Source organism: Megascapheus bottae, chromosome 5 (genome assembly GCF_031878675.1).
Source record: "Megascapheus bottae isolate mThoBot1 chromosome 5, mThoBot2.hap1, whole genome shotgun sequence".
NCBI classification, from domain to species: Eukaryota; Metazoa; Chordata; class Mammalia; order Rodentia; family Geomyidae; genus Megascapheus; species Megascapheus bottae.
In genome coordinates, this window is record NC_143513.1 from 10,476,788 (window position 1) to 10,547,189 (window position 70,402).

Sequence of the window (70,402 nt, forward strand, 5' to 3'; positions counted from 1 at the left end):
CTAGGCGTTCGGTGGCCGCGACTTTTCAACACCAAGGTGCCCACGCAGCCCTGCGCTCCACATCGGGAGCCCTCTTGCGCATGCGCATACTGCGGTGTTGCCCCCTCCCCCCGCCGCCGTCCCGGAAAGACCCTGAACTCACACCCATCACCTCCTACCTCCCCTGCCCAGCCCGCTCTTTCCGCTTCCCCTATCGCGCCTGCGCGGCTCCAATTGTTTTGGCTTTCCGGTGGAATCCAGCAAAGGAAGCGGGTGGGGTGTGGGACGTCTCCAGAGCCCGGGAAGCTACAGAACTGTTGCCACAGTCGCCAAGAGCGCGGCAGCTGGAAAAAAAGCCAGTGAAAGACAGAAGCGCCGGCGAATCGCTGAAGCCGGCTCGAAGTGCGCTTCCGGACCGCGGGCGGGGCAGGTAGGGGCCGAGCCAGGGAGTGTCGGGGCGGGACCAGGGCTGGGGGCGTGGCCAAGGAGCGTATGGGGTGGAGCCATGGAGCGCGGGGCGGGGCCCGGACTTCTGGCGCTCCCGGCTGACGAGGCGGCGCTGACGAGGTGGCGCGGGCGGGCGGCGCGCGCGGCTCCAGGGGCGGGACCTGGCGGTGGTCGGGCTCGGAGGGGCGCGCGGCGGCTCCGCTGAGGACGAGCTTCCTCGCTGGGCCGGCCGACTAACGAAAGCGCAAAGGAGCCGGAAGGGACACGGCAGGTCCAGTCTCCGGCAGGGCGAGTCTCCGGCTCCGGCCTTCCCGAGAGGGCCACGCCCCCGCCGCGGCCCGGTGTGTGGGCGCCGCCGGCCGGCCGGCCGGGACCCAGGCCCAGGCCGAGAAAAGGTGAGCGAGCGTCCCGTGGCGGGAGGGCGCGCCCCTCGTTGGGGCTGGCGGCGGAGGCCGGGCGGGGGGCGCTCAGGCCTTTGTGGCGGGGCGGGTGGCGGCCGCGGCATCTTTCAAACGCGGGCGCTTCCGCCGCGGCGGGCGGGGCGGGGCGGGGAGGGGAGAGGCGGGCGGGGCGCAGTGTCGCCTGGGGCGGCTGCGGGACCGGGGGGCGGGCGGGCGCCGCTCGCGGGGGCGTTTCCGGTCTCGGCCGGGCCTCGGGTCGCCCGCGCTGATTCTGCGTTTTCCAGGTCTTGGGACCGAGCGAAGCGCGCGCCATCCGGGCTCGGCGTCTTCCCGGCGTTTCGGGCAGGCGGGCCGCGGCCGGCTGGGCGGGCCCAGCGGCGCGTGCGGAGCGGCGGCCATGGGCCGCACCGCGTGGATGTGTGGGGCCGGGATTCGGAGGCCGCGCGGTAGACGGATGCCGGGCTGCAGGCAGGTTGGCATGCCTCGGTTTCACGCGTCTGCTTCTGCAGTGAGCGACCTCGTAAACTTGATCCCCCCCGACCTGCTGACTTCTCGAATGGGCTTCTCCATGATGGCTCGTGCCAGTACAGATAAAAAGAACTGCGAATGTCCATTCAGTCCGGGAAAGGTGTGCTTTGTGTCCAGTCCACCGGCGTCCCCAGCCGGGACGGGGGGAGGGGTAGTAGCCACCACTAGTCACGTGTTGAAAGTTGGGCCCTTTGCTTTCTGCAGTACTCCCACCGAAATCACAGGTTTTCTATTCTTCCCTCTTGACTCGGCCCCAATCTAAGTGCTTAGGGACTTTAGACCTTTTCGATTGTGGTTAATTTAACCTTGGGTACAGGACTTTTTCTCCCTTACCTAAGAAAAATGGGAAAATCAAGTTTGTTTTCCAGTCCCCTGGATATGGGACTGCAGTGCTCTTTCGTCTGGCTGCTAAAGTTTGCTTAGGTCTTTGTTGATGTAATTTTTGAGGCCCATTTAGATTGGAGCCTGAAATCCTGCGAGGTTGTCAGTAGTAAGTATTGGGAGGTAGCACTGCGTTAAGCAAGCTGAGTGATCCTGCATGCTTCGGACCTTTAGAGATGCTTAGACTTTTCCGCCTGTATGGGAAGCATTCCTAGGAGATCAGTTAACGAGAAGATACTGGTGAAGAGAGGTGCTGGAGCACTTAGGTGTGTACCCCATATGCTTTCTTTCTCCTTTGTTGATAGAATGGATTTTGTCGTAATACATGAACATTTACTGTTACATATGTTTAAAGCACTTGGTAAATTCCCAGAAGCTACAGTTCAGTTTTTTCTTGTTGTTGTAGGAGATTATGTTGCTATGGAGTCCAGCAGAGGCCCCCTGATTGCAGGCATGTACCACTGTGTTCAGCTGAGTGCAGGCATTAAAACCAAATATAAGGCTGGTTTTTCACAACATCTTTCTAGCGTTGTAGATTTTGAGTAGATTGAATATTTAAGTATTAGTCCAAGTGAGAAAGGGCAGATTGCTTTCAAGTAATTTTTGGGTGTATGAAAAGTGTTTTTAGTTTTGCCAGAAGTTTCCAGTGCTAAAGTTTCTGTGTGTGTGTGTGTGTGTGTGAAGAATGGATTGCCTCAGGAAATTTGGAGGAAGTCCAGCCATAAAATGAGAGCAGATGGCTTCCTTTTCTTAAGGCACATACCCTTACAAATAGTCACCTGTAGTAGCATCCACAATAAACAGGGGCTTCTAAGAATTCAGTTCCCTTTCAAATGTAATTTTTTACCTTTTTTGTACATAAACAAGCACTCTCCCTTGAGCTGCAATCCTCAAATCTTATTTGTTTAATATTTGTTTGGTGGTAGGGGAGTTTAAATTGAGGGCCCGTTGGCCTCACCAATTGCTAGGTAATTCACCACTTGAACCACTTTTGGCTGTTTTGGAACTAGAGTTGAGCAGACTGTTTGGCCTGTGCTGGCTTTGAACTGCAGTCCTCCACATCTCCGCCTCCTAAGTAGCCAAAATTATAGGTATGAGGATCTGGTGCCCAGCTTAGCTCTTGATTTTTTTTTTTTTTTTTTTTTGGAGAAAAGGTCTCCTTGTATTCCCATGCTGGCCTGAACTTAACATCACTCATACCTTCTGGAGTGCAGAGATTATAGGCATGGGTGTCTTCTGCTATGTGTTAAAAATTAATAAAAACCCTTAAGTTAGTAAGTCGTCATAACCCTATATTCTTCATAACATCATGAATAAGTGTCTGGGAAATTAAGTATGTTGTGATATTCCAGTGTTGTGATGGAAAAAATGATTGGCTTGGGGAAATGAAATTGATAATCAAAAAGGTTAAGGTGTTTTGCATTACCATACCCTTCCCAACTTTCCTGGGAAGTTACTGAAAAGCTGAGCAGAATAAAGAAAAGCACTTTCCAAAATAGAGAAATGTGTAGTCGTTTCTTGTTATATTGCTGTTCACTTAACTTAGGTTTCCCTGTAGTATGGATTTAAAAAAAAAACAACAACAATAGATAGTGGTTTATTATCTATCTCAGGAACTAAGATGTTTCAGAGAACCTTCACAACAGATGAAAATCTGTGAGGGATAACTGTATTATACTCATAATTGCCCCACACAGGTGAGATCTCCTGTGTGGTTTTTTGCTTTGTTTTGTCTCACTCCCACCCCCACTGCAGGTTTTGAACTCAAGGCCTTAGTGCAGTCTCTGAGCCTTTTTTTTTCTTTCTTTCTCTTTTTCTTTTTTTTTTTTTTTTTTTGCCACTCCTGGGCTTGAGCTCAGGGCCTGAGCACTGTCGTTGGATTTTCTCAAGGCCAGAGCTCTACCACTTAAGCCTCAGCACCACTTCCCGCTTTTTTCTGTTTATGTGGTACGGAGGAATCAAACCAGGGTCTTCATGCATGCTAGATAAGCACTCTACCTCTAGGTCAAACTCCCAGCCCCTCTGAGCCTTTTTATTCAAGGCTAGGAGGGGTCTACCTCTTTGAGCCACTTATGGTTTGGGGTATGGTTAGTTGGAGGTAAGAGTGGCATAGTTATTTTTGCCTGGGCTGGTTTCAAACCACCATCCTCAGATCTGAGTCTCATGAGTAGCCAGAATTACAGACAAGAGCCACCAGTGCCCAGCTCCTTTCCATTTTTTTAAAAGTGAGACAACTTATTAAGTACCACTTAGCCATGATAAAGAAGGACTGGATTTGGGGTATTGAGAATTTGGAATCTCTAAATCTGTTGTAGGTATGGACATTCACAAGTTTAGAAAGTGTTAGGGAAACTAATAAAAATACTAATAAAATATTTATGTAGCAGTGCTGTATATTGGATAGTGTGAGAGAATTAGAGTCTGTGTTTGGGGCCGAGAGTTTGACCTACTGGTAGAGCACTTGCTTAGCATGCACGAAGAGCTGGGTTCAATTCCTCAAACATAGAAAAAGCCGGATGTGGTGTTGTGGCTTAAGTGGTAGAGCAGTAGCCTTGAGAAAGCTCAAGGACAGCTCAGGCCCTGAGTTCAAGCTCAAGAGAGAGAGAGAGAATGTGTCATTGCTGTTTACAGATGAACAAACTAAGAGTAATAACTTCAGGTATGTAACTGGGCTTCAAGTAGTTTCAAATCATTCTCCGGATCTTTCCTGCTCCTTGACATCTAGAATGCCATGGATACTTTCCTACAAAAGCTTTCAATCTTTTTTTTTTTTTTTGCCAGTCCTGGGCTTGAGCTCAGGGCCTAAGCACTGTCCTTGGATTTTCTCAAGGCTAGAGCTCTACCACTTGAGCCTCAGCACCACTTCTGGCCTTTTTCTATGTATGTGGTACCGAGGAATTGAACCCGGGGCTTCATGCATGCTAGGCAAGCACTTTAACCACTAGGCCAAACTCCCGGCCCCAAGCTTTCAATCTTCTGTATGGACATTTTCAGCACTGAGAGAGCACTACGTGAAAAGGCTTCCTCCAAATAGAGTGATTTTTCTGAAGGGAAATACCCTCTTTCTTCATCTCTAATGTGTTATTTCTTTAGGTTTTTTGAGATTGTTATGTAGTTCAGGTTGGCCCATAGCTAACTACTCACTGGAATTAAATACACATGCATGCCATATCCAGCCATACTTCATTCTATTTAATTAAATATACGTGGATATAATAGGATACTTTAATATAAACATTGTGGAAAGAGTAAGCCAATTAATATGATCAGTAACTCATTTTGGGGGGGAAGGGGTGATGAGAGCATTTAAAGTCTAAGCACATTTTGTGCAATTCATTATTGGTAACTAATTACATACCGTGCTGTGCTCTGCAACAGGTTCTTAATAGAGTTCCCACAGGACATACTATGGAGTTTATGTATAAGCCATACATAATGTCTTCCCCATTTTTTTTCACCTCTCCTTCATTTTTCTCTCCACAACTCAGGTAGCATGTATTGTTGAGTTTCATTTTCATATTCTTTTTTACTTTCCATGTTCTATATTTTTCCTGGCTACCACTGGAAAAGTTTGCTTTACTTCTTTGTTTGTTCTATAGTTACTTAGTAGAAGAGTCTATTTACATACATGTAGGAGTGAAAATGAGATTTCAGAATGAAATTAGGCACCTTTTCCTTCAAACTCCATCCTTCCCCCTCTCCCTCCCACTCTCCTGCTTTGGATTTCCCCTCCCTCCCTCCCTCCCTCCCTCCCTCCCTCCCTCCCTCTCTCTCTCTCTCTCTCTCTCTCTCTCTCTCTCTCTCTCTCTCTCTCTCTTCTCTCTCTCTCTCTCTCTCTCTCTCTCTCTCTTCTCTCTTCTCTCTCTTTCTCTCTTTCTCTCTTTCTCTCTTTCTCTCTTTCTCTCTTTCTCTCTTTCTCTCTTTCTCTCTTTCTCTCTTTCTCTCTTTCTCTCTTTCTCTCTTTCTCTCTTTCTTTCTTTCTTTCTTTCTTTCTTTCTTTCTTTCTTTCTTTCTTTCTTCCAGATCGTGTCTCTTGTCTTTGCCCAGGTCAGCCTTGGACCTTGATCCTCCTACCTCTGCTTCCCAATAAGCTGTGAAGGATTACGAGTGTTCATAACTACACTCAGTTTTTGAGAGAGTCTCATTAACTTTATGCCCTGACTGGCTTCAAACTGCTGTCTTCCTACCTGTGCCTGCTAAGTAGCTGGTAAATGTTAGCCACAATGCCTGAAAACAGTCATGTTCTTAGACACAGCTTGCTTCATTTTATTTGACTCTAATGGGTTCAGCTTAGTTTTATAGCTTTGGTTTTAGCTGTAGTCATAGTAAGAGTAAGTGCACTTGGTTTTTGAGCTTTGGCAGTTGGCAACTCTCCAAGCATACTAGTATAATGATTGACAATAAATAATAAACATTAGTTGAATTTAGGTATATATTTATAACAAAGTAAACATTTTCCTTGATACTTAAGAATTATTTTGTCTGAAAATATCAGTTTCCATGGATAAAGATATACGATTTTGAAGCTATTTTATTTGTTCATTTATTTTTGTTGGCCCTGGATTTGATCTCAGGGCCTTAGGCTTGCTGTGGAGACACTTCATGGCTGGGACTTGAGCATAGTGCCTTTGGAATGCCCTACCAGTTCTCTCAGTTCTTGGTAATAAAGTAGAATGATCTACAAAACAATACAGTTATTGGGGAGAAAGATTTATAGTGTCCTGTCATTTGGTTACTAAATGAGTGATTATTATACACACAGAGAGTGGGAGGGAAAGAGAGAGAGAGAAAACACACAAGAGATTTTTACCCACTGACAGGAAAGGTGACTTGGAGCTGCTGAAGTTCTGATGGGCAGGAAGCAGAGTGAGGCCATGTAACAAGAAGTGGCCAGGACAAGCACAGTGACACTGAGTAACCCACTTCCTTCAACCAGACCTCCCATCTCCCAGTAGTCTAGTCTCATTTGTTTTTTTCATTGTCTTTTCTTGTGTGTGCTTATATGTATGGCTGTGATGCTGAAGATTGAACCCAGGGCCTTTTGTTGTGCTGGACTTGGCATTCTGATCTAAATGGCTAGTCCTCTGTTGATATTTTCAATCCATCTTCTTTAGACTTGACCTCAAGACACCTGCCCTCAGGCGTGCTTTACTGATCTCCTTGACATTACTCAGTCAAATCAAGTTGACAGTTAAAGTTGATAGATTAAGAAACCTTGTTACAGAAAATGTTGGTGTTATGGGTATTTGAAGGTTGTTGGTTGAGAAACTTAAATTTTGCAATTTTATGTGTGTATAGTTGATAAATTTTGACATCTATTTCCCAGAAAGGTGAGATAGTTTTTTGTTTTTTGTTTTTTTTGCCAGTCCTGGGCTTGAGCTCAGGGCCTGAGCACTGTCCTTGGACTTTCTCAAGGCTAGAGTTCTACCACTTGAGCCTCAGCACCACTTCCAGCTTTTTTCTATGTATGTGGTACCGAGGAATCGAACCCGGGTCTTCATGCATGCTAGGCAAGCACTTTAACCACTAGGCCAAACTCCCGGCCCAAGGTGAGATAGTTTTATTTTCAATTATACTAGGTTAAGATCTTAAATTATTTTTAGTTTGTATGAAGTCTGAATAGCTTTTTTCTGCCTATTTGATCATTTTTTGAATATATCTCTTCAGGAAGAAAATGTACCCTGAATTTAAAAGAAGACTCAGAAATAGAAACTAACAAAGCATTATTAATGAATATTACATAAAGTTGGCTTACTATATAATTTTTTTTCTCTTTTTTGCCAGTCCTAAGCTTGAGCTCAGAGCCTGAGCACTGTCCTTGGACTTTCTCAAGGCTAGAGCTCTACCACTTGAGCCTCAGCACCACTTCTGGCTTTTTTCTATGTATGTGGTACCGAGGAATCGAACCCGGGTCTTCGTGCATGCTAGGTAAGGTAGTGAGTACATTTCTTCTCAAACATTGTTATCCCTTTCTACATTTTTCTCCCACTTTCCCTTCCCCCTACTTTGTAATTTTTTGAAACAAAACATTTAAAAGTATACTTTAATGCATATGATTTAAAAATGAGTTTAGCAAAATCTAGACATAAATGGAACAGAAAGAAAATCATTGTAGGATATCAGGTCATGTCATTATATGGTGAACGAGACATAGATTTAGGTTATGTACAGCCTAAAAGAAATCCTGAGGTCTTCAATGTGGTCTAAATCCATCCTGGTCCTAGTCACCAATAGGCTTCACCTGCCTTAAACATGAAGGGGACAGTTGTGTATTAGATAGTTGGAGTTAGGACTTTACAATTTATGGATAATTTTTTTTTTGTAAAAAAAACATTGCCCATGGAATTAAGCACTTAAAATTATATATATTGTCTTGTGAAATAACTTACTTGAAATTCTGACATTCAAGACTATGAAAAGTTAAAAACCCAGAAATAATCCTAAAAATCATGGCTAGCAAATGTAACTTCAAGTAATGACTGTATAGTCTTAATTTATCACACTAGTCAAATTTCCCATCATAGACCTGTGTGTTCAGTTATGGAATGCTGCTCTAATAGCCTTAAGGAGGTGTGGTAACATGATAATGTACCATGTCACTTTTATAAAATCTTTTATTTTTAACTTTATTGTCAGGGTAATGTATAGAGGGGTTACAGTTATCATCAGGTAGTGGGTGAACTACTTTTTTCTTTCAAACTTTTATTTCAATGCCATTATCTGGGGGAGATTTTTAGATTTTGTAAAAAGCAGTCATGTCCATGGACTGCACATAGTCCTCAAGAGCAGTTATCTGTTCCTCCAGTTATCTTTTTCCTACTTTCTCATCTTCCACTATACATTGTATTTGAGACTTCTTAATTCCATATCCCACTGGAACCAGTTTAGAGGGCCCCCAGACCAAGCCATCTGCTTGAATGCTTCAGATGCACTCCTCCAATTTTGCCATATCTGTCCCATCATCCCAGGGTTTCACATCTAGTAAAATGGAAGACTTGGCAACAAGTGCAGATTTTTTGGCTTTCTTTGAGTCACACTGTGCAAGATGTTCTTCCCATAGCTTCTTTGGCTTCTTCACTTTCCTCCTCTTCATCAGACCCAAAGAATTCAATGTCATCTTCATCTTTACTCTCCACAGCTCTGCTTCCAATAGTGTCTTCCACATTGGCAGGGCCATACTTGCCTAAAGATTTCTTCACTCCTGGCAGGCTGCCCTTTTCTTTTTCATGGGATTTGATATAATTATACCAATGTAGGGCATGACACAAGTTGGCAGGTGGCGGGCTGGAGGCTGCTTCAAATACTGCCACATCTGCTTGCCAGGGCACAAACCCCTCGATGTAACTCTTGTCCGCCAAGTAATCATTGAGCACCTGGAGGCTCTTCAGGTCTCGAAAACCATGGCCTCGGTTGTGTCCAGGTAGCAGGGAAGAGAAGGAGCAAAAGAAGCCCACGCCCCGTGTTAAGGCAAGGAAAAAAAAAGGCTGGGTGCATTACTTTATAAAAATCTTTTTTTTAAAGTAATTCTTTTAAAAAATTAATTCTATTCCCAAGAATTTTGAATAAGGCACTAGGATTGTATGTGTGACTTGCTTTTCTAACCACTGGTATGACTCTCCCTAGAAACTGTAGTGGTAAAACTTAGGTTTATAGTATAACTTTCAGTCTGGAAAGAGTAGACATTACCATATAATCCAGAGTCTCACCCTGTCTTTGTACCTGGTTTAGTTACTTCCATAGTTCAGTTGCTGGTAAGATGACAGTCTATATCAGTAATAGTATAGTTTGGACAGAAGATACAATCTTGTCTTGTCCTTGGCATACTGGATGATAAGTTGTAAGGAAAGTATTGTTAGTTCTGTGCTGTTCATATTTATAATTTTATTTTATCTAAATCATTTGACTTTCTGATTATGGGAGCTCAGGGTCATCGAATAAGAAAAAAGGTGTTACAGTTACAATCTATTTTTGGCTTGTGTAAATCTTTTTGCCAGATGTAAATACTGAGTTTCAAATAACATTTTTGAAGTTAAACATTGATAGAACTGGAATTTTCTTTTTATGTTTTAATGAATAGTATGTAGTGTGACTAAAGTCTAAGGGTTTTTTTTTTTCTTTTAGTGGTTGAAATAAATCAGTCTTCCTAATATTAAATGTCATAGTTATCATGTCCAATATTTTGTGTTTTGGTTTGTTTGTAATACATTTTAATGTCTGATAAGAGTTGAGGGAAAATACTATCTCTGCAAATGCCCTGGAAAATTTTATGCATAATTCTAGGTGAATCCTCTGCAAATAAGTAGGATTTAGATTGAATTTGTAATAAAGTCACATTAATTTGGTAACACTCATCTATGTAATAATCATATTTTCTGTGTTTGGAACATGTATCTCTACTTGGTCATGTTTCATAGTTTTTTTCAGCGAAAGTGAATGTTCTTATAAAGATTGGGAAATTCTACATAGGAATAAGTTTTATATGCTTCTCTTAAAGGACTTAAAACATGTAGCATGATGTTAGGGGTTCTTCCCAGTGAGTACTTGGCTAGCATGTGCAGGCCCTGGGTTCTGGTCCTCGCAACTCAGGCAAAAACTGCACTGTGTGTGCATGTGTGTGACTTTGGAAATAAATCAACTTAAATCCCTTTGCCATTTAGTTTAATAAGTAACTTAAATGTGAAACCATTGAGATTATATAAAATCAGTCCCCAAATGACAATTCTTGCAAGAGAGATTTTTGTTTTGTTTTGTTCTTTTTACCCTTAATTATGCTCACATGATACTACCAAACCAACTATGAGCTCTCTCTTTGGTAGCTTAAACTCTGTACAGAACTTTAAAATTATGATTTAAGTGTTCCTTATTTCCCAGGAAGCTGTTTTATATGGAAGGCAAAAAGTTGGAATTACAGTGATTCATTTTCTGTAGTTTACTTTTTACTTTTAAGTATGATAACTTTTAAATTACTCATTTCATGCTTTTTTATTTTTTTTTTTAAATCATGCTTTATTTTTATGGTAGCTATGGTATAACTTTTCTTAAGACTTCCTCTCTCCCCTCCCTTGGGTTTTTTGACTCAGGACCTCAGGCTTGCTGTGGCACTAAAACTTGAACTGAACCTCTTGCCCTGAGGCTTCCTTTTTTCTTTTTTGCCAGTCCTGGGTCTTGAACTCAGGGGCTTGGGCACTGTCCTTGGGCTGTCTCAAGGCTAGAACTCTACCACTTGAGCCACAGCACCATTTCTGGCCTTTTTCTATGTATGTGGTACTGAGTACTCGAACCCTGGTCTTCGTGCATACTAGGCAAGCATTCTACCACTGGGCTAACCTTCCGGCCCCCTGAGGCTTCCATTTTAACATTGTATTTTTAAGGTGATGGCTGAGATACTTTTAACTGAACTGTTTTTGTTTTTAATTCTCCAGAGGATCTGTGGACATAGGATGCTGCCACCAAATCTACCTCCTGAATTGGTCTCACACCCTCCTGAGCAGCCCATTTCCAAATTGGAGGAGAGTATCTGGAGACTGTTGAAAGATTTTGAAGAACACAATTGACACATGATGACCTAGCAAAGATCTAGCCTAACGAGATACATATTAGAAAAGAGAATGTGTCAGTGTTAGTTGTGAATGCTGTAGATAACTGCAAGCCGACTTTATCTTCTTTCTGAAGTATTAGTGTGACTTTCTAGCAAGCTAGATTTTTTTCCATTGTGCTCCTGAAGATATTAATGGAATACAGTCATGGCCACTACAGATGAGAGGCGGGTCAATACCGAGTATGCTGTGTCCCTGCTGGAACAGTTGAGGCTGTTTTATGAGCAGCAGTTGTTCACAGACATAGTATTGATTGTTGAGGGCACAGAGTTCCCTTGTCATAAGATGGTTCTTGCAACCTGTAGTTCCTACTTCAGGTAAGTACTTTAATCTTACTTTATAGTCACAGATACAAAATACTAACCTAATTTAAATTTTTTTTCTTTTTTGGCCAGTCCTAGGGCTTGAACTCAGGGCCTAAGCACTGTCCTTGGGCTTTCTTAAGGCTAGTGCTCTATCACTTGAGCCACAGCACCACTTTCAGCTTTTTTTTTCCCCTATGTATACGGTACTGAAGAATTGAACTCGTGTTTTCAGGCATGCTAGGCAAGCACACTTACCCCCCACTAGGCCAAACTCCCAGCCCTAGTTTAATGTTTTAATAGGATAATTTTTAAATGTTTAAAATGTTCAGTGCTCAACGGTTTTCTTAAGTTTTCAATTCAGCAGTACTAGTAGTTTCCTTAATCATGGGCCAGATGAAAGGAAGGTTTAATTTTAATTTTTATTTATTTACTTATTTTTTGTTAGAGGGCTTGAACTCAGGGAGGACCCTAACCCTGTCCTTGAGCTTTTTCACTCTAGGCCAGAGCTCTACCACTTTATGCTATAGCACCACTTGTAGTTTTCTGGTCATTACGTGGAGATAGGACTTTCCTCCCTGGGCTAGATTCAAACTGCAACCCTCAGATGTCAGCTTCCTGCTTAGCTAGAAATACAGGGGTAAGCTACTGGCTCTATGCTGAAAGGAAAGTTTTTGTGTTTTGTTTTGTGCTGGTTTTGAACTCAGCTGGGCATTGTCCAGGGACTTTTTGCTCAAGCCTAGTTCTATACCATTTAAGCTACGGCTAGCAGTTCTGGCCATTTGGTGGTTAATTGGAGATTATGGTCTCATGGACTTTCCTATTCAGGCTTCAAACTGTGATCCTCAGATCTCAGCCACCTGAGTAGTAACTGTTTACATGCAGTTTCAGATATTAGTTTTTTTTTTTTTTACCGATTTTCTTTGTTGTGTCAGAAAGTTTATTATTGTCATTGCTATTTATTATTTATAAGCAATGCCTCTAAAATATAGTTAATCATATGACTGGATTATGGAATTTCAAATCCATGATTCAGTGGATCTAAGGTAGTGACTGTTCATGAATGGTTGTGATCTCATACACACCCAGACCCACTGTCCTAGCAGATGTGCAAGAAACTCAAGGTTAGTTGATAGATAGGCTGGTTAAGCACTCCTGTTTAGTACCAGTAAGTATAAGTTGATTGCCCGACATTGAAATGAACTTTAAGCCTTATGAGCTCAAGTGACCCTCATGTCCTAGGTTCCCAGCCTGACATTTATGGTTAACTGCCCTAACTTTTAAGCCTCTGCAGAAATTCTAGGTTTGTTTTTTTGTTTGTTTTTGTTTTTGTTTTTTAGGGCTTTTTTTGGCCAGTCCTGGGGCTTCAACTCAGGGCCTGGGCACTATCCTTGGGCTTTTTTCAAGGCTGGTGCTCTACCACTTGAGCCACAGCGCCACTTCTAGCCTTTTCTGTTTGTGTGGTACCAAGGAATCAAACCCAGGGCTTCATGCACCAGGCTAAACCCAGCCCACGTTTGAGGCACTTGAACTTGAGGCTTAAGTGTTGTCCCTGGGCTCAAGGCTAGAACTTTACTTCTTTGAACCATAGCTGGACTTCTGGTTTTCTTGTGGCTAATTGTAGATGAGTCTCATGGACTTTCCTGCTTGGGCTGGCTTTGAACCACAAGATCCTCAGATCTTAGTCTCCTGAGTAGCTAAAATTACTGGCATAAGCCACCAGGGACCAGCTTAACATGATGCTTTTTAAAAATTGCTATTCATCATGCTACCTTTTAACTGGTAAAATTCAATTTTTTGACTCTGATTAATATTGCCATGTGTTTTTTGTTGCTGTTTTTTGTCACTTCTGACACTTGAACTCAGCCTAGGCTCTGTCCCTGTGCCTCTGTATTTAAGGATAGTGCTCTACCACTTGAGCCACAGTGTCATTTCCAGCTTTTTTTGTCTTATGTGGTATTGAGGAATTGAACCCAGGGCAAGCACTCTACCACTAAGCCACATTCCCTGCCCATTATTGCTGTTTTAAAGACAATATTACAGTTTTCAAGGCATCTTCATCTTCCTTTAGCTGTCTTGAACATTTGAAAGTACGGTCTCCCTAAAACAACTTAGTAATTAGATTTGTTGAGTATGTAGAAAGCATAATTTAATGTTGGATCCATTTCATATCCACAGGAAGAAAATATATTTTTTTTCTGTATCTTTTCTGTGGATGGGGTAAACTTTTTTTTAATACTTCTACAAACATTTAATCTTTTCCCAAATGTCCTATCTGCTCTCCTTTCTGATTTCATGTTCATTAATATGTAATACTGCTGTGAATTAAGAAATTCCTTTATTCATGCAAGGTATTGGGGATTGAACTCAAGGTCTCAGCATTTATTAGACAAGTGTTCTACTACTTCAGCCATGGCACCAAACCAGAATTTCTTCCTTTTGAATTAAATTAGGAAAGATTATAGACTTCCTTTTGGATTATTAATGATGGCCTACCAAGAACCTCTGTATAGTTTTGAATTGTAGTTTCTACTTCTTGGTACATCTACTGTTTGTTTTAGATGCAAATGAGAAACTCACTTGTGAGCTGCTCTGAACTTGAACTGTCATGCTTCAGCCTGTTATGCTGTTAAGTAATTCCAAGAAGCACAGTTATATTCTGGAAGTTTTGTTAGTGTGGCATCATGAAGTGTCTTGCACCTTTTTAGGAACTTCTTACCATTTTTTTGCCTTTATTGACATATATTTTACCTACCATAAAGTCAGTAATGTATATAAATGCGTAGTTGGTCCTTTTTCATGCAGGTTCTTTGAATTAGCCAACTACATATCAGAGATATTTAGGAAAAATTTTAGTATTTACTGAATCGTTTTCTTGTCTGTAATCCTTAAGCAATAGTCTTAATTACTGTTTACTATGCATTTACATTATTTTAGGTGTTACATACCTATAATCTAGAGATGGCTTAAAGTTGAGGATAATGTGTAGGTTGCGTACAAGTAGCCATTTACATAGAAGACTAGAGTACCCTCAGGTTTTAGTCTCCTATAGCAGAAAGCAGGATGACTACATGGCGAGATAAATCTAATGCTTCTATGCAATGAACTGCACACCCATTTCCAGCCCCTGACTGAGCTGTTCATTTTGTATCCATCTATAGTTACTCTCATCCTCACGTGTAGCTCTAGGTAACTACTAATCTACTTGCTATCTCTGGTTTCTTTTTCTGACCATTTCATATAAACAGATTCATATAATATATGGCTTTTGTGTCTGGCCAGCATCTCAGTTTCCATCTGACCATTGTATTTGAGGCTCATGTGAGTTTTTCATCAGTAGTTACGTTTTATTCCAATGTATGACTAAGTAATCAGAATGGCAGGATGAGTCTGGGGTACCTGGCATTGGATTATGTATGATTTTTTTCTTGTCTGTTGGAACCAGTCTTACTTATCAGAAAGAATCCTAATTGATTTTCCCTGTGTTGTCTAGTTTCTCTCTACATCTCTACATTTGTTTTACCATGAGTCCTTTGGCTGTGTTTCTGTCTCTCATAGGGCTATGTTTATGAGTGGACTGAGCGAGAGCAAGCAAACACATGTGCACCTGAGGAATGTGGATGCTGCCACCCTCCAGATCATAATCACTTACGCCTACACGGGGAATCTGGCTCTCAGCGACAGCACGGTGGAGCAGCTGTATGAGACGGCCTGTTTCCTGCAGGTAAAGCTGCTGCTCTTCCTCAGAGACTGAGAGTGTTGAATCTTACTTAGCCTCTTGAATAGTTAGTATTACAGGCAGTGAGCCGGCCTCTTCATCATTTTTTTGTCTGAGACATGGACTTGAATTTGGTATCTGATTTTGGTGCTTTACCACCTGAGCCATGCCTACAACCCCAGGAGTTGGTTATTACTCTCCCCCCTCTCCCATTTCTTTTCCTTTTTTGGAATGATACTTTATACTTAGAAATAAAGTTTTAGCTAGGGGCTGGGATGGGGTGTGGCAGTGCAAGAACTCAGGAGGTATAGAGGCAGGCAGATAGACAGGTAAGAGTCCAGTCTGGGCTACATTTCAAGACCCTGTTTCAAAATAACACAAAATAAGGAGAAAGTTTCTCCAAATAGAAACCTTCAAAGCAAAGGTTAAAGGGTTATGAGAACACAGTGGAAGATAGCTGGTAGGTACTGAGGTCACAGTGGATGAAACCCAGTAAGTAGGAGGCCATAGTGGATGATAGCTGGTAGTACTGAGATCTGCTCTCCATGTGAATGACAGTGGTTGGGTGTTTACCCAGGTGTAGCCTGGGAGCCAGAGAATAGTTAATTCTTTCTTATATTGCTTCCCTCCTCTTTAGTCCTATACTGGTTACTCTCTCATAGTTCAGAATTCATAGTCTTCACTTCCTAAGGCCAAACTTGGAAGAGAGTATTGCTTGCACTAAGCACTCTTTGACGTTTACAAGCTCACATTCCTTAGATGCTCAAAGTTTCCTATAAGGTTGTAATCTTTTCCTGCTGTGTCAATGAATTCTGTATGTTTAATGTATGCACTTACTGCCTCTTGGGACATGGACAAGTGCTCCTTGGCTTTCGTTGCTATAATCACCTTAAATCAATATTTTTAGGCAACAGGTATTACACTAACACTTAACATTGATCCTCAGCTAATCCTTAATCATTTAAGGTAGACAGTTATTTCTTCACTTTATATGAGAGAAGACATGTTTAAAAAAGAAGCTATTTGCCTATAATTATACAAGTACTGACTGGCCAGTTCAGGTTTGGGATTGACATGACCTGATTCTTCACTGTAAGCAGCTTTTAGTTAACCTGGTGGTGAATGAGTATGGATGAATAAGTATGATTAGTAGATAGCAGTTCTGAGTCAGCTGAGACCTGACTGCTTTCTCAGGAAAAGAAAGAAAAAAAAAATCAGTAGAAGGCGTGGGTGGTTCAGATGCATCATTTCAGTGTAAGTAACCTACGGCTCTAGACATAACAGTGATATATCACTTGCCTAAACGGGTTCTGGCCACAATCCCAGCACAGTGAAACTGACTAAAGGGTGGTTGCACATGGCTTCCAATGACTTAAATCTTCCCTCTCCAGATCAGAATGGCAGTAACAACTCTTCTTAGTCACTTTACCTGGCTGCCTTTTCCAGCTACTCAGTAATTATCCTGTAATCATATGTTAACTACTTGCTATAATTACACGTTTTCATATGGTTTCCTAAAAATCTAAATTTTAAGAATTTTTTTAATGCTAAAGAAGTAACTTCCCTATGAATTTCTTTATCTTTTACACTGTTCAGGTTTTTTGTTTTGTTTTGCCAGTCCTGGTTTTGAGCTCAGGGCCTGAGCTCTCTCAAGGCTAGAGCTCTACCACTTGAACCTCAGCACCACTTCCAGCTTTTTTCTATGTATGTGGTATTGAGGAATCAAACCCAGGTCTTCGTGCATGCTAGGCACTCTACCACTAAAGCAAACTCCCAGCCCCTGTTCAGTGAGTTTTTTTGTTTGTTTGTTTGTTTTTTTGCCAGTCGTGAGGCTTGAAGTTGGCCTGAGCGCTGTCCTTGGACTTTTTTTCTCGAGACTAGAGCTCTACCACTTGAGCCACAGCACCACTTCCAGTTTTTTTTTTTTTTTTTTCTTCTATGTGCTACCGAGGAATGGAACCCAGGTCTTGGTGTATGCTAGGCAAGCACTCTACCACTGGGCTAAACTCCCAGCCAGTTGTTTTTTCTTTTTCTATTTTTTTTTTTAATGCCTACTTAATGTGTTACTATTTAAGTGGAGCAGTTAAATAAGGTATTGTTAAGGACAGGAAATTCAAACCTCTACCTAGTCTAATAATTATTTTGTGGAAACCTTTCTCTTAGCTAAAACTTAGGGATCCGAAGTAAAAAGTACCCAGAAACGGAAAGGTGACCCTGGACCCTGCATTTCACAAAGAATTTGGGGTGCTGGGGCTGTGGTTTAGAGTAGACACAGCCTTGAGCCAGCATGTATGATCTCTCTCCAGTGCCATAATTTGTTACATGTTGGTTCATTTGTTGGTATCCTCTGCCCTTATCAATCTGTTCCCCTTTATTATTTTAGGTAGAAGATGTGCTGCACCGTTGTCGGGAGTATTTAATTAAAAAAATAAATGCAGAGAATTGTGTGAGATTGTTGAGTTTTGCTGACCTCTTTAGTTGTGAGGAATTAAAGCAGAGTGCTAAAAGGATGGTGGAGCACAAGTTCACAGCTGTGTGTCACCAGGAAGCCTTCATGCAGCTGTCCCATGACCTGCTAATAGACATTCTTAGCAGTGACAATTTAAATGTAGAAAAGGAAGAGACAGTTCGAGAAGCTGCTATGCTGTGGCTGGAATACAACACAGAGTCACGGTCCCAGTATCTGTCTTCAGTCCTCAGCCAGATCCGAATTGATGCACTTTCAGAAGTGACCCAGCGAGCCTGGTTTCAAGGGCTGCCACCCAATGATAAGTCTGTGGTGGTCCAAGGTCTTTATAAGTCCATGCCCAAGTTTTTCAAGCCACGTCTTGGCATGACTAAAGAAGAGATGATGATCTTTATTGAAGCCTCTTCAGAAAACCCATGTAGTCTCTACTCTTCAGTCTGTTACAGCCCACAGGCAGAAAAAGTTTACAAGCTATGCAGCCCACCTGCAGATTTGCATAAGGTTGGGACCGTGGTCACTCCTGATAATGACATCTATATAGCAGGGGGCCAGGTTCCTCTGAAAAATACCAAGAGCAATCACAGCAAGACAAGCAAACTGCAGACTGCCTTCAGAACTGTGAACTGCTTCTATTGGTTTGATGCACAGCAAAACACCTGGTTCCCAAAGACCCCAATGCTCACTGTCCGCGTGAAGCCGTCTTTGGTTTGCTGTGAAGGCTACATCTATGCAATTGGGGGCGACAGTGTTGGCGGAGAACTTAATCGGAGGACTGTGGAGCGATACGACACAGAGAAGGATGAGTGGACCATGGTAAGTCCTCTGCCCTGCGCGTGGCAGTGGAGTGCAGCAGTGGTGGTCCACGACTGCATTTATGTGATGACATTGAACCTCATGTACTGCTACTTCCCCAGATCTGACTCCTGGGTAGAGATGGCCATGAGGCAGACGAGCAGATCCTTTGCCTCTGCTGCAGCCTTTGGTGACAAGATTTTCTACATTGGAGGGTTACACATTGCCACCAATTCTGGCCTTAGACTCCCCTCTGGCACTGTAGATGGATCTTCAGTGACTGTAGAGATTTACGATGTGAACAAAAATGAGTGGAAAATGGCAGCCAACATCCCTGCCAAGAGGTACTCAGATCCCTGTGTTCGAGCTGTTGTGATCTCAAATTCTCTCTGTGTGTTCATGCGAGAAACCCACTTAAATGAGCGAGCTAAATATGTCACCTACCAGTATGACCTGGAACTTGACCGCTGGTCTCTGCGCCAGCACATATCTGAGCGTGTGCTTTGGGACTTAGGCAGAGATTTTCGATGCACTGTGGGAAAACTTTATCCGTCCTGCCTTGAAGAATCACCATGGAAACCACCAACTTATCTTTTCTCACCAGATGGGACTGAGGAGTTTGAGCTAGATGGAGAGATGGTTGCACTTCCTCCTGTATAGTTGAATTGGAGGAGTGCTGCCTGGTTCCGTCCCTTCTGTAAGCAACAGGCTAGGAGAGGACTAGATGGGGAGTACATAAAGTTCTATCTTTGATAAATTTTATTTTTATGCCCTGCTTAATATTTGCTTCAGTATATCAGTGAGTCTTACAGGAAGATGTGCTGCCATAATAGGAGCTAGGTGAGTTAGCCATTGAGATCCTCTAATGTGTACTCTGAGAGCAGAGGGATGAAAGCTAGTGCTGTTAGCCCTATGCATGTACAGTTCAAAGTTCACTTAGAGAAGTACCTTCCTTTCTAGTATGGGACATCACAGACTGTGCTGAGATTATTTAGTGTATCTCTTTCCTGTGCTTTGTCTGAAATTCTGGAATGCATTTTTCCAGTAACCAACTGCGCTTAACACTGATGTCCACATTTGTTTAGCAGTGTTGTCCACGTCCTCTGCCATAGTTGAGAACACTCCGTAATTTTGTGGTATTACACCGAAAAGGTACGACTGCAGGACCAGTCTTATCCAGTTAGGTGCATGTATCCTCTCCACTAACTTGTCTATCTAGAATACAGGTCGTCCAGCTAACTGGCCATGTACCAGGAGCATGAACCAGTTGCCGGGCTTGCAGTGAGAATTGTGCGGGTCTGTGGAGCTTTCATGGTGAAGGTTTCCACCCTCTTGCGTTAGCACTGCTCACGCATGCAATTACCTGCTGCTGATGAAGTCCTCCATCTTCAAGATTGAGAGTGGGTTAACCAGGTCATTACATCCTAATTTAATAACAGCGTTACTGTAGAGTGATTGTGTGTAGGTATCTGTTAGCTGTCAGAGTGTGTTTTTTAAACCTGAAGTGTGTGTGTTGGGTTTGGAGCCGTCTGCACTGGTATCTGCAGTAGGGCAGATGCCCAGAACTTCTGGGCATCACCCCAGAAACCACTGGCGGTAGTGGCGCTGCCACGGACGGGAGCACGGGCGCTTATGACCAACATCGCCGGCATGTCCAACTCTGTAATGTTCTCGCACTGTATTTTGAATGACATTAATTTATTAAATAAATTGTATATATGCAACATTTGTTGGGGTGTATATGTGTGGTGGGACTGGCTGCTTTTAGTTTGCTTTTGCTGGTGCAGTCAGGTAGCAGTATTGGTGTCTTCAGAATTTCGTATGAGATGCATGTACACTCTAGTTTCCCCTCCATTGCTCTGAAAATACTACATGGAAAATGGTGGAAATGGAATGAAGGGGCCAGTTCCTTAAGTATTGGCTTGTCTGTCTGGAGCTATGTGTCTGAGCAGTATACCAGAGCTGGGCTGCCCTTTACCATCCCAGAGTACGGGCCTCTCACCTACTGTTCCTAGGTACCATATAAATTGTTGTTTTTGGTTTTTTTGTTGTTTTTGCCAGTCCATGGCTTGAACTCAGGGCCTGAGCACTTTCCTTGGGCTTTTTTTCTCAAGGCTATAGCACTGTACCACTTGAGTTGCAGCACCATTTCTGGCTTTTTCTGTGTATGTGGTACCAAGGAATCAAACCCAGGTCTTTGTGCGTGCTAGGCAAGCACGCTACCACTAGGCCAAACTCCCGTCCCTAAATTGTTGCACTTTTACAGAGCCTAATTCACAAGTTGCAGAACTATCATAGATGCATGTGTGGAGGAAACCAGCATATTGGGGTTTGACATGCACAGTTTCAAGCATCCTTAAGGCTGGGGGGAGGGTCATAGAATGCATCTCGGCTGCTAATTAAGAGGACCACTGTGAGATGTGCTTATATCACAGGAAAATGTCTTCTCAGTGATAGAATGTCACCAAATCTGTACCTGCACCCACCTGTGCTGCTTGATTCTGCTACTCCTAAAGGAATGGTCACTGGATTGTGGGCACGGCTTGTGGTAGAGCACCAGCAATGAACAGGAAAAACTGTTAAGGCCCTGAGTTCAAGCCCAAAATGAAATAGGCACTCCTTTTCCCTCCAGATTGCCACTCACCAAGTTTGTGTGTGTACTGGTGCTTGAATTTAGAGCCTGTCTCTTGGCTTTTTCCACTCAAGGCTGGCACTCTACCACTTGGGCCACACCTCCATTTCTGGCATTTTGGGGTAGTTAAAAGCATTATGGACTTTGCTGCCTGAGCTATCTTTAAATCTTGATTCTCCGGTCTTAGCCCCCTGAAAGGAGTACAGACATCAGCCACTGTAGCCTGTAATTTTATTCCGTTTTAAAAAGCCATGTTAATCATAAAGTGTACAGTTCAATAACATTAGCTGGTTCACACTATATTTTTGACCATTGGGGCTATCTAGAACTCTACCTGCTCAAGTCCCTTTTACTCTCTTTCATCTCTTCCTTCCCCACTGGGAGTTGATAATGGTTTCTGGATGATGGGTAAGCCTCTGGGAATCTGAGCTTTCTAGTTGATGGGGCCAAGAACATTTATCTGTCTTTTTGAAGGACTGAGCACCATTTCTGCTTTCCAGAAGGCTTAAGTAATTGTGCAGATGGACAGAACTTTGTGGAACTGCTAGATTTCCAGACGAGAGCTGTTTTGTTTGAATCCCTCTCCATTTAGTCAGCTGAGTTCCCTTGGGTGTGCAGTTTTTCTTACCCGCAGCCTGCTTTCTGTTGGTTCTCAATATCTTTCCCAGTTCACCAAGAATTTGGAAATGTAGGAAGAGCTTGCATTAGTGTTCTGCCTCCAGAGTTACTGCTGCTGTGTAATAATAGCATTGGTGTGTTGGACACGTAACCACAAGCCCTCACATGGGAAAGGAATGCTTTGTGTGGGCCACGGTGTTCTTCATATGCCTGCTGTGGGCCAGGGTGCCTGTCCTCAAGCTCCTTACAATGCCAAGTAGGCCCTCCAGAGCAATCACCTCAGCCATAGAAGTGTAGTAAGAGCCCAACAAAGAAGGTATGCCTGCCTGGCTGAAATTGCCATGGCCCTGGACTGTGCAGCATTTCACCTATAGGCAGCAGCTTCTCAGCTTTTGCCATGCTTGGATCCCACACACCCATTCTCCACCAACAGACACTTCAAAAGACTTGCCATAGCAAGTCACCCTAATGCAGCTCCCATTTCCATGTTCTTGATACCAAGGAAGAAGCCAAGGAAATACCTAGGAAGAACTGGGCCTGTGGGCCTCCTCCCTGCGTGGTGCTATTTCTATGGTTGCTTTCTCAACCTCACCACCTCAGGATTGCCTGAACATGGTAAGTATCATGTACATGAGCACTGCCCTTCTGAGCCCACTGAAGTCTCCACTCATTAACTGTCAACAGCTTCATGGATGTAGCGAGCTGTTCTCTTCTTTCTTGGTTGGTACTGGGGATTGAACTCAGGGCCTTGAAACTAGTAGGGAGGCACTGCCCCACTTGAGCCATACCACTGTCCTCCCTTTTGATGCTGGTTATTTGCAAGACAGGGTCTTTATGCTCTGCTGGGCCTCAGTCTTCCACTTAACCTTCCCCAGGCTTTGTTGCTGGGAAGGACAGGCTGGCACCACTGTACTCAAATACTACTTGTAAATATTTCATAAAGGTCTGCTCTGGAGCTTCAGGGTTATGGTGCTGGCATCACTTTGCCATGGTGAGGTTCCCTGTGGCAAAGGCAGAAGGGACAGTTCCATCTTGGAACACTCACCAGGACCTCCTGAGGACTGACTGCTGAGACTAGAGCCCCAAGTGATATAACCCTCCTGTAAGGCCCTACTTCTGAGAGCTTGCTCACAGCATGCTCAGTGAGATAACTATGTGCAGACTGGCCTCAAACTCGCCAAGCTGTTCCCTAGCAGCTGGGAACACAGGCAGGAACCACTGCACCTGGCAATTCTAAATTCTTCACAGGAAATTACAAGAAATCTAATGCACACTTGTGTCTACACACCACCATCCACTTCATGCCCACTATTTTATCAAGTGGCTTTTGTGCCTCCTCTTCCCACTCCCCCGGGGCACAGGCCACGCTTTGCTTTGTGTTCTGGGAGTGCAGACCCATCCAGTCCCATGTTAGCACATAACTGACCTCCTGAGGCAGGTGTGGATGGAGTCAAGCCCAAAGAACACAAAATAGACCTGTTGTGTCTGGCTTTTGTCTTGAAAACTACTCAGGATCTGGTGATGGGGCTTGCCCACTTCCAGCCCTGTGTGGATCAGGTCAGGTCAAAAAGAACTGGCTCCTGAATGTTAAGGGAGACAGAACTGTACCGCAGTGGATCAGAGTGACAGCACGCAGCTCCTTCCTGGTGGGACATGCACCAGGCTGAACCATGGCCTAGCCCAGCTCCCTGTAAAGCTGTTAAGCAGGTGCTAGACAGCACATGAAGGGACAGACATGACGCTGGAGTTCTGAGTTGCCAGGGCCCAGGTAAGAGTCCACGCTGTGTGAAGACACCACCAGTGATGGAAGAGGACATGGCTTGACCAGCCTCCTCTGTGCCCTGTATGGCTCAGGAGCTGGGGTGTCTGTGGGGAGTCAGGGTAATGACCACACAATGTACCCCAGGGCTGATATCTCGTCACCAAGGGGCCCACAGACCACACAGACAACAAAATGCCAGAGGATTGGAGGGCAGATGGGTTCATTTTATTACTGTTTTTTCTTAAAGTTACAACAAAGTTTTACAATTCAATGTGATCAAACGTGATTTATAATTTTTGAAAACAATGGACAAGAGAAATGAAGTAAAAATGATAAAAGCAGTAGAGAGTGCCTTCTGATCAGGAGGTGCCACAGCTACATCTCCTTAGAAGCTTCTGACAGCAGCTTGTGGAAGCTGTTTTCCCAGTGCCTCTGAGACACTTGGCACCAAGTGCCTTCACCACCTCACTCATCAAATGCTTTCTAAGCTTAGGAACAGTACTAAGTCTGGATCTTTCTCCTGCTACAAAATCATACTCTTAAAAAACAAAAAAAGGCGTTATTTTCACAGAAGCCTGATAATGTCAGTGGCCTTTCCTGGCTCAGTACCGGACTGAAATGTTCACGTTTATATATTACACAAAAATAATCTGAGCAGCAAATTATGGCTGCGAGACTCGGAGCAAGGGTCATATAAGAAGCCCTGATGGTGAGCTAAATATACAGTTTCCGTATCTCTATGGAGAAAGGTAAACTCAGCAACACAGAAATACAAATGCACTTGTTTACAAAATACACTCAGCCCCTCAGACATGCACACCTGGGAGTGCAACAATGACAGGACAGGTGCACCAGCCCTTTACGCAAAGGGACCCAGGCACATGTTCTCAGTCTTTGGACAACTACTTATGGAATGTGGGGAATTGTAGAGAAGCCAAGTTAGAGAGTCAGAGGTTCTGGAGTCAGAAGTTGTGGAATGCAATGCAGAATGACATCATCTGTGTGACCCTGTCATGGTGAAAGGCTCTTGGGACAGGGTAGGAGAATTGGGCATGTACACCAGTGCTGGCACCTCCCTGCACGTGGCCCCTGCTGCCTGCCTGGCCACTCCACAGGATTGGGTGAGAGGGACCCTGCCTGGTCTCTGGTGCCTGAGGACTTCCAGGCTTGTCACCAGCACTGGACAAGGGAACCACCAGCTGTCATGTGTGCAAAATTTCTCCAGAGAACACAAAACCTAACACACAGGGTCTACCAGGAGGCAATGCCCTGCTCCACTCTGCAACACGGACCTTCTTTCCAGAAGAATTCTTACAATCTTTCACAAATGTTATCAATACCCCTTTCACTTAATGAAGTACCTGCAGCTCCAGATGCCTGCCCTGTGTCTGCAGTCCAGATTCTCTGTGGCTCCACAAAGAAAATTGTCCTCAAAACACACAGCACTAAGCCTCAACCTTCACAGCATGGAGTCACCTTTGCTGCCAACAAAAACTGCCACTGTTTCTTAAAAAGGAAAGCACACATGGTTGGAATCACTCATGGACTTGAGGACAGACCACACTGGTCTTGTGAGCTCTACCTGGGTGACAAGGACTCAGCCAGCTGTAAGTCCTCCTTACCCACTGTCACTGTATGCCAGGATAATGGCTTCTGAGTCAGCCAGATAGCAGCAGGGCTGCCGCTAGGCTGTAGATGACTGCGTGCCCACAAGGCAGAAGGCAGCCAGCTGGCCTCAACTCCCCCAGCATGACTTATAGGCACTCAGCTGTTAGACACAGGGCCTTGGCAATTCCTGCCATACCTTTACTGGAGCTGCATTACAGACTGGCCTAGCAGGGCTCAGCCACCTGGCATGCAAGCTTGCCACCGGGGCCAGCAACTCCAAAACACCTGTGCCCCTTTCCTAATATGGATACCCCAAAACTGGCATTTTTCTATGGCAGAAGTGCTTCCTTCTGAGACAATCCTTCAATGCTGAAAGCCAGTTTAAATAAGTAGAAAGTTCAATGACAGTCCACTTAGGCCAGGCCCAGTGGTGTGCACCTGTAATCTCAGTTACTTTCGTAGCAGAAGCAATAGGACAAGGACTTGACTTTTTTTCCCCTTTTGGCCAGTCCTGGGCTTTGAACTCAAGGCCTGAGCACTGTCCTTGGGCTTTCTCAAGGCTAGAGCTCCACCACTTGAGCTAGAGCACCACTTCCAGCTTTTTTCTATGCATGTGGTACTGAGGAATGGAAGCAAGGTCTTTGTGCATGCTAGGCAAGCACTCTACTAGTAGGCCATACTTCCCGGCCCAGGACAAGGGCGTAAGGCCAGCTGGGTTACATGGCCGGGTCTCAAAAACTATCTCACCTCACGTGGTATGATGGTGTCCGTGCAGCTGTGACCTCACAGCTGTCATCTCACATGGCCCAGAGCCCAGGGGCAGCCACGAACAGGCCATAGCAGGCTGTGGGATGGGAAACAAGCCTCGGAGTCCATGGAAAAGTTGCATTTATTTTGCTTTAATATTCTATTCCACTCTCCCCCACACACACACCCACCCTGTGCATGTTTCACACCTAGCCACTCAGGAGACTGAGATCTGAGAATCTCATTTCAAAGCTTGCCCTTGAGACTTACTTCCAATAAACTACTCAGAAAAAGTTAGAAATGTTTGCTCCGGCTCAAGTGGTAGAGCACAAAGAAGCTTGAAGCCTGAGTTCAAGCTCCAGAACCAAGAAAAAAAAAATCCCAAGGATTACAGGTATGCCTGACTTCAGAATGAGTTCTTTACAGTCTCAGTACAACACTGATCAACATACTTCTTAAGGATTGTTTTGCTATTACTTTCTTCAAATAATATTTACTGAAGCTAACTTTCTTGGCTAAAGTAAATTTGTGGGGTTCTCAGGTTAAGTCCTGCAGTTTGTCATCACTGAATCTCAAGTTATACTCAAACAGAAATATGCTTGGGGATTTAGTGAACTGTCTGGAAACACCAGTTGGAAAGTTTAGGGATATTTAGCGCCTGCTCTGTGCTTTCCTGTTTACATTTTTATAAACCAACATTTCTTCAGGGGAAATGAAGTCTGATCATCTGTCAGTACCCCTGTCCCCAGTACTCCTGACAGTGCAGTAGGATGTTGCTTGTCACTGAGAAGGCAGCTGCTGGCAGCAAACACTCCCTGAGCTACCACACATCCACCAACTGCACATTGCAGTAGGCACTAAGTGTGGCAAACACTAGCTGCCAGGAAAAACCAGCCGATGCCAACAGGGCAGGATCCCCTTTTATCCAGCAGGTGACCACGGGGCCTATAATTGGCCTCTCTTGCCTCCTGCCCTCAACATGTGAGCCAGGGTGAGATTTCTCCTGGTTATGGGTTCAGAAGGGGCCTTGTGGAGGACTCTGTGGAGGAAGGCAGCCACGTGCTAGGCACAGCTTTCTGAACAAGGAGACCCAAAGCCTGTTGCTCAGGGTCCACACCAACAAAGAAGTGCTTCCTGGGGAGGCAGAGGCAAAGCTCTGGTTTAAAACATGGCGATGAAGACTCAATGCTGGACGAAGTAAGCCAAGCTCATTGGTGGGCTCTGAAATTCAACCTAACAGACCCAACCTGGCCCACAGACATGATCCTCCATCCCCCAGCCTCCCAACCAGGCTTCCTTCCTGTCACCTCAGAGCAATCCAATCAGTAAAGAATAAAGACCGAACCAGCACGCCCCAGCCTCGGGCCTCCTCTGGCCTTCATGGTCCCAGAGGAGGTGGCCTGGTAAACACTCAGGAGAACAAGGTGGGCTGCCCAGTCCTAAGCTTAGCGAGTACTAGGGCCAACTTCAGAGAAACTAAAACAAGAATATAACTTAATTTTAGTACATATAAATTACAACCACCATCTAGATATTCCAACAGTAAAATAGAACAAAATATACATAGGTAAAATTTTTTCTGAAGTAAACAAATGTACAATCTCAGAATGTAGAACTCACTAGAAGGTCCGTTGTGTTTTAATCCGGCTCAGAAGGAGATAATAGAAGTCAATCCATGTCAAGCCCAGCCTGGCTTGAACATGGTGCCGCTCTTGTCGTAGTGGCGTCCCTCTTCCCAGAAGACGGTCCACACCACAGACACAGCTGCCACTCAGCACAGTCCTGCTGTGGGCCTGTGGCAGAGGAAGGGGTCTGGAGCCATAGGTGACGGGCACCCCCACCCCTGAGAAGGCCACACAGCCTGCGTCCTAGCTCAGGGCTTCCCACTGTCCTGGCCGCATGGCTCGGGGAGACTCTGGGGGGATGAGGTGCTGAAGGCCGAAAGCCAGGAAGACACGGCTGTCTTCGCGCTGGAAAATGCGCCTCCCACAGACTGGCCTGCAGGAGGAAAGGAGGTGTCTGGGTGAGTCCAGGTGGTGCTGGAGAGGGAAGCCATGCCCCCGGCCCCACCTTAAATCTTGAGAACAACAGGGACTCACCTGGATGCTCCTAAGCTTCTAGTTTTACAGTAATTCCCTCCCATGGAAATGTCTTCTAGAAAGCTGGAATTGTCTTGTGGCTCAACAGTGTAGAATCCACACAGCTGCAGCACATGCAACTGTATCCCTCCATCTCAGACCCTGTTGAACATCCACTTACACGCACAAAGGTGCTTATACACACTTAACTAATCGGCTTAGTGATTTAGTTTTTGGTATTACTGAGACTGAAACTCATGATTCATGTGTGGTAGGCAGATGCTCTACCTCTTGAGCCACGTTTTTGTGTTTTCTCATCTAGCGTCCTACACTTATGCACAGGCTAGCCTGGGATCATAAGCCTTTTGCCTCTGCCTCCTACAGAGCCGGGAGCTTTGCGTATGTCATCCCGAGCAGCTTGCTGGCTGAGATGAGGACCTTGCCAACATTGTTTGCCACAATCCTCTCAACCTCTGCCTCTTGGTTATAATAAGAGCCACCACACCCGACCCCTGGATTAATTTTAGTTCTTATTCTTCCCTCATCTTTCTGTGGGACCGATCCTCCCAATACTGGTCATGTTCACCTTCTCCTCTCCTATGCAGCCCTGGCCGTCCTGGAATCTGTGCCTCCCCATTTCCATCGCCCACATGCTGAAATTACGGTCACTCCCAGTCATTCATTTCCTTACTTCAGAGATAGTATCTCCTCATGCCCACTCTGCTGTGAGTCTTGGCTACACACAGGTGCCCTGGCAATGTGGGAAATGGGAAACGGAACTCATGTGGAATTTGTAGAATGTATTTTGTAGAATGTATTTGTAGAATAGTATTTTAAAATCCTGTGTTATTGTATGTTACACAGACCCCACCACTGTCAACACACTGAAGCCAGACCACAGATGGGGGGCCTCAGCCTGGCACCTTACCAACAGCCTTTCCCGTCTGCACAACGTTCCGGCTGGTCGTGACCACAACATTCCCAATTCTCTTGCCACGTTCACTGTTCTGAACAGAGCTGAGGGGAAAGGAGTGTGAGTGTGACTGACAAGTCTTGTGCATGCATATGCGCTTGCACGCACACATGCACACACACACGCACACACGCACACCATTGTGACTGTCCCAAACTAGCACCAAGAAGCTTAAGTTATTCAGCATCTATGAGCAAATTTATTAATTAAAGCATGCATAGCAAAGAACAGGGGTGAACCAACCATGAAGAGAGGCTGGACACTTGACCAAGTATCCACGACAGATGGACAGATGGGCAGATAGACTGGCTGGTTAACAGTACCTCACTGAACACCACAGCCCTCCCCACAGCAGCTTCAACTCTGTAGCATGCACTGCTGAGCTACCAGAGCATCAAGTTCTCAGGCAGAAAAGGTTCCTGTGAACAGCAGGCCATTTCCTCAGGTACTCACTGCGAGAATCTTAACTTCATGTCCGCCACGGAATACTGTCCCTGGAATGGGTGGCTGTAAAACAGAGCGTGAGCTTAGGCTCAGGAGCTTCACAATCCAGCCACAGGGGCACTGGGAATAGTGACCTGGCTGAGCAGGTGAGAAGTGCTCAAGGTGGGGCCAGAGTTGGCTGGGCAACACCTCTCTGCCCAGAGCTCTCTACCCAAGCTCATTGGAGCTCATTCCATCCTGTAAAACTGCATGTGTGCACTGAGTTGATGTGATAAAGCTGCGCACTGTTCTACTTCACTGAGTTTGGGCTGAGGCAGTTAGGGAGTCACTGATTTAAGGCCAGGGTCCCAGACATGTTATAAATGGGTGAAGATTCATCAGTGGATTAGCATAAACCTTGTGGTTAGAAAGAAAGGCAGCTCAAAATGTACCCTTTCAGCTGGGCACTGGTGGCTCATACCTGTAATCCTAGCTACTCAAGAGCTGAGATCTGAGGATTTTGATTCAAAGCTAGCCTGGACAGGAAAGTCTGTGAGACTCTTTTCTTCAATTAACCACTAGAAAACTAGAAGTGGAAAGACGGCTCCAAGTGATGAGTGCTAGCCTTGATCAAAAGAGCTCAGGAAATGTACCTAGGCCCTGAGTTCAGGCCCCATGACACAAATAAGTACCAGAGCAGTGCCTGGATGGCTGGCAAGGAACCCCTGCTTTCTAGTCAGCCCTCACGGGCCTGGCCCTCTCCAGGTGCCTTAGATTGCAGGCCTATGCACGAGGGAGACAACTTCCTTTCGTGTTGCTAGAATGACCTGTGCCATTCGGTGCTGTTTAATTTACATCCAGTTGGCAACATAGGCATCTCCTAAGGCCAGGTGTGGTAAAAGCGTGTGCACATGTGTATTGGGTGATCATTCTAGTGCCAGTCAGCCTTAAACATGAACATGAGCCAGGCACAGTAGCTTATGCCTGTAATCCTAGCTACTCAGGAGGCTGAGATCTGAGGATCAAGGTTCAAAGCCAGCCTGGGCACTAAAATCTGTGAGACTCTTATCTCCAATTAACTACTAGGAAACCAAAGTGGCAGTGCGGTTCAAGGGATAGTGTGGTAGCCTTGAGCTGAAGAGCTCAGGGACAAGGTCCAGGCCCAGAGTTCAAATCCCACAACCGACAAAAACAAAACAAAAAAACATGAATATGGCAGTCACTTCTGAGTCATATTTAAATCATAGTGAAGTTAGTGTAGGCTTGTAACAAATATTTTTATCTTTTAGAAATATGGGGGTCAGGAGTTTGGCCTAGTGGTAGAGTGCTTGCCTAGCATGCACAAAGACCTGGGTTTGGTTCCTCAGTACCACATACATAGAAAAAAGCTGGAAGTGGTGCTAAGGCTCAAGTGGTAGAGCTCTAGCCTTGAGAAAGTCCAAGGACAGTGCTCAGGCCCTGAGCTCAAGCCCAGGATGGACAAAAAAAGGAAAGAAATTTCTAGTATGTACACATTATTTTATTCATGCATGTATGTACACTGGACAGAAGCTGTGGGTCTTTTATGTAAGGACTGTGAACAAAAAGAGACCTCAGACTGTGCAACCTTCTTAACAACCCACAGAGGGCTCTTCTCAAATGGCTGTGTGATAGGTAGGGCTGGCACAGGGTACTCGGGGTACTGCCTCCGCCCACCCCCCACCACCAGAGGTGCCTAGCTGGGGATTGGGGTCGACCTCCATAAGCACAAGGAACTTTAGGTACATTTTCCCCGGCTTCCTGGCACCTACTTGGGGTTGATCTCGGCAAGGGCAGGGTGTCTGTTGCTGTTCCACACCCGGTAGTTATGTGTGTTTCTCCACGCAGTGACAAAGGTCGCCCCATAATCTGACAGCATCTTTTCATTATCTGTGGAGGAAATATTGGCCTGAGGGGAACAGTGCAGTTGCCAGGCACAGGCTGACAAGAAGAGACAGGTGAGGCTCTTGCCCTCAGTTTCAGTGCCTGCCACCTGTCACAACACCTGGGTCTGGCTGCAAAAATCCCTTTGGAAGTCAGTTTAATCACTCAGAATTTCACCTCCTAACTGATAATAGGATGCAGGCAGACATTTTTCAAGTTTCTTGAACTTCAAACTGTTTCCATGCTTGCCTTCTGTAATGAGCACTACATTACTTACTAGATAACATGTATTCATTAATGTCATTTTTTTCCCCCAAATGTAATACATTGGTTCTTTTACCCAATTTCTTTTTATTTGGACTTTATCACACCCTCTGGGACATCACTGGAGACTTTTCTAGCATTTCATTGTCCAAAGTACTTAAAATCACGAGGACTTCCATAGGTGACAACAGCTTTCACCTGTGGCAGTGCTATGGGTGCCACAGTAGATCTGGCAGACAAGTGCACGTCACATGCATAGTTTCCTTTTGTCTATTATTGTGTGCCTAGGTGGGCCCGGATCACACCATTCTCACCAGGGTTCTAGGGGATGATAGGCTGTACCACCATGCTTTCCTGTGTGGCTGGCTTTGAAGGTGAAACGCAAGTACCTCCCATTACTGGGAAAGGAACAGCAGGAGACAGTTTCACTGACTGTTCTTCAACTCCTTTCCCTACCTTGTTCAAGTATGTGGTCTTGAGCTGGACCCAAGTGCATTCTCTCACCAGATTGTGGGGTGGGGTGCAAGCTATGTAAACTCCCTGTGCCTCATTCTATCTTCTGCACAATGGGGTTGTTAGCCAGATGAGTGGTACACACCTGCAATCCCAGCTACTATAGGGAGGTAGCAATCAGAAAGACAGTGGTTCCAGGCTGGCCTACCCCAGTAAAAGAAGACTACGTCACAATGCTACTTCCAGCTTTCTGGCCTTTTCTGTTTACGTGGTACTGAGGAATGGAACCCAAGGCTTTATTCATGCTAGGTAAGTACTCTAATTCTAAGCCACATTCTCAGCCCCCGGAAAAGGTCCATTTGTTAAAATTTTTTTTAGGTTAGTTACTACTATTATTCAGTTCTTATAGCTCCCTGGAAAAGTAGCTTACAAAGGGAAGGGAAGTGATGGGACCTCCCTTTCAGACTGCTAAGTGACTGGCAGGGAGACTGACATCCAGGTGACACTGAGGGAGGATTAAGGAGTCCAGGGGGAGCACAATTCTGCTTGCTGAATATCTGCTAGTCTCCTGAGGTGGGGAAGCTTGGGCAAAGCTCTAGTGCTTCTTTCCAGATATTTCTATGGGGAGCCACCTTGATATTTCCTGGAAAGATTTCTTAGCAGATCAAGTAAGGAATGAGGCTTGTGGTGGGTTTCTCTGGAGGGCTTTACTGTGTGCATGGCCGAGAAGGCTGACAGGTGGCATGCCCTCTGTGGTGCCAAACTCCACAGCTTCACGAGAAAGGGCTCGGCACTTGTGTCTTGGATTTCTACTTAAAAGCTGGAAGGGGCAAGACCTGGACAACATGGTCAAAGGTCCCTACTTCGGTTAAAAAAAAAAAAAAAGACCATAAAACAAAGCCCCCACAATCTGTAAGCTGGTATTAGCCCAAGAAGAAAGCACTTGCCTTGTGTGTCCAAGGCCCTGGGGCCATCCCAGCCCACAGAAAGGCCAAAAAATAGATGCAAAGTAGGGGAAATGGGGGGCAGGGCTGCTCTGTGTACAGGGCAACCACAACATGCACTTCTGCATTTCTATTAGCCCAGGCAGGACAGGACCAGGAGAAGGTGCCTCACCTAGCTGCAGGGTGGCAGCCAGAAGGGCGTGAAGGTAGACTGCAAACTGGGCCCGGATCCACTCATCGCCACCCTCCCAGCCCGTGCCGTCCAGGAAGACGTCATCACGGTTCTCAGTGACATGCTTCACCAGGTGGTCTGCAAACCTCAGGTCTGCCGTGGTCGGGCTCAGCAGCTTCCTGAGCTCTGGGTCGTGAATCTGCACGAGGGCCTCCTCCACCTGCGGGAAGCAGGAACCAGGCACAAGTCAGAGCAGGCCCAGTCCCTTCTCACAGGAATGGTAACTAAGGCCAGCAAAGAAGGGGACAAGGACAGAACCACACTCGGGACACCAGCTCCTACACTCATATCTCTATTTAAAAAATGTTCATTTGGTTTGCAGGAAATACATGCATAAAAGCACCATTCTCAATTACAAACATGCGTGTTGGTTCTATTTTGGAAAGCAGGTATGTGTACAATAAAGATCTTTAACCACCTCACATGAACAACCTTAACGTTTCCTGTGAAATGGGTGGATTAGGGGGAACATTTTATTATGTAATATCTAATATACCATGAATCCATGTCAGCGGTAGCTGTGTCTGCTTTTACAGGGCTTGGAAATTGTACCCCACAGCTGTACTCTAGGACCACAAGTTTGGCAAATATCCATGAGCCCTCCTGCCAGCCTCCAAGCCAGAGGAGCTCTTGTTCTCCCACCCCCTCCTGGCCTGGAAAGGAAAGACATTGACCTCCTCCAAATCTGGATCATAATAAATAACCTGGAACCATCTCCCCAGAAAGCATGAACTTCCTGCCACAACCTAAACCTTAGCAAGGACTCTCTTTCTCTCTCTCCAGTACAGGGCTTATAGGTCTATGCTCTTTCTTAGCATATTTGCTCAGAGTCGAGGCTCTACCATTTGAGCCATGCCTCCAGTCCAGCATTTTGCTAGTTAACTGACATGGGATCTCTTGGGATTTTCTTCCCAGGCTGGCTTGGGACGTCCAGACATCAGGTGTCTGAGTAGCTAGTAGCATCACAGGCCTAGCTCTTGCTTTTTAAAGGATTCCTTCAATTGTAAAACGATTTGAACTTTTTGTGTAATGATAAGATGCCAAATATCTAGTCTTTACTTCTTTCTTACTTTTAGGCACATACTACATGGACTAGGAGGAAGGACTCACACAGGAAATGTGTTTTGGTGACTTGTGGCTGATGGGAGGCTGTGCTGGCTCACACATGTACTGGCTGTTTGCTCTCCTGGCACTGACTTGACCTCTGACCTCAGCCACCGCACGAGTACGCATGCCTATCTTCCGGGGTCTCATGCCACGTGTGAAGCTGAGGGTGCCCCTTACAGGGCTGTCACTGTGCTTTATTGAGGCAGCTGAGGAAGGGGCAGGGCCCATCAGTGCCAGAACACGACACAACCTACTTCCACCACGGCGTCGCTGAGGTGTTTCTGTTGTCGAAAAAGAATGTTAGTGGCTCCAGCAACGAATCCACGCACGGTGACGTCCGAGAGAAGGTGATGCTGCTGCAGAGCCATGTAAGGGAGGCACAGGTAACCCTGTAGGCAGAGTATGTGTTAGAGTAGAAAATAACACCGCCCAGCCTTCCCTGCTGACCCCTAAGAAAATGCTCTGGAGCGCAAGAGGGAGCGAGAGAGCATGTGCTATTGAGGAGGAGGCAGAGATCAGGAGGACCAGAGTTAGAGGCCAGCACAGGCAAAAAAACAGCAGGGTCAACACCATCAACAACAACAAAAACTTGGGCTTAGTGGGGTAGACCTGTCATCTCAGACAGACAGGAAAGTCGAAATAGGAGGATCATGGTCCTGGCCAACGTGGACATAAACGTGGGAATCTATTTGAAAAGTAAGTATGATAAAAGGGCTAGAGATATGGCTAACGTGGTATAGCTCCTGCCTAACAAGTACAGAGTCCTTTGGCTCAAACGCATTAAAGCCCAGTACGGCAATTTTTCTCACATATTCACCAAAATACCATTTTGAAGGTGGCAAAGCATCACAATATTTTATTTCCCTATTACAAAAAGTCAGCTAAAGGAGCCAACAGATTGCCAGCCTTGCACAAAAGGAGCTCAGAACAGTGCCCAGGCCTAGAGTTCAAGCCCTAGGACAGGCAAAAAAGAAGAGAAAGAAAGAAAAGGTAGATAAAGATATGCCAAGGCAATTTGCTACCAAGAGCTAAAGCAAAAATGAATGGCAGTAGTTGTGAGTTTTATCTCAAACAACACTGCCTTGGAAGTTATATATGAGTCCATAAACCTCAGAGGCACTGGAGTGTGCCCAAAACCCCATACCAACAACTAAAATACTACAGTTCACTTCCTGGGAGACTTTGGTAGAAACATACACCACAGAATATTTATCACACAGCCATAAGGCAAAATGGAATCATGTCATCTGCAGGAAAATGTATGGAACTAGAGAACACCATGTTGAGATCTGTCACATTCAAAAAGCCAAATAGGATATTTTCACTTATTTGTGGAAGCTGCACTTAAAAGACTTATATCCTTATAGACACATACATTCACATCTGTAACTGTATGCATATATATACACATACACACAGAGAACATGATCCTAACTCTGGGAATCTGGAGGAGGATGAAGAGGAGAGAGGAAGAAAAAAGGAAAGGTAAGTTGGAAATACAGCTCAACAACATTCAGCATCAAGCACACAACTCAACATTGTGCTAGGCAGGCTTGGTTGACAGGACATGAAATGGAATTTTTTTCTGTTCCATGTGCAAAAATAATTTGTAAATGACACTAAGACAGTTTTTCCTGGATAGAATAAACAACAAAAACAAAAAGGCCCCAAATTGTAGCTTCCAGAAAATGCTTTGTCTTTCACAGCTCCCTATGTCTAATGACGTTCCAACTTGATTTCCTGAGACACACAAGGATCTTGTTTAATGGGCTGCGTTGTTTGGGGCACATGGATGCCCTGCCTCCCTCCAGCTCCTGGCCAGTGTACCACTGTAACATTTTCTATACATTCACAAGTGCCATCAGGATTCTGGTGGTCTTTGATTTAACCTAAGTACTTACAAGGAGACCTGGCAGCTTGTGTCCTCATAGCTACCAAGGCCCTCAGCTCCTCAGGGCAACTCCTGCCTACTCTCCAGGCATAGGCAGTGCTGCCCCAGACATTTTCAAGAAAACTGTTCTTTAATGACTTACATAATTGTAACCCCTCTGTACATCTTTGTAGTAACAGTAAAAAATTGAAAGCACATGAAACACACACACACACACACACACACACGCAGAGACCTGATGGTCTGCAGCACGGAGCTACCCAGCTGCCCAGCCTACCTTGGTGAAGATGGCCAGAGGCATGCCATACTGGTCCTCCTCCAACCCTGAAATGAGCCCCGGCATCAGGACAGCCTGGCCAGTGTGGGCCTGGGGCTGGACAGTAATCGGGGGGCTGTCTGCAGGTACCGAGTCTTTGGGAAGCGAGTCTATGCGCTCAGGCCCTATTGGCCCCCTTTCTTTCAAGCCTGGGTCCTCTAGGATGCTGGGATCCAGTGTCTCCCAGTCACTTTCTGAAGACTCTGGAGACAGGCGGGAGGGGGGCTTCAAGTACTGCTGAGCAGCTTCCTGTCCTTTGCTCTCTGCTGGGAACAGAGGCATTTTAGAGGCGAGGGCTGCATCTCCTCTGTGGTGGCTGTCGCTCACCTCCATCTTCACAGTCCCCAAACTAGCACTGGAAGTTTCAGAAGCAGGCCCAGAAAGGGAGCCATCCACCAGGGGCCTACTCTCCTGCAGTCCTGCCTCTTCAGACACACTCTTCCGGGGTCTGTACTGAGAACAGTCGCCAAGTCCATGTTCGATCATGCCTAGAACATGCAGGAGTGGAAGCCCACATGGTTTATAACATGAAATAATACACAAGTACAGTGACCCCCATTTTATAACAGTTTCATGCAGCAGAAGCCTCTAAGTTTAAAGATTTTGAAAGCTGTAGGCCAGAAGTTTGGCCTAGTGGTAAAATGCTTGCCTAGCATGCACAAAGACCTGTGTTCGATTCCTCAGTACCACATACATAGAAAAAAAGCTAGAAGTGGTGCTGAGGCTCAAGTGGTAGAGCTCTAGCCTTGAGAAAACCCAAGAGGACAGTGCTCAGGCCCTGAGCTCAAGCCCAGGACTGGCAAAAAAAAAAAAAAAAAAAAAATTTTTTTTTGAAAGCTGGGCCTATGCCAGACACTGTGCACAAGCCTGGAATCGCTACTCAGAGGCTGAGATCTGGGGTATGCAGTTGAGTAGACGCCACCTCACCAATAATTAAGCACGATCATACACACTTGTCACTCCAGCTTTGGGAAGCATGCTTGTTGGGTACTGTGTGCATGCCTGCCATCCCCGCTTCCTGAAGGGGAACAGTGGGAAGACTGGTCCAGGCACAAGGCAAGACTCTGCTTTAGAAATAGCCAATGCTGGAAGCAGCAAGGCTCAAGGTGTAGAATGTTTGCCTAGTTCTAGCCCTAGTACCACCAATAAGATTAAGAAAACCAAAAGCTACTTGTCAACTCATTTAAAAAAAAGGAAAAAACAAAAAACAACTCTGAAAGTAATGAAAGAAAACCCAGAGAAAAAGAGAAAACCTATTCCCAAAAGAAATTACCACATAAAAATAAAAATGCTACCAGGTAGCTCACACCTGTAATCCTAGCTACTCAGGAGGCTAAGATCTGAGGACACCGTTCAAAGCCAGCCTGGGCATGAAAGTCCAAGTCTCTAATCTCCAACTGACCATCAGAAAACTGGAAATGGCACTGTGGCTCAATGTAGTAGGGCAGTAGCCTTGAGCTGAAGAGCTCAGGGACAGTGCCCAGGCCCAGACTTCAAGTACCATGATTGACCAAAAAAAAATAAAAAAAAAAAGAACATTAACCCCAACACCTCTGATCTTATTACAGCCCAGTGTAATGAAGAGTGCATGGGAAACCACGGTTCTCTTACCTGGGAAAAGGGATAAGACAGTCATCAGGGCCCCCACCAACTTGTTAACTGGAGAAATATAAAAAAGAACCTGAAATGAAGTCAACCAAAATTAATTAGAAAATCCATGAAGCCAGAATGCTACTAAAAGGGGCAGGGGTGGGGCTCTCTGCAGAAGGATTGTAGCTAACCAGTGCACAAGCAGTGACAGAAAACACCACTTAAACAACTACCACTTGATGCTAAAGTGACTGTGAAAGTGTCAGGCATCAGACACTTATTTGCAATGTGTTAGTTTTAGCCCTCACCCTCAGCAGCTATGAGGTGGGGCACCACCTGAACCAATGCACCAAACTGTGAATCATCATCAGCTGTTCACAGCCTTCCGCCATGACCCTAAGGAGCCAACAGGTACCTGAAGCGCATTCTTATTAAAATGTCTAATATGAAACAACTCCAGTGCAAATCTGGAGCCCCAATGTCATGGAGTACAAAAAGAAAGCAGGTGGGCAGTGGCAGAGTTCTCTGACACCGGCGGACTGGCAGTGCTGGGCTACTGCAGGGACCCAGTGAGCTTGAACAGAATGTGGAGAACATCACTTCATCTGCAGCTCAGCTTCCTACAGCACAGAGCACATCCACCCTTCTCAGTCTCTACAGCTGCTATTTTGACACAATGTAATTAACACACTGAAGGACATGGCCTGCTTAAGAAGTCTGGGAAATGCATGCAAAGACTCAGGGGCAAGACAGACCAGGAAACCAGTGCAGGCGTGGGCTAAGGCCCAAGGCCTGACAAGCTAAACCAAGTGGAGAATTCAAATCAAGGGTTTTGCCACTAGTTGGGACTGAGAAGCAAGAAGCAGATTAGTTTCTGTGCTACCAGGGAAATGAAGCCTCAGAGAAAGCTGGACAGAGTGCTGCACAGGAGAAAGGGAAAATTAGATGCTTAATGACTGATTTGCTGTGACCATCAAATCAGCCAAGCCTGAGGTCTGCATAGGCCCTGTCCTTCCTTTAAAGTCAAGTTAGAATAAACTTGGAGTTCTGTTATCTATACCCAAAATAATCCTGATGACAGTAAGTATCCAACATTCAAATACAGATGACAGTGGCACTTGGAACACGTGCTCCAGGTCACAGTTTCATAGGCAAAAAAACACCTATTTTATGACTAATTCCTATAAAAATTTTAATAAAAGGAAAACATTTCAATCTTCCATTCATTCCTTTATTTATTTATTTTTGGTCAGTTGTAGAGCTTGAATTCAGGGCCTGAACGCTGTTCCTGAGCTCTTTCACTCAAGGCTAGTATTCTGCCATTTTGAGCCATAGCACCACTTCTGGTTTTCTGGTGGAGAGTTGGAGATGAGACTCTCAGACTTTCCTGCCCAGGCTCGCTCTGAATCATGATCCTCAGATCTCAGCCTCTTGAGTTGCTAGAATTACAGGGAGAGCTACCAGCACCTAGCCCTTCATCGCTTTATAGCTTACCTTTTTCTCAAGAAGAATGAGTTTAAACAGGATTAAGACCTGAAGAAAGAGCAATGTATCAAAATTAGACACTCTAGACCTGTTTCTCCTTATATACAACCCTATGCCATGTAATATGAACTGGAATAAATCAAAACATGTTCTTCCCTGCTTTGATCTAAGCATAGCTGAAACTACAGACAACAGAAAAATTCCTATCCTGCTAGAATAGACAATTTTGTAGTCTTAAATGTCTGACAGTTCCAACTCTGTATGGTTCTAAGGCCAAGCACAGTCCTCAAAGATCTAAAATTATTATGTACTAAGCTGCATCTTATGTAGCACATTGCATTTGTCAGTAAAAGAAATGCAGTAAGAAAGGTGTCTCAGATAGGTGCAGTGACTCATACCTGTAAACCCCCAACAGGCAGAGATCCAGAGGATCAAGGTTTCAGGACAGTTCCAAGCAAAAAATTAGCAAGATCCCATCTCCACAAAGCAGCTGGGCATGGTGGTGTGCATCTGTCACCTCAGCTATATGGGAAGTTCAAAGAGGGGACTGCTGTCTGAGCCAGCCTGGACAAAAAAGTGAGCCCCTATCTTAAAAATAACTCCAGCAAAAAGAGCTGGAGGCATGGCCGAAGTAGGAGAACATTTGCCTACCAAGTATAAAGCCCTAATTTGAGAAACTCCAGTAGTAGCAAATATATGACCAACAATACCGAAGTCCCAGCAGCTCCATTTAGCACACCATACATTAAAGAATCATACCTTGTGTCGAAAATGAAGGACAAGATCTCGAGGAGACAGACCTGAAACAGTAATGCAAAGCTAACCTGTGACTGTGCTCTACAGTTTTTGTGAAAAGTTAATTAGAAAGCGAGAGTTAACAAAAGCAAATGGGAGCTTACAGTCAAATATTTGGACAGTAATTGTCAAAATACACACTTGCTCAGAAGCAGAGCTGTGCAACAGAGCTCTGGGCAGGGAGGAGAGGGGGATATTTAAAACAATCAGCTGAGTATGGAGATGGAGCCCTAGACATGTCAAGCCAACATCACTTTTTGAACTTTATTAATGCACATATGGATAGAAAAGCTGTGAACAATGCCATGAGTGCAAACACTGGCTAAGGCGCTGGCCAAGGAGGCAGCAGCAGCTATGAATTCTGACTGGACACGGAGGACTTGCAAACATCAAAAATGTTTATGCGCCATAGGACTGGATACACATAAGAGGCAGCTTCCCTTGTGACAAGTAGGAGGAGCGACTTACCAAGATACACTTGGGATCCTTCCAGCGAGGTCCCGCCCAAGGAGCTGTTCATGTGTTCATAGAGCTCCTAGGGGACATGGTTGTCAGAGCCCATCGTCACCCCACACACAGGATTGAAGGAAAAGGTTGGGCAGCCTATTCTGACAGATGCTAAGTTATCAAAGTCTCTAGAGAATCCTGCTAGTTTCTAGCATTCACTCTCTCTTCCATACAGAGCAGCCGCAGAAGAGAACCGCGCACAAAGTGTGGACATTACTAGGTCTTTCTTTCTCCTCTTTCCTGCCCTTTGCGTGCTCTCTCTCTCTCTCTCTCTCTCCCCCACCCTCTCTCTCTTCTCTTCCTCCTCCCTGCCCTCTCTCCACCTGGGGCTTGAACACAGGGCCTGGGCACTGTTCTTGGACTTTCTCAAGGCTAGAGCTCTACCACTTGAGCCACAGCACCACTTCTGGCTTTTTCTAGGTATGTGGTACCTAGGAATAGAACCTGGGCCTTCATGAATGCTAGATAAAGCACTCTACCACTAGGCCAAACTCCCAGCCCATTTTCTCCTCTTTGCATAGTCACCACATGGGAGGAAGAAGTTTAAGGTAAGTCCCTTTGCTCTCTACCCAATTTCTGACTATCTCATTCTTCCCAGTGTCCAGGAGACCTGTGATCTGTTCCAGCATTAACCCTGAGAAAGGCATTATCTATCTTCAATTAAACATGGATGTAGGGACTACAGCTTGCTTTATGAATGTACTGTGCAGTTAATTAATAAGCAAATTTACAGAAGTTATGCCATAGCAAATTGACCATTATCCATTCAGAGAAATATCTATGCAGTTACTTGCAATCATTATTCCCTAAAAAAGATAGTTTGGTGAGATATCATATACACTATGAAAAGATCCCTGATCCTTCAATGTTTTAATGGGGATGGATTTTCAAAGAATGTCTTTCGTACTTCCTTTTTTTTTTTTTTTTTTTGTGGGTCATGGGGCTTGAACTCAGCCTGGGCGCTGTCCCAGGTGGTAGCCAGGGGTACCACCCTACCCCTGGGCCTGGGTATTGTTGCTGAGCTCTTCAGCTCAAGGCTACCACCCTTCCCATGAGCCAAGTCCCACTTCTGTTTTCAAGAGGTTAATTGGAGATAAGAGTCTCACAGTCTTTAGTGCCATGGCTGGCTTTGAACCGTGATCCTCAGATCTCAGCCTCCAGAGTAGATAGGATTACAGGTGTGAGCCACCGGCCTAGCTTCAAAGCATGTCTTTCTTAAACTAATAAATGACAATTCTTCACAAACTACTGACAAGACTGGCTTATTTGTGACCCTGCCTTCAGATAGACACATTTACAGAGAGGTAGTTTACCTTTAGGATGGAAATCTGGGAAAAATCCTTTTCTTCAAAATACGCATGTGTAATGAGTTGAAGTTTTGCTTGGAGTAAGCCATAGAGAGGCTTAAAGAGAGAGAGAGAGAGAGATGCTGTCATGTTGATGGCAGAAAATAACCACAAATAAGCCTCCTTGCTTTACTCTGAGAGACCTATGCCTGACTCCATCCCCAGCCCATCTGCTTGTGGAGGTCAATGTGTGCACGACCGCACAGTGCTGCCCTCGTGATTGAGGCACTCAGCAGGGTACTGGGTACACAGCTCCCAGCACCTGATTTCATTCTGCATATAGTTCTCAGCCTTGTGGCAATGTTCACTCTCTCAGCAGGGCACAGGGTACACAGCTCCCAGCACACGATTTCCATTATCCTCATTCTGCACATAGTTCTCAGCCTTGTGGCAATGTTCACTCTTGGTAGCAGTTTGGGTCTTTCATCTCACTGAATGCTCACAATAAAGTTAAGTTCACTTTCTTGCTCTCTACAGAGGCTCTGTTTCTGTGTCCTGTACTGTGAAGTTTTTTGGTATACTTGAACAAAGCTATTTCCTTAGTATCAAAGCTATTGTACTTAGTATCCTCCTCCACGATTCCCATCTTTTATTTTAGCCTTCTTTTCTAATGTTTTCTCATGTGTATGTCCTTTATAAGATGCAGAGATCACTGAAAAAAATATTTAGGACATTTGTAATTATACTTCTTACTTATCCAAAGTCAGAAACAACATGAATGAATGAATGAAGGTGGCAATTGTCGGGTGTCAATTTCCTCCCCAACCGCCCTCTTCCTGCCTACCCCCCCTGCCAGTCTTCTACTGAGGAACAAATGAGCACACAAGTATGGAAACACAAAGGAAGTGGGAAGGCAAATGCTCAAGTAGTAAGCCCTAATTTCAACAAGTGGCTCTCATAAATCTCTTCTATAATCATGTCTCATCCTTAATAAGACATTACCATGAATGTGAACACATTTGCGCACAAGTTATGAGTCTCTTACCAGTTTGCTTAGAACACACACACTTTTCTGAACGGTCTCTCTGGTGATGTCAGCTTGCCTTACTTTCAAAGCCTATTATGAAAAATATGTCATTAACAGAAGTGTTTCACAGCACTATTCACAAAGTATTTCCAACAGGAAAATAGTAAACAAATAGAGGGAATTTCTTGCATCCTGTTAAATTTTTAAATTTCCTTACAGAGAATGTCAAAAAAAATTCCGGAATGCTGTCTGACCATGCTACTGGCTATAGTTTTCAGAACCTACTCTGGTTCTGGGAGCTGCCCAATGTGGGAATACTGTTATTTTACTTAAACTCTACTGAATTTAATTAACCTATGGAATTTTCCATTTAACAGCATCACTATGGTTTGGGTCCTGGTGCTAAAGGCCTGGTCACCAACCTACAGAGATACTGGAAGGTAACTGAACCTTTAGGGGGGTAGGGACTAGTGGGAGGTCTGCAGGGGTGCAGCCTAGCAGGAGAAAGTGATGTCAGTGGAGGTGGGGCCTAGGAGGAAGCAAGGTCAGTCGGGGGAGGACCTAGTAGGCAGAAGTGAGGTCAGTGAAGGTGGACCCTTGCAGGAACTCCTGGAAGGGTGCCTCTTCCCATCCATCTCTCTTATTCCTGCCCCTCATGAAGTGAGTAACTCCCTATGTTACGCACTCTACCACAATGCTCTGCCTCAACACAGGCCCAAAAGCAATGGGGTCTAATGACTCTGAAATCACTAAGTCAAAATAAACCTTTCCTTCTTATATGTTGGTTATCTTATAGTAAATAGAAAGCTAATAAATGTATCAAACACTAAAAACAAAATTCAAAGAACTATGAAACTTAACTACAGTACTTCAAAGACAATAGATAATCTGGTATCATGATCTGACAATGGTGTATATAAAACATACAACAGCATAATTACAGCTACTATTGCCAGTTTATAAAGACTCTGGTGGTAATAAACTGGTACTATTGGAGTTAACAGTTTTAAAAAGTGTTTATAAAGTCTAAGCATGTGGGAGATGACGAGGGCTGAAGTATGTTACCCTCATACACCCACACTCACATGAAGACAACACACTGAAACCTACTAAATTCTGCCTCAAAAGGGGAGTTAGGAGGGAGTTATGGGAGTCTCATCAAGGAAGAATGTGGGAATAGAGGGTGAACTTGCTCCACATTTCACTCATCACAGTGAGACCCCCTTGTACTGTTAATGTGTGATAACAAGCCTATAAAAACAATCATGAAACATCCAGGTATCACATGGAAGGTAGACTGTGTTTGAAGTTTGTCCTGTTGAGGCTGACCACAAACCATCGTACCTTGGCTTCAATTTGTCGATAGCAGGAGACACCATACACTGTGGTTCCACTTCCATTTCTGGGCGGCAAGTGAAAGAACACAGTATCTAAGAGACACATGAGAAATATAAGTCCCAAGGTAGATTACCTTATTTCTAAACACAAATCTTCAAAATGCAGTCACAATAACACAAAACAGTGAGACAGAAGGAGTTCATGTCAAACTTATTTCCAACTTTATGACTGCCTTCCCAGTATTCTACACAGTGCTTTACAGAGTACACACATCAGAAAATGCTCAGTATAGATAGAGATTGCTCTAGATTAAAAGCCAGAAGAGAACTAGTGGCTTATGTTTGTAATCCTAGTTATTCAAAAGCTGAAATGTGAGAATTGCAGTTCAAACCAGTTTGGACAGGTAAGTCCATGAGACTCATCACCAAAAAGCTAAAAGTAGAGTTTGGCTCAAGTGGTAGAGCACTAGCCTTGTGCAAAAACGATCAAGGACAGTGCCTAGGACCTGAGTTCGAGCCCAGAACCAAGACATACCAACAAAGAAAGCAAGAAACAAGTCATAAAAATCAATGACCAAGTCTGAATCTTGAATAGATCCAAGAAATCTGGGGAGCAACTGGGGAAATCTAAACAAAGACCAGGATGTGAGATGGAATTATAGAATTACTTTCAAATTGTTCAACAATGATGAGGAAATTGGAAGTTGTACTCAGGAGTGATCTTATTCGTAGGATATGTAAACTGAAGTATTTGGGGGACAGGAGTTTGGCCCAGCAGTAGAATCTTGCCTAGCATGTACAAAGCCCTGGGTTTGATTCCTTCGTTATCACATGCACAGAAAAAGCTCCAAGTGGTGCTGTGCTCAAGTAGTAGAGTGCTAGCCTTGAGAAAGCTCCAGGACAGTGCCCAGGCCCTGAGTCCAAGCCCCAGGCAAAGAAAAAATAAAAAAAAGAAATATTTAGAGATCAAGTGTCTATCACTGTTTGCAACAGACTTCAGACTTTAAAATACTAAGGAACCAGCATGGTGGTTCACGCCTGTAATACTAGCTACTCAGGAGGCTGAGATCTGAGGATTAAGGTTCAAAGCCAGCCCGGGCACAAAAGGACCTGAGACTCTTATCTCCAGTTAACCTCTAGAAAAATAGGAAGTAGGCTTAGCTCAAGGGAAGGGTGGTAGAGCTGAAGAGCTCAGGGACAATGCCCAGGCCCAGAGGTAGGGTGGTAGCATTGAGCTGAAGAGCTCAGGGACAGCGCCCAGGCTGAGTTCAAGCCCCATGACCTACCGAAAATAAATAAATAAATAAATAAATAAATAAATAAATAAAAAAAATAGTAAAGATAAACCTGTACAGATGGCCTAGGGGCATAGCTCAAGTGGTAGAGCACCTGCCTAGCAAGCAAATGCCCCTGAGTTCAAACCCTAATACTATCAAAACAAAAATACTACAACTGTACACAGAACACAAATATAAAGTTTGTAGAATATATGCTGTAAGTCTAATTTAACTTTTCCATATAATTGAAAACTTTTACAATAAAAAGCTAAAAAGAAAAGATTTCTGAGATTATAAATCCTGTATATAAACATATACATTTGATACTCTTAATAAGGAAATGACTAAATACTTTATCAGGAAAACAGACAATCAAACCAGGCTTAATCTGATATTTTGATAGAGCCTCCAATGCCACGGTAGAATGGTGCCATTCATTTCTAGAGTGATGGGAGATAAGGAAGAGGGGTTGAACAGCTCTCTATGCAAGCATGCAACGTAGTGGGGAGGGCACTGGGGCAGCAATGGCAGCAGCAGACCCCAGCTGTTCCTGGATAGGAAGCGGAGAATGAACCTAGCACTGGAGCCTCAAGTGTGTATGACTGGTGCATGTAAGTCATGGAGAGAAGCTCCCTGTATCCTGGCCAGTCACTTGCCTTGCCAAGTATCAACAGCCATGGCCCACGTAAGTCAGGTGGGCTCTGAAGTAGGTGATGAGTTATCTCCAAATAGTACACACTGATTTCCTAAGTCAGCATAGGCCTAAAGACTTTCATTTACCTTAGTTTTTAGAATCTTTAAGATGTCTTGGCGCATACTCATTGCTCGCGTGTGGTCGAGTCACATACCTTCCTGGTAGTTGTGGGCACCATCGGGTAGGGCAAGGAAAGGCAGGTACTTCCATTCTTCAGGTAGAGAGTGGCTGTCATGCCCATCTCCTGGAACCAGGGGTGGATAGGAGAACTCAACCTAAAATGGTAACACATGGTAATCAGGTGACTGGTCCAAGGGTGCATTTTATCCAGAGAGGTACCAATGCTTCTGACCCCCAGTAACTGCAGTGGGGAAAAGCCACATCTGTTGGTGTATTTGGATTATCTGCAAACCTATGTGCAGAAGAAAAAAAAAGGTGCAAAAGAGAAGATTTGCTGGGCTTCCCACCTTTTTGGTTTAGGGTCTCTAGTTAGAATTTAAATGCTGACGTTCACAAAATTATTTTAAGTGGAAATTATTTGGAGGTGTTAAAAATACTCCAAGACTCCTATGAGTAAAATTAAGACTATTCTAGGCTGACTTGAGCTCACAGCATTTAAAACATGGTTTCTTTGAGAAAATGTGTTCAGAATTTCAAACAGCCAACCTTTGGAACACAAACCATTCACAAACTGCAGTCTGCCTAGTACTGTGTGGATAGCAGTCTAGGATTCTTGTCTCTTGGTAGAGGTGCCAATTGTCAAGTTCAATGAAGATACAGAAACTTGTATGTGTATATACAAACACATCAATTTAAATGGCTACTTGGCATTATTTCCTTGTTTAGCCAATTATTAAAAGTTAAATTTTAGTTATCAGAATTATTCAAAGATATGGTATAATGAAAAGTAATATATTTGTTTTTTCCTGGTTCCTAGGATAAGACCCCTAAATACTTAGGCATTTTCTGGGTGCCAAGCATTAATTAGAGTCATTAAGGAATCTCCTGGAAGGGCCCCTTCGAAGCATCAGCATGGGACCAGTCACCAGGAAGACCACACCTTGATTAGAAAGGCGGCTTTTAGGCCCATCTCTGGACCTCTAGGGAGCAGAGAGGAGTTAGAGATTGAGGTTATTAGTGACTGTGGCTATATGATCTTTGAATCTCTTAACAGTGGTGTTCAGGGAGCTCCCAGGTTGTCCAGATCCCTGCTGAGAGTGGGCAAGCTTGTGCCCTTCTTCATACCATGCCTAATGCACATCTCCACTTGGCCAGCACCAAGTTGAAAGTCACAGGAACCCTGAATTTGTAGCTAGTCTACCAGGAATGCCAGGATCAAGGGCTACGGGACATGCAACTGGCAGATGAAGCAAGGGTAGGCTAGAAACTGAGCCCTTAAATCTGTGTAGTTTAAAGCCAACTTTGCATAGGCAATGTCAGAACTGGTCTGAATTGTTAGAATCGAAGATCAAACAAGGGGGCCAAAGATCAAACAAGTGTGGCCTAGTAGTAGAGTGCTCGCCTAGCATGCACAAAGCCCTGGGTTCGATTCCTTGGTATCACATACACAGAAAAAGCCGGAAGTGGTGCTGTGGCTCAAGTGGTAGAAATAAAGAATCAGATTCAAGCCCCACAACAACAACAACAATAATCAAACATGGGAGTGACCAGCTACTTCCAATACTACTACCAGTAAGTACTAAGTGATACATTGTTCATATTTTGAGTTTCAGGCACACTATATGTTTCTATAGGTCAAACAATTAATGGCATAAAAATTGAAGAGGAATTCTCAGAAAATTACTTGAGGCAATTTCAACAGCAATGCCAAGTAAGTCAACCAGAAAGGGAAGGTAGGTATGGTATGGTGGGCTGCCTTAAAGCACCCCCAAGGGAAAACCACACCTACTGGAGTTTTCATAGGTCTATACAGCTAGACATGCCACAGAGACAGCTGTGAGAATATGGACCCTGTGCCTGAGCTTTTTTGCTAAGGTAGCACAACACCACTTGAGCCAGAGCTCCATTTCCAGCTTTTTGGTGGCTAATCAGAGATAAGAGTCTCATAGACTTTCCTACTCAGGCTGGCTTAGAATCATGATTCTCAGATCTCAGTCTCCTGAGCAGCTAGGATCATAGGTGCAACCCACAAGTGCCCGGCTGCTACTAAGAACATTTAGACGAATTAGTATACAGTCTGGAGTGGAGTGGGGAGGTACTAAAGATGCTCTTTCATTTAAATCAAGTTAAATTTGGGAAATTAAAAGATGGCGGCTAGAAGGGCATTGTGTCAGGTATTAAATGTCCTTCAAAGGATAATGTTAGTGCAAGTTTTAAGTACCTCTCTTTAAATAACCAATACTCATGTGACCCAATCTACCTCAATTCCAGTTACTTTACATGCTTACATGATTACAGAAGAAGAGGGAAAGAACAAAAGCTGACTTCTAGTAAGTGAAAGCTGAACAGCGATGCTCTAGTCACAAGGAATAAAGCGCAGTTTTTCTAAATGTGGAATAAGCTGTATAAGAAAGCATGGTCTGGTTGTCCAGGAACAGTAGAAATTACTATATCACCTTCTCTGTTCATTCCTAAGTCGTTTGATTCTACTACTATGTTCTCAGAAAGACGACTAAGGAAAACTACAAAAACAAAACCCAGCATCCTAGGGTAAGCACTGGGTACTTCAGACGCAGTGTCCACAGTCATTACTTCCATTGCCCCATCCACCACCAGTGCAGACAAAGCACAGTGGTCTGTTCCTACAAAAATGGTCACTAGCTGTTCTGGCCCTCCACTCCATTCTGGGAAACTCAGAGACTGGATGGCTATCTTTCTTTTTCCTGTAAGAGGTGTGTGAATGTATATGGTCCATGTCCACTCTTTACAGAATCAAAGCATGCTCCTTTTAAGTAGTAAAGTTGAGAACTCTATTACTACTCATCTCTGTTAATGATGCAAATATACATGATAAAAAAAAACCAAACACAACTGTTTACTGCAGCCATTTCCACACAAACAAGCAAAAGCATACCTTGAGACAAGGAGCACAACCATGTAGGTGCAATGAGCACAAGATGCACAGAGATGTATGTGCAAAGAGCACAGTGAGTGGAAATGTTTGTGCAATCAGCAGGGTGGATGCAGAGATGCACATGCAACAAGTACAAGAAGCATAGAGATGCATGTACAAGGAGCACAGTAAGCACGATGATGCACACAGGATGAGCACAGAGATGTATGTACAATAAGCACTGTGTGTGCAGAGATGCACACGAAACGACATGAGGAACATAGAAATCATGGGCAAAGAGCACAGGGAGCACACTGACACACGTGCAATGAACATGATGAGCAAACAGAAGCACATGCAGTGAACACAGTGAGTGCAGTGATGCATGTGGAATGAGCACAGTGAGTGCAGAGATGCACCTGCAATAAGCAAGGAGAGTGCAGTGATACAGATGCAATGAGAAAAATTGGGAAACTAATCGTCTCACAACTTGATTTTCAGAACACTACCAAGAACCAGAACCAGTGACAAAGCCTCTCTCAGAAGTCCCTGAGGACATACCACACATTAACAACACGAAGGCGATGTGCTCTACAAGCATTTTACCAGGAACCAGAGACTCCAGCCAAAGAAACGAGTCATTCTCTAGCTAGCTGGAATTTTAAGGGGCCAAGGTAGCTCTGACGTATCTAAATTTTGTTAATGCAAACTGAAAACAATTTCACTATTCTAAACATTCACATTAGAGCTCTACAAGGTCAGAGCTTCACATGACTTCAGAGAAACTCCACCAAAACATGGAAGTTCTGAGAAGAGCAGGGACAGAGATGGAGGGAGAAGAGAAAAAGGAAGAAGCGTGCATTGAAAGAAAAGGAAATGTGATCTTTCAGGATAAAGTCTCTCTAAAACCTGTAGCTGAAAGATTTTTAAAATGTTAGTCCTAGGGCTGGGAGTTTGGCCTAGTGGTAGAGTGCCTGCCTAGCATGCATGAAGACCCAGGTTCGATTCCTCAGTACCACATACATAGAAAAATCCAGAAGTGGTACAGTGGCTCAGGCTAGAATTCTAGCCTTGAGGAAAGCCCAAGGACAGTGCTCAGGCCCTGAGCTCAAGCCCTGTACTGGCAAAAAAAAAAAAAAAAAGTTAGTCTCCTTTAACTTTTAACCCTCTGAAGTTCTGATCTTTCATTCTAACCCCTCCTACTCCCCAAGAGACCTGAGCAATGCCTCTGGAATATTTCATCACCATCACCACAGGGTTCCCTCAATGGCAGGTGCACAAACAATCAACCTTCTGGTGGACATCTGTCACTAAATCTGAATAGAGCAGGGTTCCCACAGAGCCATATCACCCACATATACACCAACCCCCCAACCTCAGCCCAGCCCTGGATCTGCACTGCAGGTTCTGCTAGCCACTGAGACTTTCTGGTGAGCATCTATGCTCACTGCTGCAGCTCTCCTGAACAACTCAATCCTTCTACGACTGGAATTAAAATGATGAGTGCAGTTTATGCAGGAATGAAAACTGCTACTGATACATGCAAAGCAATGAACTGTACTAAAAGTCAAGTACTTTCAACTTTTTTTTAATGACACTTGGGAAGTAATTGTTCCCTATTAATTTGAGTATTTAAAAAAGTGCTAACCTATAAAATATTGGCATTTGCTGGGAAGTGGATGAATCTAGAGTGAATCATGTTGAGTACAGTACAAGAGCCATGACTCAATATTTGGGTACTCAAGGTTATGGACATGGTCTTGGAGATATAAACATAACCACACAAACATAAAAATTTATGATGGGCTATATATTCTATAGACATAAAGTTGTATTATACAGATTGATATACATCTATGACATACAAAACCTCAGCTTAATTTTAATTATGTTCTAAAAATCTATGTGCCAGTGATTATATATAGATTCCCTTCTTGAATACTTGTTTGTTAAACATTTCATTTGAAATATGATGTAAAAATCAATGTTAATAAATTATTTAATAAAAAATGAAAAAAATCAATGTTAATAAAATCTAAAACATTATTTTCTCAAAAAAAAGTTCTAACCTATCTATGAGAGAACTAGAATTTATCTGGTATTTCATTATAGGATGCTAATATAACAAATTAGTGTATCTGAACAAATAAGAGCTACATACAATCCCAAACAAATACTGTATAGAAGAGTACACATAAATTATTTAATGTCTGAGTTTATTTCAGGTAAGTTTCAAGGTAAAGGAGTCTTTTGTAAAACTGCGAAGAATCAGGCTGGGCACCAGTGGTTCACACCTGTAAATCCTAGCTACTTGGAAGGCGGAGATCTGCAGGATTAAGGTTTGAAGCCAGACTGAGGAGAAAAATTGGTGAGACTCCACCTTCAAAATAACTAGCAAAAGGCCAGACTGGAGCTATGCCTCAAGAGTTGCAAAGGCTAAACATTTCAAAACTTTTAAAATGCTATAACAATATTTTAAGTCATTTGAAAATGTTCTAAATGTTAAATATATCAATAAAGTAGAAAAATCACTAACGCTCAGTTTGTTATCTATAGGATTAATTTCAAAAATTATTCCCACAAAAGTGCAAAAAATTCCCATTTTCAATACATTGAGGAACATGAAGAGCATCTCCCATGTCACCTGGTCTTCCACAGGACCCTGGAAGGGGGATGGCTCGCCCCTTTCCAGACCAAGGACAATGAGGCTGTGCTGTCTGTTATCATGCCTGAGCAGCCACTGCCAGAAGGCAGCACTTTTAGCAAAGGTTTTTACCTCTGTCCACCTGAATCTCAAGTCCCAAATTACAATATAGTGCATGCAGCATAAATACAGCCAAGCCTAGGTAGGAGGAGGGGGGCTAACAATTCACATAGACTAAAACTATTCCAAGGCAGGGCCACAATCCAATGAACTAGGCACACACTTTATCTTTTACATCTGAGAAGTAAATCTTAACATGGAAAGTGGAGTAGCTGGGGAATCTATCCTGGGGAAAATTACATAAGCAGAGCCTCTGATAATTCTTGACACACTGGTTAAAAAAAGTGATAGCTATTAACATTCAAACTTACACATGCAACTCACACTTTCCAAAACATGCAATGTACTTTATTGGACTGTAGACGTCTAGAGACAAATGTGCAGGAGTGGGGAGATGGCTGGAGGCATAAGCACAGGCAGACGTCAGTCCTCAGTCCCACAAAACAAAAAGAAAAGAAAAAAGAAAAAAAGAACGTTTGACTCCAGCATATAGCCATTGCACATCCTGTCAGACTAGATGAATTACAGAGTTTATACAAATTATGACCTTATGGTGGCCTTGAGCTGAAGTGCTCAGGGATAACACCCAGACCCAGAGTTCAAAACACAAAAACAGACAAACAAAAAGCAAATTATGCCCTTAGCAAGGTCTCACTGCTTCTGATCTACTTAAGGTGTCAATTTCATCTACTACTCAGTGGCTGCTGATGGAGTGGGCGGGTTGAGTAACCAACCACATATTCTGCTAGGCTGCTAGCATAGGGATCCTGACAAGGCCACTCAACCTGAACACTCATTAGACCCCCAAAACCAGTGTCGTCTGTTCAGCCAACTGCCATGAAGGCAACAAAAGGAAACTAGTAAAGGATCCTAAGAAATACTGAGTTCCACTAAAATAATGTTTGGGGGCTGGGAGTTTAGCCTAGTGTATGTACCACATATGCAGAAAAAAGCTAGACGTGGTTTCTGTGGCTGAAGTGGTAGAGCTCTAGCCTTGAGAAAGCCCAAGGATAGTGCTCAGGCCCTGAGTTCAAGTCCCACAAGTGGCAAAAAAAAAAAAAAAAAGAAAGAAAATAATGTCTGGCTCTAGCAAAAACTATAGGATACATAATAGGTCTATCTATAATCACCCTTGTACTCAAAGTACACTTTGCCTTTGTTTACCTATGACACACTTTTTAATTGTAGAGCCATATTTGATTTTTATTTTAGGGCTGTGGACCAAACCCACCAAGCAAGCTCTCTACCAGTGAGACTTCCAAGTCCACACCCAGGTTCCTAGTGCTTCATTTTCTGCTATACTACAAGACAGGTAGGTGTGATCTTCAAAAGCTGCATTCACACATCAAACCATCTTCAGCACCTGAAGACAGCTCCACTGGTACTCTCAATTGTTACTGCACTGGGACAGACTCTTCCCACTTTCTTCCACTCTACATCATCCATCAAGCACAGGACAGAAACTGCAATCATGTCTGTGAGGCTTCTGTTGGATTATAGCCACAAAAACAAGTAACAAAGAAGGCAGGTCTTTTTTTTTTTTTCAAGTGCCTATAACTTAAAAATGCTGTTGGAACAGCCCGTGTGTTTCTATGTAGTGAAAGGCTTTAAGGCTTTGGCTATCTAGATAGCGATGAGGATGACCTAACACCGGAATCTGTTTACTGTCAGTTGTTGCACATATACGTGATTACAATGACAATTTTTTTAAAAAGAAAAACAGGACCAATGAATTAGCTGTGAAAGCTAAAGTCACCTCTTGGAGTTGACAACGAGGGCATTGGTGGGAATCAATGCAGTTCAGGCTCCAGGACTGTTGTAGTGCTGACCTATATACCAAGCTTTCAATTACTTCACCTCTTCCCCCTCACGAGTTACAGGTCACCCTACAGCCAAGTTCAAACACAGGGGCTTTGCAAGTACTCAGAAATGTCCTGATGAACAAGGAATAAGGTATCTTAAATCTCGATCTTCAAAATGCCTACAACAAATATTGCACTCCTTTTGAGCTTCTCTGTCATCGTCCTCTAAGGAGTTACACTTTTGCCGATGCGTCTTCTAAAGGTTACATTTTTCTCCGGAACACAAGAAACCAAATGCAAGGCTGCCTAGCGGTGGCGGCCAGGATTTTCCACACTTTAGTGAGACGCACTTGCGTGCTCACTGGCACACTATGACATCATTGCTTCCAGGGCTCGCGGCTCTCGAACCTCGTTTTCTATTTGCTACTGTGCCCTCAAGGCACAGGCTACAAGTGCTCCACTTCCCATGTCTGATTAGAGAACCGGCGAGGACGCAGGGGAAAGTCAACTTGCACGTTTTGCTTACTGCGACCGACTAGGAGAGGCCGACCTCGCCAAGATCTGCTCCGGGCAAGAGCAAAATGCGAGGTCGGGCCGGGGGGGGGGGGCGGAGGGGAGGGGGGCGCTCGCCACCCTCACACCCTGGTTCCCAGGCCTGCAGGAGGTAAACAAAAGAAGCAGCTGCCCACCCCGGGGCTCGCGGGCGAGGAGCACACCGCTCCCGCCGCCTGACAACAGACCCCGGGCTGCATCCCCCGAAACGCCCCGAAATGGGCCCCGGGCGGCGCACGCGGGGAGGCGCGGGAGCGCAGGCGGGGGGCGGGGGGCGGGGCCCCGCGCGCGGAGCCCGCCGGCGGGGGAGGCGCCCGGCGGGGGCGCGGACCCCGACCTCACCTGGCAGCCCTTCTTGTGGTGGAAACCGACCACCACGATGTGCAGCACTGGACCCCGAAGGGCGTCCTCGCCGCCGTGCCCGGCTTTCTCCATGGGCGGCCGCCCGGGCCCCGCCGACTTCAACCGCTGAGGCCGGCGGGCCGGAAGACCCTGCGGTCTTCGGAGGACCGAGAGCGCCGGCCTCCAGGTGTCAGCGACGGCGCCGCATGAGGACCGCGCGCATCAGGGCCGCGCCGGGACCGGGAGGCGCCGAGCAGGTCCGCACCGGGCCCCGGGGCCGCAGCCGCTCTTCCTTCATCGGCTTCCGCAGCTTCCGGGCTGTCACCTGACCCGCCGGCCGCCGCCGGCGGGACAGGGCGGGGCCGGGAGGGCCCTGGAGGGGCGGGGCCTGAGGAGTCCTGGGCGGAGCCCGCGGACTGTAGCCGGGCTAACGGGAGGACTGGGGCGGGGTTAACTAGCTGGGAGGGGTGGACAGGGGTGGAGCCAGTGTCTCGGGCGGGGTTAGAGAAGGGTAGGCGAGGAGGGGACAGCTTCTGTTGGGGCAGGGCTTGATGGAGCAGGGGCGGAGCCATATCGGGAGGCAGGATTAGGAGAGAAGTAGGCTGAGAGGGGAAGACCAGACAGACAGAAAAGTGTAAAGTTCTGGCCCAGCTGGACAAGGAAAGGGGAGGGACCAGTAGGGTGAAAGGTTACACTTGTTGATGTCTCACCAGGTTTGTCACCAGATCCTTTCCTTCTCCTTTATTGTCTATTCTTTCTCCTTGAAACGACTGTTCCTTCTTTTCCTTCAGCCTTCCTTTTGTAACATTTGTTTTCTGTACACTAATTCCACTCTGGCTTAGAATCTTTCTCCTGGCTCATATTTAGCAACATGGGTGCATGCATGTTTTATGTATCTTGTGCACTCAACCTTTAAGTCAAGCCTTTAGTCTAATTGTATAAAACAAGCACCTACTTATTCAATGAGGGGGTGATGGGTGCCTACCACCCATGTGTTGTAGGCATGAAAGGTGTTCTTCCTGATTTCTCCCAAAGATCCGCGGATACAAATATAAAAAGAACTAGGGTGCAGAATTTGCTGTCTATCTTTGTAAAAATAGAAGTGTAAAAGCATGAGTTTTCCACCTGCGATGACACCAGCATATAATTTACAGTGACATCCAGTGGTTGTCTGTTAAAAAAAAAATAATTGTTGAGCCAAGGGCTAACACTTGTAATCCTACCTACGCAGGAGTTCAAAGCCAGCCTGGTCAGAAAAAGCTGAGAGACTCTTACCTCCAATAAACTACTCAGAAAAAAACTGGAAGTGGAGCTCTAACCTTGGGCACAGAGACTCAAGGACAGGGGCCAGGCCCTGAATTCAAGCCCCAGGACGGGCAAAAGAAAAAAAAATAGAAAAATAGTGAATAAAAATGCCTAACTTTAATGTTTAATGAGTTAACTAAAATAGTAAAGATTAAATGAAAAAGTTTGTCCTCAGAATAAAATGTTTTTAAAATATTGACTCCAAACTGCATTATAACTGTATGTTGTTGTTTTACAAAAGGTTGGCTAGGGCATGGGAATTTGGCCTAGTGGTAGAGTTCTTGCCTAGCATGCACGAAGACCCAGGTTCGATTCCTTGGTACCACATATATAGAAAAAAGCCAGAAGTGGTGCTGTAGCTTAAGTATTAGAGTTCTAACCTTAAGAAAGCCTAAGGACAGTGCTCAGGCCCTGAGTTCAAGGCCCAGGACTGACCCCCAAAAAAGCTATTTGTGGATTTTTCAATCGTTTGTATTTAAAAGCTGCAGATTCCTTGAGAAAATGAATCAGGTTTTTTTGATTTGGGGTTTTTTTTGGGGGGAGGAGGAGGTGGGTTTGAGGATTGCCTGCTGAACCTGGTTTGAAGATTCTGGTTTAAAACGAGATGCAACCATCCACGGGACATTAAGACCGCAGAATAAACAGTCCCCCCCCCCAAAAAAAAAAAAAACGGAGAAAGATTCTGTCAACGACGCAAGATATCTTTACTGTTCTCCGAAACGTCAGGGATCCAGGTGCATCCAACTGTCCGGCCGAAGCCGGAACACCGAGAAACAGCCGATCGAGACCGCGGTGATCGATCGAGCAGCCTGGCTCTGGAGCTCGTCCTGCGACTGCGCGTGCCTGCGCGCACGGCGGCAAAAGCGAAAGCGCGCTCTTTTAGATTTCGGCGCTCGGACGTCCATGGACGTGAGGCCACTTCCGGCGTGGCCATGGCGGCTAACGCGACTACCAACCCGTCGCAGCTGTTGCCGCTAGGTAAAGGATTTCCCTCCGCCTGGCCCGGGCCCGCGCTGCGCGCCGCCCGGGACCTGTGGGACTGGCTCCCCGCGGCCTCGGGCCCCGCGCTCCCCGGCCTTGGCCTGCGCGCTCCCCGGCTGCCGCCAGACCACAGCTGTCGCTTCCCGGCTGCGCCGCCGTGACCGGCCGGCTGGCTGGCGCTGGGCAGATTGGTTCGGGTGTGGTCCCGCGGGTGGCGCGGGCCGGGTGGGGCCTCGCTCCCGGGAGCTGCCTTGGAGCCCTGGCCGTGACTTGGTTGCTGCGTTCAGCAGGCCTCGGCCCACCCCCGGCGGATGCCGAGGATGCCGGGCGCTGGTGACCCGGCCTCACGCGGTGGGCCAAGTAAGCACAGCCTCTGCCCTCCCAGAGGGAAGTCTGTCCATTGGTTTGTTAATCAAATAATCCAAGTTCAAAACCACAGCCAGATAAATTGCTACGAACGAGGTGAGCGGAAGATGTCGAGGGGGACGTTCCCGTTAAAGACTGAATGCAGACATGTAGAAGAAGACCTGAAGTTGTGGAGTGGATGCTTTTCCGGCACAATCTTTTTTTTTTTTTTCCATATATTTTCTTATTGTAATTAATAGAAGGGTTACATTATATTCACCACCTGCATAATCTTTCACCGTATGCTATTAGGCATCAATTCTGTTGAAGTGGTCAATGGGTAGACTGGCTCTTTTCCCTCCGCAGAGCTCGTGGACAAATGCATAGGATCAAGAATTCACATCGTGATGAAGAGTGACAAGGAAATTGTTGGCACGCTTCTGGGTTTCGACGACTTTGTCAGTATCCTTTTAAAGAGCTATACAGGGACCAGGAACGTGGCTTAGTGGTAGAGTGCTCGTCTAGCGGCCAAGGAGCCCTGGGTTCGATTCCTCAGTACCACACACACACACACACACACACACAGAAAAGGCTGGAGGTGGTGCTGTGGTTCAAGTGATAGAGCTCTAGTCTTGAGAACGCCCAAGGACAGTACCCAAGTCCCGAGTTCAAGCCCAGGACTTGCAAAAAAAAAAATTAGAAAGTGATTTTTAAAAATGTAAGCCAGGTGGCTATGTCTCAAGCCTGTAATCTTAGCCATTCAGGAGATTGAGATCTGAGGACCACAGTTCCAAGCCGTCCTAGACAGGAACGTCTGTGAGATGCTTATTACCAAATAACCATCAAAAAGCCAGAAGTGGAGCTGTGACTTCAGAATTCTTACAGTGCTAGCTTTGAGTGAAAAAAGCTAAAGGACAGTACCCAAGCCCTGAGTTAACGCCACAGAAGCTAGAGTAAATCCAATCTGGTGTATTTATTTTCTTAACACCAAATTTCAGATATGGTACTGGAAGATGTCACAGAGTTGTGAGTAGTAAAAACTGATGGGGGGGTTCATCTTCTTTAAAAGCAGTTTTAGTATGATTGTCAAAATGATTGATGAGAAATGCTTACCTAAAGAATTAAAAACACAGACTATTTACTGATGATTGTAAAATTGCATTAGGGGGCTGGGAGTTTGGTCTAGTGGTAGAGTGCTTGCCTAGCATGTTCAAAGAGCCCTGGGTTCAATTCCTCAGTACCATATACATAGAAAAAGCCAGAAGTGGTGCTGAGGTTCAAGTGGTAGAGCCCTAGCCTTGAGAAAGCCCAAGGACAGTGTCCAGGCCCTGACTTCAAGACCCAGGACTGGAAAAAAAATTTTTTTCATTGGAAAGTGATTACCTTAATGTGTTTATTAGAAAATTCTTAGGACATTAGTGCAGACAAAGCTTTAAAGTAAAAGGTGAGAAACACAGCTAACAATTTTAACGCTTAGGTTAAATTAAGAAACTGATAGGAGTATTTGGTTGTATAACCTGAAATATATATGACGGCTCAGTTATTTTCATTAAAAAGATCATGACCAGTATCTGTTCTTAGAACCTAGTTGATTACAGATGGTTAAGTGGATAGGAGTGGGAAGTACTGAGTGTGTTTCATTCATATATGGTTTCTTTAGCAAGTTTTTCTTCATTAAGGAACTTCAGTGGTGTGAATTGTAGGCCAGTCTGTTTTCTCTGATGAAGAGTGGACACTTCTTGCCTCTGAAAACTACTGACACAATTGCCTGATTGTGTCCTTTTATAACAAGAATAATCTACTGAGGATTGAACCTAAGACCTTGTAGATGCTAAGCCTGTGCTCTAACCCTAACCTTGTTAGAATAGCTTTTTGATGGAAACTATTTTTGAAATGTTGGCTTTGATTTCATCCTGACTCTGTTTAATCTGTTCGTTAGTGAAATCACACCAGAAGGAAGACGAATTACTAAATTGGATCAGATATTGCTGAATGGAAATAATATAACAATGGTAAGATACAATAAGGCTGTTTTATTTAGCTGTGGGCTCATTTTGGGGGGCAGGAATTACAAAGGCAGTAGGTACTGCTGCTTGCTTCCCTGAATGCTGGTGGCCTGTAGTGCTTAAGATGAGAGCGGGTCCTTGGTAATGTGCACTCAGAGCAGATGTTGAAAAGGCATTCACTTTGAGGGTAGGGATAGGAAGGGGAAAATGTTGGAGAAAGGGGTGACATTGACCAAGAATCATTGTACTTATGACTTAGGGAACTGTAACCCCTTTGTATGGCTACTTAATGATAGTAATAAAGAAAGAAAAGGCATTTGACCTAAAGTTGAAATTACTTAGATTTTTTTCAATCTTTCACCAAGAATCATTGTTAAACACAGGTAACCTTTGGTGATGGAATTGGAAATAGATACCAGAGTGGGAACTTTGAGGGTGGATGAGGGAAAAGGTGGTTTACTGGTTGAGGAACACTGTTTGTATTACTCACAGGAGAGCATCAGTAAAAGTTGTCATCAGTAACATGGTGGTGTTATTAATGAACTCTTTTCCTCCACTCAGCTTGTTCCTGGAGGAGAAGGACCTGAAGTATGAATGGATTTCCTTGACTTACCTAGATTCTGTTTTGTCTTATAATGGCAAGAAAATGGATTTTTTAAAAAATCTTTTGATGTTTATATTCTAAAAATGCTGTTTCCCGTTGAAGGGAAATGCTGTGACAGTGTATCATATGCCATTTTTCTAAGTTAATCATGAGTACCTTGGTAAAAGAAGAGTTTGCTTTTGGAAGACTACAAAATAAAGATGTTTTTGGTTACTTGCTGTGGTGTGTATGACACTGAAGCGGTGATGGACAGAGGCTCTGTTTGCTTCTTCACTTACTCTTATCAATAGTTGTCCAGACAGATAATGGACTTGGAACAGGTGTGTTTAGAAAACTTGAAGTGATTACTTAGAAAATTTAGTTCAAACTGATGTTTTGTAATAACTCTTTGACTTCATTATAAACACAGAATCTAAGCATTGTGTGTATGTTATGGAAATGCAGGTGAGCAGAAAGAAAAGCAGTTGTTGCACTTTGCAGAGTATTAGACCTTACAAGTACATGTCACTGCTGTAGTCATACAAAAACACAAATACTTTGTGTTTTAAGTGGAAAATGGTCCTTATGTCTGAAATACTTCCTTTGTGAACATTCTATTTCATATTTACTGTAAATTATTTAACCTGTTCTTGTCCAACGTAGTAAGTCATTAACCCATTTTTATTTTTTCTTAGAAGAAATCCAGGAGAACATAGATCAAAGGCATGATTTGTCCTGTGGCCAAAAGGAAGCTTGTACTCATGTCCCCTGCAGCATAATCCATGATACCCTCTGCAAACATGTTCTGCCTTATCCCTCTCTGTGCTTGCAGTGAGCAATCCTAGTTCTAGGTTTTTTGTTTGAATACATTAATATTTTATGAGTCATACAAGATTTAAAAGTTTTTTGTTGAGATGAGATTAGTTCAGGCCAGCCTCAAACTCGTGATTGTTCCTTAGCTTAGAAATGCTAGGGTTGCAGCAAACAAGTAAACAAGCAACACAAACCACTGGTTTGTAATACATGCTTTGTTTACATAGTGTAAATACTTCTATGCTAATTTCAGCCTACCAGAAGTTAAAAAAAAAAAAAATAGCTGTAGTTTTGAGAGTAAGAGCAAGCTATTGTAGCCACCACTGACTTGCTAGGAGGAATACTTGGTTCCCCCATTCCTCTTTAGAGGAATCACAGATGATAGCACGCTGGCCTTGCTTCTCTCCACCAAGGAAGCTCAGTGGACAGCTGAATTCTTCCTCCCCCCCCCCCCCCCAGGAGTTGGTGACTTATAGGGAGCACATGTTCCTAGCTGTTTTACTCAGAGGCCATGTGTCCACAGATGAAGCAGGACTCCAAATCTAGAGTAGTTGGTGGTCTGACTCCTGGTTGCACTTGTATCTGCAGTTGTTTATTATTAGTGTTTTAGCCTTGATGCTATTGACATTGCTCTGCATTGTTGAAAGCCTAGCAGCTTTGGTTATTCAGTAAAATCCTCAAGTGCCTCTCCCCTTCCAGAACTGTCTCCAGATATGGATAAATGTTCCTTCATGCCAGGATTCCAACAATGGTTGGATACCATCGTTCCAAGTTATAAGGGTACACTAGGACAGAAAGTGCTGTGAACTGGTATTCCTAGCTTGGACAAGCATTGGGGAAACTTGCCTCTATCCGCCTGATAATGTGGTTATTAGCATTTCATTGAATATAGAAAAGTGATGCATGACATTGACCACCTGAGGGCACTGTGGAATTAGACATGGGTTGCTGGAGCTGCACCTCAGTTCTCTGGGCCCCAAAGGAATTCTATCTTTGAGTTGTTCTAAGGTTTGACCTGAGGACCTCAACATGTTTTCACACTTTATGCTAGGATGACACTCTACTCCAAGCCACACCTCCAACCCTTAGAACTCAGGTTTCTAAGCATCCATCCTCTCATTCTACTACGGGTCACAGGACCTGGACAGATAAAAGGCCATACACATCATGTCACACTTTTAGAAAAAGCAAATCTATTTTTCATTCATATAGTCCATTTCATGTTCTATGTGAGGTACCTTTCTGCCATGAAATACTGTCTTTGGTATATTGTACATACAAATGTGGGCTTTAGAATCAAACCCACTGGGCCCCAATGCTATTAATGTTGGTTACTTGTGATTTTGATTGGTCTGCTTTGCCTCACACCTCTTTTTCATGATCTGAATGTTGAAAAGAATCATCACCTTTTTAGGGCTGAAGAGATCACATATTAAAATTTCCATCATGGCTTCAGTTACATGGCAAGTGGTTGAGTACTTATAATTACTGTTATTGCAGAGTCTTTGAACCAATTAAAAAAATAAGTTATCTGGACGTAGATATTCTGTTGTAGCAGCACAAAATAGTAGGAAGGTAATCAGGAAATCTGAGTTTGTCTCCAGGTGGCTGTGTGATCTGGAGTCACTCTTTAAGATTTGAAGTTTCTTTCCCCAAGAGTTAATAAGCAGGATACTGGTGGCTCACACCTGTAGTCCTAGCTACCCAGGAGGCTGAGATCTGAGAATCTTAGTTGGAAACTAGCCTGGGAGGAAGACATCTCCATTAAACCAGTGTGTGTGTGTGTGTGTGTGTGTAGAGCTGGGGCTCCAATAAGAAGTAAAGCACTAGCTAGCTTTGACCAAAAGAAGCTCATGGACAGGTCTAGGCCTTAAATTCAAGCCTCAGGACTGGGAAAAAGAAAAAACCTTGGGGGGAAAGGCTATGACATGGCAACTTGGGAATGTGTGGGGTTGGCACATACCTCCTGCTGTCCTGTTCTCTGGGAAAGACTCCACTCACTTCCTTTCAAGCATTTTCTTTTCTCTCATAATTGCTGCTTCTTGGACCACAGGCCACGTACACTTCCTTACTTCCTCCCAACTACCCTGTTATTTGTCATGGTTTTTCACAGCTTCACGGTCAGCATCTCATGAGGATAGAAAGAAATGGGAGGCCCTTGTTTTTTCTTCTACTGAATTGTCTGGAGAGCATCTCTGAGTAAGTGCAGCTGGAAGTGTGACATTTAATTAATGGAGAGAATTGTCAGGCAAGCGGCAGCCTGTGCCACCAGCAGGGTGACAAGGGGCTAGAGCAGCCTGTTCTCCAAGCCCAGGAAGAGTGCACACAACCCCAAGTGGGAACTGCAGAAGCTTGAGGGGTTTCCCACTGTGAGGAAAACCACAAATGAGCTTTCAGGAGCCCCCATTTCTTCTGTTCCACTCGACTTCTATGTGTTTTTTGAAGGGGTAGTTATTGGGGTTTGAATTCAGCCTTATACGTTGGAGGTTCTCAATCACTTGAGTCATGTTTCTAATGCATAAAAGGGATACTTTAAACTGAAAGTTAAAACTCAAAAAAAAAAAGAAAAGTTGCAAGATGAGATTGCTAGGATCTACTAAGAATGAATCCTCTGTGAAGTTGGACAGAAGGAAAAAAAAAAGACTGCTTGTTATATCTCAAACTGCAAAAGTTACAGCTCCAATGTGTGTAGGAACGAGCATACTGTGCAGTGGAACACCCTGGGAATGATGGTAACTATTGTATGATGTTGACTCATACAGAGCTAAAAGTGTATGAAAGTCACAGAGTGAAGTGCAAATCAGACAGTAAAAGAATAATGCTCTCAGGGGCTGGGAATGTGACTTAGTGATTGGGTGCTTGCCTACCATGCATGAAGCTCTAGGTTCAAGTCCTCAGAAACACAAAACCAGAAAAAGTCAATTGGTGCTGTGGCTCATGTGGTAGAGTGCTGGCTTTGAACAAATGTTCAGGGACAGTGCCCAGGTCCTGAGTTCAAGCCCCGGGACCGGCAAAATAATAATACTCACACGGTAATCCCAGCTACTCAGGAGGCAGAGATCCGAGGACTGCAGTTTGAAGCCTGTCCAGACAGGAAAGTATGTGAGACTCTTAACTCCCAATTAATTACCAAAAAGCTGAAAATGGTGCTGTGGCTCACGTAGTAGAGCACTAGCCTTGAGTACAAAAGCTCAGGGACAGTGCCCACCCTGAATTCAAGCCCCAGGAATGACATACACACACAAAATCCTTTCTTACTAGGGATTTCTTGGAGGCTGTTCGAGCCCAGTGTTTTCCATGAGCTAGAGGAAGGGTGAAGTCTACAAACACTAGTGAGATCCACATAGAAACCAGGAGCACGTGGGTGGCTGCCCACTGGGTATAGGATATCTTCATGGGGCAATGGGAAAGTTTGAAGCCAGAGCAAGCTGGGGTTTGCACACATCATGACAATACTAAACCCCACTGGACTACACATTTAGAAATCAGCTCCTGGACTAAAGGTGGATATTCTTTTTTTCTTCTTCTTTTGTCGGTCATGGGACTTGAACTCTGGGCCTGGGCACTGCCCCTGAGCTTTTCAGCTCAAGGCTACCGACCTACCCCTGGAGCCACAGAGCCACTTCTAGTTTTCTAGTGGTTAATTGGAGATAAGAGTCTCATGGACTTTAGTGCCCTTTAGTGCCCAGGCTGGTTTTGAACCTCAGATCTCAGCTTCCTGAGTAGGATTGCAGGTATGAGCCATGCACCCAGCTTTTTTGTTTTGTTTTGTTTTGGCTTTTTTGGTACTGGGGATCAAACCTAGGGTGTTGCACTTGCTAGGCAAGCGCTTTGCCACTGAGCTAACATCCCATCTGAAAGGTGGATATTCTTAGGAGAGGATCACAAAGGTTCAATAGCTACAGGCTCATGAGCGTATAAAATAATGTTTATTGAAAGGAACTCCAAGAAATGGAAATAAGAGGTTTTATGTCACTTTGCTTCTTTTCTTCTGTACCTTTTGTCATGTATGTAAGTTTATCTGTTTTGGGAGGCTAGGAGGGAGCCAAATGGTGGGCCAAAGGGTGAACTCATACAGCGGTGATGCTGTCTAAACACAGCGTTGAAAATGAATTATACAACTTGTGTGGGGGGGGAAGAGTTGGATGGAAAAACTGGGAGAGAACAGGGAAGATGTGACACTTCACGTTTACCTGACTTATGTAACTAACCCCTCTGTATATCATGTTTACAATAATAAATATGTAACCAAAAACAAAAATAAATGCCAGAATTAAAGAGATAATAAATGGGCTCCTGGCACTCCATGGCAGCCCCAGTTGCTGATGTTCCCCTTGGGGACACTCATTTTGTGCAGGTGTGAGATGACTACCTGGCTCAGGGTGACTCACCACCTCTCATTAAGCAACCTGGAAGGCCAAGGGTGTATCATGGGCATTCTGCTGATGGTTCCTTCAGCCCTCCTGATGCTCTGACCCAGCAGAGGTAGCATCAAAAGCCTCTGTCCCAGGATTCATTGTTCTGGATGTACTATGTCCAGCCACCAGCCACATTCTTTTTGGCTCTTTAAAAAATCAAAGCAAAACCAAGCAAGAGCATCCTTTCATCATTATCTCCATGTGCAAATTCTTATTAGCAAAGAGCTTAAAACTTTTGAACAAGGTACTCTTTAATTTTCTGCTTCTGAAACTTCACTTACGCAGAATTCTTAAAAATTACAAAGTAGGTGCCTACTTGGGAGGCAGAGACTGGAAGGACCAAAGTTCAAGGCCAGAGTGGACAGAAAAGTCTGAGAGATCCCCATCTCACCAGATATATTTAAAACATCATGGGGCCGGGAGTTTGGCTTAGTGGTTCAAATGCTTGCCTAGCATGCACGAAGACCTGGGTTTGATTCCTTGGTACCACATATATAGAAAAAGCCGGAAGTGGTGCTGAGGCTCAAGTGGTAGAGTTCTAGCCTTGAGAAAGTCCAAGGACAGTGCTCAGGCCCTCAGCTCAAGCCCAGGACTGGCAAAAAAAAAAAATCAGCTCATCAATTAACTAATGAGCTTAATAAACTCTTTAACATACATTTATTTTATATTTATATGAGTCATTATTTTAACTTTTTTGGGGTACCATGGCTTAAACTCAGGGCCTTGTACTCTTGCACAGCTTGCTTGCCCACAGCTGGTACTCTACCACTTGAGCCATACCTTCAGCCCAACTTTTTGCTGGCTAATTGAAGATATAGAGTCTCAAGACTTCTCTGCCAAGGCTGGCTTTGAACTAAGATCCTCCAGGTCTCAGACTCCTGAGTAGGTGAATTGCAAGCATGAGTTTCTGATGCCTGACTGATTTTAACTCTTCTAAAAAAGAAAGAAAGAAAGAAGAAAAGAAAGAAAGAAACCACTTAACAGGAAGTGAATAGCAGAGCATGGTTTGGAGAGTCTGGACAGCTCTAGGTTTTAACGAGGTTTTCAAAATAAAAACACAATGGGGGAGATTTATGAGTTGGGGCACACCTCTATCTGGGGTCAGGGACCACTATAGGCTATTTTGAGCTATGTTAATTAAGGAAGCTTTTATTACATGCTTAGTGCATGCTACCAAAAAGCCAGAAGTGGAGCTGTGGACCAAGTGGTAGAGTACTAGCCTTGATCAAAAATGCTCAAAGAGGGCCAGGAGTTTGGCCTAGTGGTAGAGCGCTTGTCTAGCATGCATGAAGACCCACCCGGATTCAATTCCTTGGTACCACATACATAGAAAAAAAAGCCGGAAGTGGTGCTGAGGCTCAAGTGGTAGAGCTCTAGCCTTGAGAAAGCCCAAGGACAGTGCTCAGGCCCTGAGCTCAAGGCCCAGAACTGGCAACTCACACTGGCCCCCAGAACTCACACACAAGCAGAAATAAAGGAAGGGAGGGAAGGAGGGAGGGAGGGAAAGGAAGAATGGAAAGAAAAAAGAAAAGGAAAAGAAGGCGAGAGGGAGGGAGAGAACAATAGTAGAATACATAGGAAATGGCCTGCTAGCATGCATATTTAGCTAGCATGCATATGCCCAGCTCTATGTCTTTGTAGATAGTACATTGTATAGTATATTTAATAATGGTTAACACACATACACATCTCACATGTTATGTAAAGTTAATTTCATACACACACACTTCATGTCATATTGTGTAAATTTTTTTTGCCAGTCCTGGGACTTGAACTCAGTGCCTGAGCACTGTCCTTGGGCTTTCTCAAGGCTAGAGCTCTACCACCTGAGCCATAGCACCATTTCTGGCTTTTTCTGGGTACGTGGTACTGAGGAATTGAACCCAGGGCTTTGTACATGCTAGGTGAGCACTCTACCACTAGGCCCCTCTCCCAGCCAATAGGTGTGTGTAATTGAAAATCATATCATTAATATTTCTTCCTCGTTTCTTGTCTTCCTTTAGGATGAAGAGGCTTCCTGCTTCTGATCTGGAGTGTGCCTCCTCACCAGGCTGGGGTGTGTCACAGCAGAGAAGGCAGCCCTTCATGTGCAGATGCACATGCACAGATGCACACTCTCCTCACAGGGTGAGGGAATTACAGACATTAGGTTTCCTTTTATAGTGTTACTTCCTATGACATGGTACTAGAAATTAAGAGCAATTAGAACACTCCCACTAATGGCCTCTAGATTTCAGTCACAGGACCTTGGCAGGCATCCAACTATAGTAAAACCCACAGGGGCCCTACAGCAAATCGATGGCATACCTGCCCCTCTGTCTTCCCTGCTTCTCTCACACATATCTATAACCCTTTCCTGATCAGCTTAGATGTGACTTCGCTGCTAAAATCAATGCTATCTTCTAGGAGTGATCACTTATGCCTGCAATCCCAGCTCTTAGGAGGCTGAGATAGGAGAAGCATGCATTGGAAGCCAGCCTGGGCTAACTAGTAAGTACAAAAGTACCCATTAAATACCAAAACAAAATCAGTATTGGGTGCTGGTGCTTACATCTATAATCCTAGCTGCTGAGGTGGTTGAGATTTGAGGATCTGAGTTCAAAACCAGCTCAGGCAAGAAAGTCTGTGAGACTCATCTCCAACTCAATACCAGGAAATAAACTGGAAGTGACTCTGTGGCTGAAAGTAGTAGAGTACTAGCTTTGAGAAAAATGATCTCAGAGATAGCACCCAGGCCATGAGTTCAAGGCCCACAACTGGCCAAAAATACCCCCCAAACAAAACAACATAAAAGAACCAGCAAATAGAAACACACAGGCTTGGTTGCTCATGCCTTTAAACATACTATTAGGGAGTCCAAGATCTGGAGGTCTGAAGTTCCAGGCCAGCCTGGGAAAAAAACTTTGTGAGACTCCATCTCAATGGCAGAAGCTGGGCATGTGCCACCCACATGCTATCCCAGCTATGGTGGGAAGCTTAAAACAGAATTGTGGTCCATATCCAGGCCTAGGAAAAACCTGAAATACTGTCAACAACAACAAAAAATACCAGTGCAAAAAAAAAAAACGGTCTAGAGGCATGGCTCAAGTGATAGAGCACCTGCTTAGCAAGCATGAAGCTGAGTTCAAATCCCAGGACCACTATAAAAGAAACAGCAATAAAACAAACATAATCCCCAAACAAATTACAGGACTGTCCTGTTGTAGAAAACTTAAAACATATTCAAAAGTGGACAGAATAGGATATATCAGTTATTTTGACTTTGCAGACATTCATTGCACAGTGTGCCTCATTGTGACACCTCTGTTGTGTACATGCTGTGTACACTGAACAGATTTACCTTCCACCCTGTTCCACAGTATTCCTTTTTCTGCTCTCCCTTTTTCATATGGCAGACACAATGGAATTCAGCCTGTTAGAATTAAGCCTTTGTTAGAATACAGAATGAGAAAGCAGTTCAGCCTTTCTTATTTCCTAGGGCACCGGCACAACAGAATGGAGCACTGGAGCAGGTAGCAAGAAAACATCTGGCATCATTGTTTTCAGAAGAAACCACGTGCGCTCTATTTTTGTACCATACCTAGAGGCTTAGCAATGACGTTACAATGGCGTTGCTGTGCCCTGACTTTCCTCAGCTCTCAGGTGTCCCCAGGACAGACTTCTGCTGACCTTTCAAGGCTGTATTGTGTGAGGTTCACTTTTGCAGCCTCTGGCGCATCCTGTTTGGAACACCAGATCCTATTTCCAGAGCTCCTGGGCAGAAGCCTGGTCTAGAGGTGTGGTTAGGTGACCCTAGAAAGCTGTTCCTGCCCATCCATGTCTGGGGAGCTCAGCAGAGCAGACTCCTTACCTCTGTACTTCTGCCTGACTCGAAGTTGTGGAAGGCTTCCGTGTGGCTCTGGCTGGGTCCATGAATAAACCCGAGTAGAAGAAGAGCTGGCACCTGGTAATGGGAATCTGCTTGGTTTCCATGACTCCATGTTGTTCCCACAGCCCACCGACCATTCAACTCTGGGTCCCTCCTGGTTCTCAGGCAAACTTCACCTGTGACCTTATCCGAAAGTGGAGGATACCCCTACCATAAATCCCCAACAGGACAGGGCAAAGGAATTCCAAAGAAGATCTCAATTTGAATATATAGAAGCCTACCCCCACCCACACACTCCCCACAGTTTGTCTCTGACTCTGTGGTACAGCAATGATTAACACCTGTTCTGTTCCGCTGAGGTTTCTGCCCCCTTTCGTTCCTTTCACCCACTTCATCTTTCCCTAACACCCAGCCCCCACCTTGCATTTGCGTCCTTTGATCTACAGCCACCTCCACACATGGCCACCTACAGTCACCTCCCTCATGTCAGCCTTTCATGACAGCCGTCTGCTCTCAGGGGAGGCGTCTGGACAGGAGTCTGATCGGAAGGGGGGGGGTGTCCCCAGGACTGTCTAATCCTGACCTGGTATATGACACCAGGCAGCGCTGACACCCGAAGGGCCACGTCTGCACAGGCCTCCACGGAGCCTCGTGCCGGGCAGGCAGATGGGAGACGCCGACTCCAGCCGGTCTCCACGCCCCTCCTATGGCGGAAAGCTGGGGCTCCAGGATCCCGGGATGGGATGGGAGGAGGGCACATGGAGTGTGCGGCCAGAAGAACGCGGCACCCCACGTGCGGCCACGCCCCTCCCCGCCCAGCCCGCCTCCACCCCGATGTCCACGCCCCGGGAGTCCCGAGCTACCCAGAGCCCCAGATCCTTGAGGTGGGCGCGCAGTGCAGCGCAGCACTCCCGTCTCCGCCCCAGACCCGCGGCGGGAGGAGCGCGCGAGAATCAGACCCAGACAGCGGCGGGGGGACCCCAGAGCCAGCCTCCGCTCCGCGGGGTCGGGGGCCCGGGGCCATGGGCTCCGTCTCCTCGGCGCTGGCGCG

General features: G+C 44.7%; 3 protein-coding genes and 1 pseudogene across 7 annotated transcripts; 2 read left to right on the top strand and 2 right to left on the bottom strand.

Annotated features, from left to right (window-relative positions):
* The first annotated feature begins 215 nt into the window (after positions 1–215).
* Positions 216–20,335, top strand: Kbtbd2 (kelch repeat and BTB domain containing 2). Of its 4 annotated transcripts, none has more exons than XM_090332673.1 (4): positions 216–409; positions 11,159–11,649; positions 15,193–15,358; positions 17,736–20,335. In XM_090332673.1, the coding sequence occupies exons 2-4, from the start codon at positions 11,480–11,482 to the stop codon at positions 19,269–19,271; spliced, it is 1,872 nt and encodes a 623-aa protein (XP_090188799.1). In that variant the 5' UTR covers positions 216–409; positions 11,159–11,479; the 3' UTR covers positions 19,272–20,335. The 4 variants fall into 4 exon arrangements, with proteins under 4 accessions (XP_090188799.1, XP_090188798.1, XP_090188800.1 ...); XM_090332672.1 differs by lacking the exon at positions 216–409 and adding an exon at positions 572–821; XM_090332674.1 differs by lacking the exon at positions 216–409 and adding an exon at positions 1,109–1,299.
* Positions 8,470–9,474, bottom strand: LOC150062830 (elongation factor 1-beta pseudogene; annotated as a pseudogene).
* Positions 20,336–23,826: 3,491 nt separating the features above from the next.
* On the bottom strand, positions 23,827–55,327 carry Avl9 (AVL9 cell migration associated). The gene is made up of 16 exons (XM_090332676.1): positions 55,033–55,327; positions 46,714–46,834; positions 44,596–44,681; positions 43,270–43,341; positions 42,252–42,341; positions 40,900–40,966; positions 40,396–40,436; positions 39,646–39,684; positions 38,173–38,242; positions 36,523–37,049; positions 34,609–34,743; positions 33,188–33,407; positions 31,243–31,360; positions 29,483–29,536; positions 28,985–29,073; positions 23,827–27,976 (listed from the first exon to the last, which is right to left on the bottom strand). The coding sequence occupies exons 1-16, from the start codon at positions 55,123–55,125 to the stop codon at positions 27,852–27,854; spliced, it is 1,947 nt and encodes a 648-aa protein (XP_090188802.1). The 5' UTR covers positions 55,126–55,327; the 3' UTR covers positions 23,827–27,851.
* A 1,878-nt stretch (positions 55,328–57,205) lies between these two features.
* On the top strand, positions 57,206–60,486 carry Lsm5 (LSM5 homolog, U6 small nuclear RNA and mRNA degradation associated). Of its 2 annotated transcripts, none has more exons than XM_090332275.1 (5): positions 57,206–57,315; positions 58,030–58,125; positions 58,662–58,689; positions 59,603–59,675; positions 60,231–60,486. In XM_090332275.1, exons 1-5 carry the CDS (start codon positions 57,270–57,272, stop codon positions 60,261–60,263), a joined length of 276 nt encoding a protein of 91 aa, XP_090188401.1. In that variant the 5' UTR covers positions 57,206–57,269; the 3' UTR covers positions 60,264–60,486. The 2 variants fall into 2 exon arrangements, with proteins under 2 accessions (XP_090188401.1, XP_090188400.1); XM_090332274.1 differs by lacking the exon at positions 57,206–57,315 and adding an exon at positions 57,512–57,678.
* The last annotated feature ends 9,916 nt before the right edge of the window (positions 60,487–70,402 follow it).

Excerpts from the sequence above, each read along its gene's own strand:
- Kbtbd2 (XM_090332673.1), top strand. The coding sequence starts at position 11,480 with ATGGCCACTACAGATGAGAGGCGGGTCAATACCGAGTATGCTGTGTCC. Across the intron at positions 11,650-15,192 it reads ACCTGTAGTTCCTACTTCAG|GGCTATGTTTATGAGTGGAC; the intron begins GTAAGTACTTTA and ends TGTCTCTCATAG. Across the intron at positions 15,359-17,735 it reads AGACGGCCTGTTTCCTGCAG|GTAGAAGATGTGCTGCACCG; the intron begins GTAAAGCTGCTG and ends TTATTATTTTAG.
- Avl9 (XM_090332676.1), bottom strand. The coding sequence starts at position 55,125 with ATGGAGAAAGCCGGGCACGGCGGCGAGGACGCCCTTCGGGGTCCAGTG. Across the intron at positions 38,243-39,645 it reads TCATTCTTCTTGAGAAAAAG|GTTCTTTTTTATATTTCTCC; the intron begins GTAAGCTATAAA and ends ACTTCATTTCAG. Across the intron at positions 34,744-36,522 it reads CTCTGGCCATCTTCACCAAG|GGTTACCTGTGCCTCCCTTA; the intron begins GTAGGCTGGGCA and ends CTCTGCCTACAG.
- Lsm5 (XM_090332274.1), top strand. The coding sequence starts at position 57,630 with ATGCCGAGGATGCCGGGCGCTGGTGACCCGGCCTCACGCGGTGGGCCA. Across the intron at positions 57,679-58,029 it reads GGCCTCACGCGGTGGGCCAA|AGCTCGTGGACAAATGCATA; the intron begins GTAAGCACAGCC and ends TTCCCTCCGCAG. Across the intron at positions 59,676-60,230 it reads ATGGAAATAATATAACAATG|CTTGTTCCTGGAGGAGAAGG; the intron begins GTAAGATACAAT and ends TCCTCCACTCAG.